The sequence below is a fragment of the Emys orbicularis genome, chromosome 12 (genome assembly GCF_028017835.1).
Source record: "Emys orbicularis isolate rEmyOrb1 chromosome 12, rEmyOrb1.hap1, whole genome shotgun sequence".
In the NCBI taxonomy this organism is placed as follows: Eukaryota; Metazoa; Chordata; order Testudines; family Emydidae; genus Emys; species Emys orbicularis.
In genome coordinates, this window is record NC_088694.1 from 35,906,389 (window position 1) to 35,977,312 (window position 70,924).

Here is a 70,924-nt window from a genome sequence, read left to right on the forward strand (position 1 = left end):
CTACAGATGCCGTGGCCTTACCATCTGCCTTGGAGCACGAGCCTGGCATCGCAGAGGGCCCACCTCCCTCCCCGCAAATTCCTGAGCCCATTTGCGGGGTGTTACCCCCCCCACCCAGTGGCCTGGCTGCTGGGACCCCCGATCCCAATATCACCCCTTCCCCTGTCCCTATTCCTGATTCCAGCCCTACCCTTGACACCGACCCTGTCCCTGTCCCCTCCACTTCCCGTGATGCTTTTGCCGCCCCTGGGGCTGTCTCCTTCCTTATCCCAGAGGATGACCCCCAAGGAGCGGCCTTTGTTTTTCCCTGTCCCGACCCACCAGGGGCTGCTAGTTTCCCTCCGCCGCCCCCCAGTGAGCCGGGATCTGAGGCAGGCCACGTGGCGTCGGCCCATCGGACGCCACGTCGAGGGTCTGCCCCCTGTTTTCCCGTCTCGGTGGGCCACGGGGCTGTGACAGAGGCCCCACTGGGGGAAAGCCTTAGATCAGTAACCCCACCCCCCCATACGCTGAGAGAGGAGCTACGGGAGTTCCTTGAGGACGTCCGTGGCTCCCGCAACAAGGTACAGCTTGCACTCCAGCGATGGGGGGATTTTCATCAGATCCTCCGGGCCGCGAGGGCCCTCATGGGGGAGGGTAAGAGGACCGGGAGGCAGGCCGCTGCGGCCTACCAACGGGTCCGCCTCTTCCGTGACTCCTTAATCGCCCACGGGGTAGGTCACGGATTGTTGCGCGGCCCGACGGGGGCCGTGAGCGTCTCTGCCGGCGAGGATCCCCCCCAGCCCTCCTCATGGCACCGATCATCTTTGCAACATTAAACACCCGGGGCTGTAGGATGGGTCTCCGTAGGAGCCAGGTGCTCTCCTTCCTTCAGGAGGGGGGGTACTCTGTGATTTTCCTGCAGGAGACCCATACGGATCCGGCCGCTGAAGCTAGCTGGCGGCTGGAGTGGGGGGACAGAGTCTATTTTAGCCACCTCACAGTTCGTACGGCTGGAGTGGCGACCCTGTTCTCCCCCGACCTACGGCCCGAGGTGCTGGGGGTCGCCGAGGCTGTGCCAGGCCGCCTGCTACACCTCCGGGTCCGCATGGAGGGGCTTGTGGTTAATCTCGTCAACGTTTACGCCCCGACATTGGGCCCGGAGAGGTTGTGTTTTTATCAGCAGGCGTCCGCCTTCCTCGGCACCTTGGATCCTCGCGAGTGCCTGGTCCTGGGCGGGGACTTTAACGCCACCCTTGAGGAACGGGACCGCTCGGGGACCGAGCAGCACCAGGCCGCCGCGGATGTCCTCCGGGAGATCGTCGAACATCACTCCCTGGTGGACGTCTGGCGCGACCACCACCCGGATGACGTTTCAACATTCACTTTTGTCCGGGTGGAGGTCCATCGGTCGTACCACTCCCAGTTGGACCGCATCTATATGTCACGCTTCCATCTTTCCCGGGCCCACTCCTCCAGCGTCCGGCCGGCCCCTTTTTCAGATCACCATCTAGCCACCGTGACAGCCTCTCTTTGCGCGGAGAGGCCGGGGCCGGCCTATTGGCATTTTAATAATAGCTTGTTGGAGGATGTGGGCTTTGTGGCGTCCTTCCGGGAGTTCTGGCTGGCCTGGCGAGGGCAGCGGCGTGCCTTTCCCTCGGCGCGGCAGTGGTGGGACCTGGGGAAGGTGCGCGCCCGGCTCTTCTGCCGTGACTACACCCGGGGCGCCAGCCGACGGAGGGATGCGACGATAGGGCAGTTGGAACGGGAGGTCTTAGAGCTGGAGAGGCGTCTGGCTGCCAGCCCCGGTGATCCATCCCTCTGCGGAGCGTGCCGGGAGAAGCGGGAAGAGCTCCGGACCCTCGAGGACCATCGGGCCCGAGGTGCCTTTGTTCGATCCCGCATCCGCCTCCTTCGGGAGATGGATCGCGGCTCCCGCTTCTTCTACGCCCTGGAGAAAAAGAGGGGGGCCAAGAAGCACATCACCTGCCTTTTAGCAGAGGACGGCACCCCCCTCACGGATCCGGCGGAAATGTGCGGGAGGGCCAGGGCCTTCTACGCGGGCCTTTTCTCCCCGGATCCGACCGATCCTAACGCTTGCAGAATGCTCTGGGATGAACTCCCGACGGTCAGCGCGGGCGACCGAGACTGGCTGGAGCTACCTCTCACTCTGGCCGAGTTCTCGGAAGCCCTCCGTCGCATGCCCACCAATAAATCTCCAGGCATGGACGGGCTGACCGTGGAGTTCTACCGCGTGTTTTCGGATGTCCTCGGCCCAGACCTTGTCACCGTCTGGGCCGAGTCCTTGCAGGGCGGGGTCCTCCCTCTTTCGTGCAGGCGAGCCGTGCTCGCCTTATTGCCGAAGAAGGGGGACCTCCGCGATTTACGGAATTGGCGTCCCATCTCGCTCCTCAGCACGGACTATAAAATCGTAGCAAAGGCCATCTCGCTGCGGCTAGGGTCCGTGCTGGCGGACGTGATCCACCCAGACCAGACCTACACCGTCCCGGGCCGCACCATCTTCGACAACTTGTATCTGGTCCGGGACCTCTTGGAACTCGGGTGTAGGGATGGTCTGTCGTTCGCCCTCCTGTCCCTGGATCAGGAGAAGGCGTTCGACAGGGTGGACCACGGGTATCTCCTGGGCACTCTGCGAGCGTTTGGCTTCGGGCCCCAGTTTGTGAGTTTTCTCCAGGTGCTGTACGCCTCCGCAGAGTGTTTGGTCAGGCTCAACTGGACCCTGACCGAACCGGTCAGCTTCGGGCGAGGAGTACGTCAAGGGTGCCCCCTCTCGGGCCAGCTGTATGCTCTGGCGATCGAGCCCTTCCTCTGTCTCCTCCGTAGGAGGTTGGCAGGGTTGGTGCTGCGGGAGCCGGAGCTGCGGCTGGTCCTGTCGGCGTACGCCGACGACGTGCTCCTCGTGGTCCAGGACCCGGGCGACTTGGTGCGGGTGGAGGCTTGCCAGACCATCTATTCGGCGGCCTCCTCCGCCCGGGTCAACTGGGTCAAGAGCTCTGGCCTGGTGGTAGGGGACGGGTGGCAGGCGAGCTCCCTCCCACCCGCGCTTCAGGCCATCCGGTGGAGCGCGGGTCCGCTGCTCTATCTCGGCGTTTACCTTTCTGCCACACATCCGTCTCCGCCGGAGAACTGGCTAGGTTTAGAGGGCAGGGTGTCGGAGCGGCTCCGGAAATGGAAAGGACTGCTCCGGTGTCTCTCCCTTCGAGGGAGAGCACTGGTGCTCAATCAACTAGTCCTGTCCATGCTCTGGTACCGGCTCAACACCCTGGTCCCGGCCCCGGGCTTCCTGACCACCCTCCGGACGTTGATTCTGGAGTTCTTTTGGTCAGGACTGCACTGGGTCTCTGCGGGGGTTCTCCATCTACCCCTGGAGGAGGGAGGGCAGGGCCTGAAGTGTCTGCATGCTCAGGTCCACGTCTTCCGCCTCCAGGCCCTGCAGAGGCTCCTTTATGGTGCAGGTAGTCCGGCATGGAGCGTATTGGCGCACGCCTTCCTGCGCCGCTTCCGAGGGCTCCGATATGACCGGCAGCTCCTTTGTCTCCATCCGAGAGGTCTTCCGCGAGGCCTCTCCGAGCTGCCGGTCTTCTACCAGGACCTCCTCCGGACCTGGAAACTGTTTTCAGTGACCAGGTCCGTGGCGGCCACCGTGGGGGCAGATCTCCTCGCGGAGCCCCTGCTACACAACCCCCAGCTTCGTGTGCAGGTGGCGGAGTCCCCCATGGTGCGCCAGAGGTTGGTCCTAGCAGAAGTCACCAAAGTCGGAGACCTCCTAGACTACGACCGAGGAGACTGGCTGGATCCCCTGACGCTCGCTCAGCGCATGGGACTCTCCAGACCTCGTACTCCCCGGCGCGTGCTTCAGGAGGTGAGAGCCGCTTTGCCGCCCGCTGCTCGGGACTATCTCGACCGGGTCCTGCGAGAGGGCACGCCCCGCCCACCCTCCACTCCGAGCCCTCCAGACTTTTTCATCGGGCCCTTGCCCCGTGGACCCAACCAGCCCCCTCCCCGTCCATTCGCCATGAGCCGGCTGCACCATTTGCAGCCGGTTCTGTTCCGGACCGCGCCAAGGAAACATCTATACACGCTCGTGCTACATGTTCTTCATGTCCTCCCCCTCGCGTCCCGCCCCGATACAAAGTGGCGGGACCTTCTGCCTCCTCTGGAGGGTGAGGAGCCCCGGTTGGTCAGCCTTTATTCTGCTCTGATCCCGAAGCCCACCGGGGACATCAGTTGGCGGCTCCTTCACGGAGCCGTAAGCACGGGCGTGTACTTGGCGCGGTTTACCCCTATCCCAGACACCTGCCCCTTTTGCGGCGTGAGGGAGACCCTGGCGCATGTTTACCTAGAGTGCACCAGGCTGCAGCCCCTATTCCGGCTCCTCACAGATATTTTGTTAAGATTTTGGTTGCACTTTTCTCCACACCTTTTTATTTATGCACTCCCTATCCGTCGCCCCACAAAGTTGCGGGACCTCCTGGTCAACCTCCTTCTGGCCTTAGCAAAACTGGCCATCTATAAAACCAGAGTGAGGAGGTTGGCCGATGGAGTTTCCTGTGACTGTGGGGCGTATTTCAGGTCCTCCGTTCTTTCACGTATCCGGGCAGAGTTCCTCTGGGCGACGTCCACTGGCTCCCTTGACGCCTTCGAGGAGCAGTGGGCGCTGTCCGGGGTTCTCTGCTCGGTGTCCCCGTCTGGTTCGCTTCTTTTGACCCTTTGACCTCACTCCTGTCCCTGTTCTTTTATTAGTTGTCCCCCGTAATTTTTTGGTCTCCAGGTCCTGTGGACCCCCCCCTTAGGCTGGGGGGGGATCCTTTAGCAGTGGGCGGGCTTCGCCCGCCCACTTCCTGGATCCCAATAGGTCTGGTCACTCAGGGAACAGAAACCCTGTCTGACCTGGGACTAATAGATCACTCTCCTGTAGCCCTCTGGTCTGGAGGGAGGGAGGTAGGGGGCTGCTCCTCCTCTTTCTCTACTACCTGCTTGCTTGCTGGCTGCTAGACCCACCCACACCCTTGGTTGCTGCTGCTCGAGCTACAGCCCCTTGGGGGGGGGCGCCTGCTGGCCCATTCCCCAGAGGAGGGGAGGGAGAGACCCCAGCCATTGCTCTTGCTGCTGGGGATGCCACCACCATCTCCACCTGAGAAGGGTCCTTCCTGCTGGCCACCAGACTGCCGCCTGGAGCTGCTGCGTTTGCTGCTGGGGAGCTGCTGGAGCCCTGAGGAGAAGAAGAGGACCATCTACCAGTGGGGGAGCACGTAGGAATTCTACAGACCACCGTGGAGGGGGCCCTCCCGGACTGAGTAACTTTTGAACTGTGCTCTTGTGGTGGGGATCTAGACTGTGTTTGTGGGGACACAGGGGGTGTGGCGTGGAGCCTGCCCCCTGGTCCATCTGTGTCCCCCCCCCGACGCCCCCCACCACCATCATCGTTGCCCCCTACACCACCCCCACCGGCTACTCACCATCTGCCTCGAGCTCCTGCCTCTGGGACTCAGCTGCTCACCTAGGCTTGCCACGCCCTGTTGCCACCATTGGGCCTGATACAGCAGCCAGCCTAAACTGCCTTTCCTTTTTGCTACAAGCACACATGGGTGCACGTGCCCCCCCCCCTTTGGACTGACCCTCTCCCCCCTGTAGCAAGCCCCCAGCTTTACCCCTGCTACCTACCCATTTGCCCCTTGCAGCCTTTTGCCCCTCTCCCTTGCCCCAGCCCCTCACTAGCTCCAGTTTGTTTGCCTGCCCCGCCCTTTCCTTCTGCAGCCTTTCTTTGTTTGACCCGCCCCAGCCTCTGAAGCTAGCCCGTGGTTCCTCTGCACTATTCCCAGCCTGGTTGTTCCCTTCTCTCTGCGTCCCCTTCCCCTGATTAGCCCCTCCCCTCGTGTGCCCCTGTCCCCTCCCATGCGCTTGTACCCCTCCCCGTTTTGGTTTGATTCTGTCTCACTGCACCCCCCAATGCTGTTATATCCTCCCTTCCTTGGTGCAACAAGAGGAGCCGGAAACCTTCCCTGAGTCGGTGACTGACCCCTAGCCCTTGATAGCCCCCCCATCCACCCCCTCCTTTTTTTTTTCTGGCGCCCTCCTCCCCTGCCTACAGTCTAGCGGGGAGGAGTGGTGGACCTGCTTCCCCCTTCCCTACCCCCCCTCCAGTGTTTGCTCTCACCCCGTCATCATTATGGCAGGGGACAAGGAGAGTGAGACCCATCGGGCAGACCCTGCTGCCCCTCCTCCACCCGCCCCACCATCGTCCCCCCTAGCCTCTACCTCAACCGCCGCCGCCGAGCCACCTACTACCACCCCTGCTGGAGCACCGGCGGCGGTGGGTAACGAGGTGACCTCCGCTGCTGCCACGTCCCTCGCCCCCTCTGACTCTGGGGGAGTCCCTCCAACAAGCAGGAAGGGCCAGGGCACAAAGAAGGGTAAAGGCCCCGCTAAAAAAGCCAGGCCCTCCATGGCAGGGGGTGCCCCCACTGCCACGGCCCTGCAACCGGCCACGGCGTCCCTCCCTGCTGTTCCCTCCACCAGCTCTGTGGGTGTGCCTCCCCCGGCCCGCAGGGCATACGCCCAGGTGGCGGCGGCCCCCCCGCCTGCCGCTACATCATCTCCCCCATCCACTGCCTCTGCTACCATCTATAGCGGCCGGGGCCCCTTCCCCACCTTGACCAGGAAGCACGGCGTCCGTTGCCTCCTGGTACCCGCTTCGCCCCACGTGGAGACCTACGTGCGGGCGTTGGCGAGGGTGGTGGGGCCCACGGCCATTGTGGCGGCCTCCAAGATGTACGGAAAGGTCGTCTTCTTCCTAGCATTCTAGGCTGCCGCCCAGGAGGCAGTGGAGAAGGGCCTGGCGGTGGGGGGCGTGTACGTCCCCCTGGAGCCGCTAGAAGACCTGGGCGCCCGACTGGTCCTGACTTCTGTCCCTCCCTTCCTTCCAAATGCCGCCCTATTACCTGCCCTCTCTACCCTGGGGAGGCCAATCTCTGTAGTCAGCCCTCTCCCATTGGGCTGCAAAGACCCCGCCCTCTGTCACGTCCTCTCGTTCCGCCGGCAGGTACAGTTACAACTGCCGCCGGCGGCACGTGACGGTGAGGCGCTCGAGGGGTCCTTCTTGGTCCCCTACCAGGGGGCCCGCTACCGGGTGCATTATTCAATGGGGGAGGCCCGGTGCTTCCTCTGCCGGGCGATGGGACACGTCCGGAGGGACTGCCCCTTAGCCCGGCACGGAGGGGCATCCGGGAGCCCCGAGCCCTGGCAGGGCGCCGGCCCCGTCATCGCCGGCGCCCCTGGCTGCCCGGCGCCCGAAGCCGCCCCTCCTCCTTTCCGGCCCAACAATGCTCCCGCTCGGGCCCAAGGGGTATCTCCCCTAGTGTGCCCAGACGAGCAGGAGGGCCCCGCCTCTGCCGCCTGCAATCTGGCGGGGCCTGTGGAGGACGGTGAGGTAGGGATACCGCTGGGCATAGAAAAGGGCATGCCCCAGGGTGGCTCCTCCCTCCTACATGCTGCCCCACCATTGCCTCCCCGAGTTCCTAAGCCTTCGCCCTTGCTCCCTGACCCGACCCCTGTTAGCCAACCCCCGGATGATGCCATGGAGGGCTGGTCCTTAGTACAGGGGAAGCGGGGCAAGCGGAAGGCTCGAGCTCCGCTCCTCCCATCTGATGCAGTAGCCCCCCGGAAGACCAGGAAGGGGGGCACCGATGCTGAGCCTTCCGCTTTGCCCCCGGGTGGGTTTTGTCCACCATTACCGGCTAGGGAAGACGTGGCAGCATCGGAGGAAAACACTACCCCTCCTCCGGTGTCCCTTCCTATGGAAGCCCCTGATGGAGCCCCTCTCGCCCCCTTACAATCTGAAGCCCCTGTATGCACCAAGGCGAGCGTCGCTTCGGGTACAGACGGGGAGAGCCCTGGGGTGGTGGAAGGTGATCTCCCCTCCATTTATGAGGAGATCGAGGCCCTGGGTCTGACCCCGGTTACCCAGGGGGAGGACGACCCTCTGCCAGCGGGCCTCGATCTGAGCGACCTCGCCTCAGCCCCCTTTCCCCATGTTCCGTCACCTTACCCACTGCTTCCGCTCCCGCCTCCGAGGAGCCCCTGGACTCTTCCACCAACCCGGCTGCAGATGGCACCCCGCTAGCGGACGCCGAGCCTCTTGAGGCGACGGCCAGTGCCATGCAACCGGGACCTGAGTCACAAGGGGACTCCCTCATGGCTGAGGGGCAGCCGACCTCCTTCCCGGGTGGGGGCCCCATCGTTGTTTCTCCACCTACAGATGCCGTGGCCTTACCATCTGCCTTGGAGCACGAGCCTGGCATCGCGGAGGGCCCACCTCCCTCCCCGCAAATCCCTGAGCCCATTTGCGAGGTGTTACCCCCCCCCCACCAGGTGGCCTGGCTGCTGGGACCCCCGATCCCAATATCACCCCTTCCCCTGTCCCTATTCCTGATTCCAGCCCTACCCTTGACACCGACCCTGTCCCTGTCCCCTCCACTTCCCGTGATGCTTTTGCTGCCCCTGGGGCTGTCTCCTTCCTTATCCCAGAGGATGACCCCCAAGGAGCGGCCTTTGTTTTTCCCTGTCCCGACCCACCAGGGACTGCTAGTTTCCCTCCGCCGCCCCCCAGTGAGCCAGGATCTGAGGCAGGCTCGTGGCGTCGGCCCATCGGACGCCACGTCGAGGGTCTGCCCCCTGTTTGCCCGTCTCGGTGGGCCACGGGGCTGTAACAGGGGCCCCACTGGGGGAAAGCCTTAGATCAGTAACCCCACCCCCCCATACGCTGAGAGAGGAGCTACGGGAGTTCCTTGAGGACGTCCGTGGCTCCCGCAACAAGGTACAGCTTGCACTCCAGCGATGGGGGGATTTTCATCAGATCCTCCGGGCCGCGAGGGCCCTCATGGGGGAGGGTAAGAGGACCGGGAGGCAGGCCGCTGCGGCCTACCAACGGGTCCGCCTCTTCCGTGACTCCTTAATCGCCCACGGGGTAGGTCACGGATTGTTGCGCGGCCCGACGGAGGCCGTGTGCATCTCTGCCGGCGAGGATCCCCCCCAGCCCTCCTCATGGCACCGATCATCTTTGCAACATTAAACACCCGGGGCTGTAGGATGGGTCTCCGCAGGAGCCAGGTGCTCTCCTTTCTTTGGGAGGGGGGGTACTCTGTGATTTTCCTGCAGGAGACCCATACGGATCCGGCCGCTGAAGCTAGCTGGCGGCTGGAGTGGGGGGACGGGGTCTATTTTAGCCACCTCACAGTTCCTACGGCTGGAGTGGCGACCCAGTTCTCCCCCGACCTACGGCCCCAGGTGCTGGGGGTCGCCGAGGCTGTGCCAGGCCGCCTGCTACACCTCCGGGTCCGCATGGAGGGGCTTGTGGTTAATCTCGTCAACGTTTACGCCCCGACATTGGGCCCGGAGAGGTTGTGTTTTTATCAGCAGGCGTCCGCCTTCCTCGGCACCTTGGATCCTCGCGAGTGCCTAGTCCTGGGCGGGGACTTTAACGCCACCCTTGAGGAACGGGACCGCTCGGGGACCGAGCAGCACCAGGGCGCCGCGGATGTCCTCCGGGAGATCGTCGAACATCACTCCCTGGTGGACGACTGGCGCAACCACCACCCGGATGACGTTTCTACATTCACTTTTGTCCAGGTGGAGGTCCATCGGTCGTACCACTCCCGGTTGGACCGCATCTATATGTCACGCTTCCATCTTTCTCGGGCCCACTCCTCCAGCGTCCGGCCGGCCCCTTTTTCAGATCACCATCTAGCCACCGTGACAGCCTCTCTTTGCGCGGAGAGGCCGGGGCCGGCCTATTGGCATTTTAATAATAGCTTGTTGGAGGATGTGGGCTTTGTGGCGTCCTTCCGGGAGTTCTGGCTGGCCTGGCGAGGGCAGCGGCGTGCCTTTCCCTCGGCGCGGCGGTGGTGGGACCTGGGGAAGGTGCGCGCCCGGCTCTTCTGCCGTGACTACACCCGGGGCGCCAGCCGACGGAGGGATGCGGGAAGAGCTCCGGACCCTCGAGGACCATCGGGCCCGAGGTGCCTTTGTTCGATCCCGCATCCGCCTCCTTCGGGAGATGGATCGCGGCTCCCGCTTCTTCTACGCCCTGGAGAAAAAGAGGGGGGCCAAGAAGCACCTCACCTGTCTTTTAGCAGAGGACGGCACCCCCCTCACGGATCCGGCGGAAATGTGCGGGAGGGCCAGGGCCTTCTACGCAGGCCTTTTCTCCCCGGATCCGACCGATCCTAACGCTTGCAAAATGCTCTGGGATGAACTCCCGACGGTCAGCGCGGGCGACCGAGACCGGCTGGAGCTACCTCTCACTCTGGCCGAGTTCTCAGAAGCCCTCCGTCGCATGCCCACCAATAAATCTCCACGCATGGACGGGCTGACCTTGGAGTTCTACCGCATGTTTTGGGATGTCCTCGGCCCAGACCTTCTCACCGTCTGGGCCGAGTCTTTGCAGGGCGGGGTCCTCCCTCTTTCGTGCAGGCGAGCCGTGCTCGCCTTATTGCCGAAGAAGGGGGACCTCCGCGATTTACGGAATTGGCGTCCCATCTCGCTCCTCAGCACGGACTATAAAATCGTAGCGAAGGCCATCTCGCTGCGGCTAGGGTCCGTGCTGGCGGACGTGATCCACCCAGACCAGACCTACACCGTCCCGGGCCGCACCATCTTCGACAACTTGTATCTGGTCTGGGACCTCTTGGAACTCGGGTGTAGGGATGGTCTGTCGTTCGCCCTCCTGTCCCTGGATCAGGAGAAGGCGTTCGACAGGGTGGACCACGGGTATCTCCTGGGCACTCTGCGAGCGTTTGGCTTCGGGCCCCAGTTTGTGGGTTTTCTCCAGGTGCTGTACGCCTCCGCAGAGTGTTTGGTCAGGCTCAAATGGACCCTGACCGAACCGGTCAGCTTCGGGCGAGGAGTACGTCAAGGGTGCCCCCTCTCGGGCCAGCTGTATGCTCTGGCGATCGAGCCCTTCCTCTGTCTCCTCCGTAGGAGGTTGGCAGGGTTGGTGCTGCGGGAGCCGGAGCTGCGGCTGGTCCTGTCGGCGTACGCCGACGACGTGCTCCTCGTGGTCCAGGACCCGGGCGACTTGGTGCGGGTGGAGGCTTGCCAGACCATCTATTCGGCGGCCTCCTCCGCCCGGGTCAACTGGGTCAAGAGCTCTGGCCTGGTGGTAGGGGACGGGTGGCAGGCGAGCTCCCTCCCACCCGCGCTTCAGGCCATCCGGTGGAGCGCAGGTCCGCTGCTCTATCTCGGCGTTTACCTTTCTGCCACGCATCCGTCTCCGCCGGAGAACTGGCTAGGTTTAGAGGGCAGGGTGTCGGAGCGGCTCCGGAAATGGACAGGACTGCTCCGGTGTCTCTCCCTTCGAGGGAGAGCACTGGTGCTCAATCAACTAGTCCTGTCCATGCTCTGGTACCGGCTTAACACCTGGTCCCGGCCCCGGGCTTCCTGACCACCCTCCGGACGTTGATTCTGGAGTTCTTTTGGTCAGGACTGCACTGGGTCTCTGCGGGGGTTCTCCATCTACCCCTGGAGGAGGGAGGGCAGGGCCTGAAGTGTCTGCACGCTCAGGTCCACGTCTTCCGCCTCCAGGCCCTGCAGAGGCTCCTTTATGGTGCAGGTAGTCCGGCATGGAGCGTATTGGCGCACGCCTTCCTGCGCCGCTTCCGAGGGCTCCGATATGACCGGCAGCTCCTTTGTCTCCATCCGAGAGGTCTTCCGCGAGGCCTCTCCGAGCTGCCGGTCTTCTACCAGGACCTCCTCCGGACCTGGAAACTGTTTTCAGTGACCAGGTCCGTGGCGGCCACCGTTGGGGCAGATCTCCTCGCGGAGCCCCTGCTACACAACCCCCAGCTTCGTGTGCAGTTGGCGGAGTCCCCCATGGTGCGCCAGAGGTTGGTCCTAGCAGAAGTCACCAAAGTCGGAGACCTCCTGGTCTACGACCGAGGAGACTGGCTGGATCCCCTGACGCTCGCTCAGCGCATGGGGCTCTCCAGACCTCGTACTCCCCGGCGCTTACTTCAGGAGGTGAGGGCCGCTTTGCCGCCCGCTGCTCGGGACTATCTCGACCGGGTCCTGCGAGAGGGCACGCCCCGCCCACCCTCCACTCCGAGCCCTCCAGACTTTTTCATCGGGCCCCTGCCCCGTGGACCCAACAAGCCCCCTCCCCGTCCATTCGCCATGAGCCGGCTGCACCATCTGCAGCCGGTTCTGTTCCGGACCGCGCCAAGGAAACATCTATACACGCTCGTGCTACATGTTCTTCATGTCCTCACCCTCGCGTCCCGCCCCGATACGAAGTGGCGGGACCTTCTGCCACCTCTGGAGGTTGGGGAGCCCCGGTGGGCCAGCCTTTATTCTGCTCTGATCCCGAAACCCACCGGGGACATCAGTTGGCGGCTCCTTCACGGAGCCGTGAGCACGGGCGTGTACTTGGCGCGGTTTACCCCTATCCCAGACACCTGCCCCTTTTGCGGCGTGAGGGAGACCCTGGCGCATGTTTACCTGGAGTGCGCCAGGCTGCAGCCCCTATTCCGGCTCCTCACGGATATTTTGTTAAGATTTTGGTTGCACTTTTCTCCTCACCTTTTTATTTATGCACTCCCTATCCGTCGCCCCACAAAGTCGCGGGACCTTCTGGTCAACCTCCTCTGGCCCTAGCGAAACTGGCCATCTATAAAACCAGAGTGAGGAGGTTGGACGATGGAGGTTCCTGTGACTGTGGGGCGTATTTCAGGTCCTCCGTTCTTTCACGTATCCGGGCAGAGTTCCTCTGGGTGGTGTCCACTGGCTCCCTTGATGACTTCGAGGAGCAGTGGGCGCTGTCCAGGGTTCTCTGCTCGGTGTCCCCATCTGGTTTGCTTCGTTTGACCCTTTGACCTCACTCCTGTCCCTGTTCTTTTATTAGTTGTCCCCCGTAATTTTTTGGTCTCCAGGTCCTGTGGACCCCCCCTTAGGCTGGGGGGGATCCTTTAGCAGTGGGCGGGCTTCGCCCGCCCACTTCCTGGATCCCAATAGGTCTGGTCACTCAGGGAACAGAAACCCTGTCTGACCTGGGACTAATAGACCACTCTCCTGTAGCCCTCTGGTCTGGAGGGAGGGAGGTAGGGGGCTGCTCCTCCTCTTTCTCTACTACCTGCTTGCTTGCTGGCTGCTAGACCCACCCACACCCTTGGTTGCTGCTGCTCCAGCTACAGCCCCTTGGGGGGGGGCGCCTGCTGGCCCATTCCCCAGAGGAGGGGAGAGAGAGACCCCAGCCATTGCTCTTGCTGCTGGGGATGCCACCACCATCTCCACCTGAGAAGGGTCCTTCCTGCTGGCCACCAGACTGCCGCCTGGAGCTGCTGCGTTTGCTGCTGGGGAGCTGCTGGAGCCCTGAGGAGAAGAAGAGGACCATCTGCCAGTGGGGGAGCACGTAGGAATTCTACAGACCACCGTGGAGGGGGCCCTCCCGGACTGAGTAACTTTTGAACTGTGCTCTTGTGGTGGGGATCTAGACTGTGTTTGTGGGGACACAGGGGGTGTGGCGTGGAGCCTGCCCCCTGGTCCATCTGTGTCCCCCCCGACCCCCCCACCACCATCATCGTTGCCCCCTACACCACCCCCACCGGCTACTCACCATCTGCCTCGAGCTCCTGCCTCTGGGACTCAGCTGCTCACCTAGGCTTGCCACGCCCTGTTGCCACCATTGGGCCTGATACAGCAGCCAGCCTAAACTGCCTTTCCTTTTTGCTACAAGCACACGTGGGTGCACGTGCCCCCCCTCCTTTGGACTGACCCTCTCCCCCCTGTAGCAAGCCCCCAGCTTTACCCCTGCTACCTACCCATTTGCCCCTTGCAGCCTTTTGCCCCTCTCCCTTGCCCCAGCCCCTCACTAGCTCCAGTTTGTTTGCCTGCCCCGCCCTTTCCTTCTGCAGCCTTTCTTTGTTTGACCCGCCCCAGCCTCTGAAGCTAGCCCGTGGTTCCTCTGCCCCATTCCCAGCCTGGTTGTTCCCTTCTCCCTGCATCCCCTTGCCCTGATTAGCCCCTCCCCTCGTGTGCCCCTGTCCCCTCCCATGCGCTTGTACCCCTCCCCGTTTTGGTTTGATTCTGTCTCACTGCACCCCCCAATGCTGTTATATCCTCCCTTCCTTGGTGCAACAAGAGGAGCCGGAAACCTTCCCTGAGTCGGTGACTGACCCCTAGCCCTTGATAGCCCCCCCATCCACCCCCCCTTTTTTTGGCGCCCTCCTCCCCTGCCTACAGCCTAGCGGGGAGGAGTGGTCGACCTGCTTCCCCCTTCCCTACCCCCCCTCTAGTGTTTGCTCTCCCCCCGTCCTAATTATGGCAGGGGACGAGGAGAGTGAGACCCCTCGGGCAGACCCTGCTGCCCCTCCTCCACCCGCCCCACCATCGTCCCCCCTGGCCTCTACCTCAACCGCCGCCGCCGAGCCACCTACTACCACCCCTGCTGGAGCACCGGCAGCGGTGGGTAACGAGGTGACCTCTGCTGCTGCCACGTCCCTCGCCCCCTCTGACTCTGAGGGAGTCCCTCCAACCGGCAGGAAGGGCCAGGGCACAAAGAAGGATAAAAGGCCCCGCTAAAAAAGCCAGGCCCTCCATGGCAGGGTTGCCCCCACTGCCACGGCCCTACAACCGGCCACGGCGTCCCTCCCTGCTGTTCCCTCCACCAGCTCTGTGGGTGTCCCTCTCCCGGCCCCCAGGGCATACGCCCAGGTGGCAGAGGCCCCCCCGCCTGCCGCTACGTCATCTCCCCCATCCACCGCCTCTGCTACCATCTATAGCGGCCGGGGCCCCTTCCCCACGTTGACCAGGAAGCACGGCGTCCGTTGCCTCCTGGTACCCGCCTCGCCCCACGTGGAAACCTACGTGCGGGCGTTGGCAAGGGTGGTGGGGCCCACGGCCATTGTGGCGGCCTCCAAGATGTACGGAAAGGTCGTCTTCTTCCTAGCATCGGAGGCCGCCGCCCAGGAGGCAGTGGAGAAGGGCCTGGCGGTGGGGGGCGTGTACGTCCCCCTGGAGCCGCTAGAAGACCTGGGCACCCGACTGGTCCTGACTTCTGTCCCTCCCTTCCTTCCAAATGCTGCCCTGTTACCCGCCCTCTCTACCCTGGGGAGGCCGATCTCTGTGGTCAGCCCTCTCCCATTGGGCTGCAAAGACCCCGCCCTAAGTCACGTCCTCTCGTTCCGCCGGCAGGTACAGTTACAACTGCCGCCGGCGGCACGTGACGGTGAGGCGATCGAGGGGTCCTTTTTGGTCCCCTACCAGGGGTCCCGCTACCGGGTACATTATTCAACGGGGGAGGCCCGGTGCTACCTCTGCCGGGCGATGGGACACGTCCGGAGGGACTGCCCCTTGGCCCGGCACGGAGGGACATCCGAGACCCCCGAGCCCCGGCAGGGCGCCGGCCCCGTCATCGCCGGCACCCCTAGCTGCCCGGCGCCCGAAGCCGCCCCTCCTCTTTTCCGGCCCACCAAAGCTCCCGCTCCGGCCCAAGGGGTATCTCCCCCAGTGCGCCTAGACGAGCGGGAGGGCCCCGCCTCCTCCTCCTGCGATCTGGCAGGGCCTGTAGAGGAGGGTGAGGTAGGGATTCCGCCGGGCATAGAAGAGGGCATGCCCCAGGGAGAATCCTCCCTCCTACATGTTACCCCACCATTACCTCCCCGAGTCCCTAAGCTTTCGTCCTTGCTCCCTGACCCAACACCTGTTAGCCAGCCCCCAGATGATGCCATGGAGGGCTGGTCCTTAGTACAGGGGAAGCGGGGCAAGCGGAAGGCTCGAGCTCCGCTCCTCCCATCTGATGCGGTAGCCCCCCGGAAGACCAGGAAGGGGGGCACCGATGCTGAGCCTTCCGCTTTGCCCCCGGGTGGGTTTTGTCCACCATTACTGGCTAGGGAAGACGTGGCAGCATCGGAGGAAAGCACTACCCCTCCTCCGGTGTCCCTTCCTATGGAAGCCCCTGATGGAGCCCCTCTCGCCCCCTTACAATCTGAAGCCCCTGTATGCACCAAGGCGAGCGTCGCTTCGGGTGCAGACGGGGAGAGCGCTGGGGTGGTGGAAGGTGATCTCCCCTCCATTTATGAGGAGATCGAGGCCCTGGGTCTGACCCCGGTTACCCAGGGGGAGGACGACACTCTGCCAGCGGGCCTCGATCTGAGCGACCTCGCCTCAGCCCCCCTTTCCCCATGTTCCGTCCCCTTACCCACTGCTTCCGCTCCCGCCTCCGAGGAGGCCCTGGACTCTTCCACCAACCCGGCTGCAGATGGTACCCCGCTAGTGGTCGCCGAGCCTCTTGAGGCGACGGCCAGTGCCATGCAACCGGGACCTGAGTCACAAGGGGACTCCCTCATGGCTGAGGGGCAGCCGACCTCCTTCCCGGGTGGGGGCCCCATCGTTGTTTCTCCACCTACAGATGCCGTGGCCTTACCATCTGCCTTGGAGCACGAGCCTGGCATCGCGGAGGGCCGACCTCCCTCCCCGCAAATCCCTGAGCCCATTTGCGGGGTGTTACCCCCCCCCACCCAGTGGCCTGGCTGCTGGGACCCCCGATCCCAATATCACCCCTTCCCCTGTCCCTATTCCTGATTCCAGCCCTACCCTTGACACCGACCCTGTCCCTGTCCCCTCCACTTCCCGTGATGCTTTTGCCGCCCCTGGGGCTGTCTCCTTCCTTATCCCAGAGGATGACCCCCAAGGAGCGGCCTTTGTTTTTCCCTGTCCCGACCCACCAGGGGCTGCTAGTTTCCCTCCGCCGCCCCCCAGTGAGCCAGGATCTGAGGCAGGCCACGTGGCGTCGGCCCATCGGACGCCACATCGAGGGTCTGCCCCCTGTTTGCCCGTCTCGGTGGGCCACGGGGCTGTAACAGGGGCCCCACTGGGGGAAAGCCTTAGATCAGTAACCCCACCCCCCCATACGCTGAGAGAGGAGCTACGGGAGTTCCTTGAGGACGTCCGTGCCTCCCGCAACAAGGTACAGCTTGCACTCCAGCGATGGGGGGATTTTCATCAGATCCTCCGGGCCGCGAGGGCCCTCATGGGGGAGGGTAAGAGGACCGGGAGGCAGGCCGCTGCGGCCTACCAACGGGTCCGCCTCTTCCGTGACTCCTTAATCGCCCACGGGGTAGGTCACGGATTGTTGCGCGGCCCGAGGGAGGCCGTGAGCATCTCTGCCGGCGAGGATCCCCCCCAGCCCTCCTCATGGCACCGATCATCTTTGCAACATTAAACACCCGGGGCTGTAGGATGGGTCTCCTCAGGAGCCAGGTGCTCTCCTTTCTTCGGGAGCGGGGGCACTCTGTGATTTTCCTGCAGGAGACCCATACGGATCCGGCCGCTGAAGCTATCTGGCAGCTGGAGTTGGGGGACAGGGTCTATTTTAGCCACCTCACCGTTCGTACGGCTGGAGTGGCGACCCTGTTCTCCCCCAACCTACGGCCCGAGGTGCTGGGGGTTGCCGAGGCTGTGCCAGGCCGCCTGCTACACCTCCGGGTCCGCATGGAGGGGCTTGTGGTTAATCTCGTCAACGTTTACGCCCCGACATTGGGCCCGGAGAGGTTGTGTTTTTATCAGCAGGCGTCCGCCTTCCTCGGCACCTTGGATCCTCGCGAGTGCCTGGTCCTGGGCGGGGACTTTAACGCCACCCTTGAGGAACGGGACCGCTCGGGGACCGAGCAGCACCAGGCCGCCGCGGATGTCCTCCGGGAGATCGTCGAACATCACTCCCTGGTGGACGTCTGGCGCGACCACCACCCGGATGACGTTTCTACATTCACTTTTGTCCGGGTGGAGGTCCATCGGTCGTACCACTCCCGGTTGGACCGCATCTATATGTCACGCTTCCATCTTTCCCGGGCCCACTCCTCCAGCGTCCGGCCGGCCCCTTTTTCAGAACACCATCTAGCCACCGTGACAGCCTCTCTTTGCACGGAGAGGCCGGGGCCGGCCTATTGGCATTTTAATAATAGCTTGTTGGAGGATGTGGGCTTTGTGGCATCCTTCCGGGAGTTCTGGCTGGCCTGGCGAGGGCAGCGGCGTGCCTTTCCCTCGGCGCGGCGGTGGTAGGACCTGGGGAAGGTGCGCGCCCGGCTCTTCTGCCGTGACTACACCCGGGGCGCCAGCCGACGGAGGGATGCGACGATAGGGCAGTTGGAACGGGAGGTCTTAGAGCTGGAGAGGCGTCTGGCTGCCAGCCCCGGTGATCCATCCCTCTGCGGAGCGTGCCGGGAGAAGCGGGAAGAGCTCCGGACCCTCGAGGACCATCGGGCCCGAGGTGCCTTTGTTCGATCCCGCATCCGCCTCCTTCGGGAGATGGATCACAGCTCCCGCTTCTTCTACGCCCTGGAGAAAAAGAGGGGGGCCAAGAAGCACGTCACCTGCCTTTTAGCAGAGGACGGCACCCCCCTCACGGATCCGGCGGAAATGTGCGGGAGGGCTAGGGCCTTCTACGCAGGCCTTTTCTCCCCGCATCCGACCGATCCTAACGCTTGCAAAATGCTCTGGGATGAACTCCCGATGGTCAGCGCGGGCGACCGAGACCGGCTGGAGCTACCTCTCACTCTGGCCGAGTTCTCGGAAGCCCTCCGTCGCATGCCCACCAATAAATCTCCAGGCATGGACGGGCTGACCGTGGAGTTCTACCGCGTGTTTTCGGATGTCCTCGGCCCAGACCTTGTCACTGTCTGGGCCGAGTCCTTGCAGGGCGGGGTCCTCCCTCTTTCGTGCAGGCGAGCCGTGCTCACCTTATTGCCGAAGAAGGGGGACCTCCGCGATTTACGGAATTGGCGTCCCATCTCGCTCCTCAGCACGGACTATAAAATCGTAGCGAAGGCCATCTCACTGCGGCTAGGGTCCGTGCTGGAGGACGTGATCCACCCAGACCAGACCTACACCGTCCCGGGCCACACCATCTTCGACAACTTGTATCTGGTCAGGGACCTCTTGGAACTCGGGTGTAGGGATGGTCTGTTGTTCGCCCTCCTGTCCCTGGATCAGGAGAAGGCGTTCGACAGGGTGGACCACGGGTATCTCCTGGGCACTCTGCGAGCGTTTGGCTTCGGGCCCCAGTTTGTGGGTTTTCTCCAGATGCTGTACGCCTCCGCAGAGTGTTTGGTCAGGCTTAACTGGACCCTGACCGAACCGGTCAGCTTCGGGCGAGGAGTACGTCAAGGGTGCCCCCACTCGGGCCAGCTGTATGCTCTGGCGATCGAGCCCTTCCTCTGTCTCCTCCGTAGGAGGTTGGCAGGGTTGGTGCTGCGGGAGCCGGAGCTGCGGCTGGTCCTGTCGGCGTACGCCGACGACGTGCTCCTCGTGGTCCAGGACCCGGGTGACTTGGTGCGGGTGGAGGCTTGCCAGACCATCTATTCAGCGGCCTCCTCCGCCCGGGTCAACTCGGTCAAGAGCTCTGGCCTGGTGGTAGGGGACGGGTGGCAGGCGAGCTCCCTCCCACCCGCGCTTCAGGCCATCCGGTGGAGCGCGGGTCCGCTGCTCTATCTCGGCGTTTACCTTTCTGCCACGCATCCGTCTCCGCCGGAGAACTGGCTAGGTTTAGAGGGCAGGGTGTCGGAGCGGCTCCGGAAATGGACAGGACTGCTCCGGTGTCTCTCCCTTCGAGGGAGAGCACTGGTGCTCAATCAACTAGTCCTGTCCATGCTCTGGTACCGGCTCAACACCCTGGTCCCGGCCCCGGGCTTCCTGACCACCCTCCGGACGTCGATTTTGGGGTTCTTTTGGTCAGGACTGCACTGGGTCTCTGCGGGGGTTCTCCATCTACCTCTGGAGGAGGGAGGGCAGGGCCTGAAGTGTCTGCATGCTCAGGTCCACGTCTTCCGCCTCCAGGCCCTGCAGAGGCTCCTTTATGGTGCAGGTAGTCCGGCGTGGAGCGTATTGGCGCGCGCCTTCCTGCGCCGCTTCCCAGGGCTCCGATATGACCGGCAGCTCCTTTGTCTCCATCCGAGAGGTCTTCCGCGAGGCCTCTCCGAGCTGCCGGTCTTCTACCAGGACCTCCTCCGGACCTGGAAACTGTTTTCAGTGACCAGGTCCGTGGCGGCCACCGTGGGGGCAGATCTCCTCGCGGAGCCCCTGCTACACAACCCCCAGCTTCGTGTGCAGGTGGCGGAGTCCCCCATGGTGCGCCAGAGGTTGGTCCTGGCAGAAGTCACCGGAGTCGGACGCTCGCTCAGCGCATGGGGCTCTCCAGACCTCGTACTCCCCGGCGCGTACTTTAGGAGGTGAGGGCCGCTTTGCCGCCCGCTGCTCGGGATTATCTCGACCGGGTCCTGCGAGAGGGCACGCCCCGCACACCCTCCACTCCGAGCCCTCCAGACTTTTTCATCGGGCCCCTGCCCCGTGGACCCAACCAGCCCCCTCCCCGTCCATTCGCCATGAGCCGGCTGCACCATCTGCAGCCGGTTCTGTTCTGGACCGCGCCAAGGAAACATCTATACACGCTTGTGCTCCATGTTCTTCATGTCCTCACCCTCGCGTCCCGCCCCTATACAAAGTGGCGGGACCTTCTGCCACCTCTGGAGGGTGAGGAGCCCCGGTGGGCCAGCCTTTATTCTGCTCTGATCCCGAAGCCCACCGGGGACGTCAGTTGGCGGCTCCTTCATGGAACCGTGAGCACGGGCGTGTACTTGGCGCGGTTTACCCCTATCCCAGACACCTGCCCCTTTTGCGGCGTGAGGTAGACCCTGGCGCATGTTTACCTGGAATGCGCCAGGCTGCAGCCCCTATTCCGACTCCTCATGGCTATTTTGTTAAGATTTTGGTTGAATTTTTCTCCTCACCTTTTTATTTATGCACTCCCTATCCGTCGCCCCACAAAGTCGCGGGACCTCCTGGTCAACCTCCTTCTGGCCCTAGCGAAACTGGCCATCTATAAAACCAGAGTGAGGAGGTTGGCCGATGGAGTCTCCTGTGACTGTGGGGCGTATTTCAGGTCCTCCGTTCTTTCACGTATCCGGGCAGAGTTCCTCTGGGCGGCGTCCACTGGCTCCCTTGACGCCTTTGAGGAGCAGTGGGCGCTGTCCGGGGTTCTCTGCTCGGTGTCCCCGTCTGGTTCACTTCGTTTGACCCTGTCAAGGCTGTATCCCCACTTTGAACTTTAGGGTACAAATGTAGGGGCCTGCATGAAAACTTCTAAGCTTATCTACCAGCTTAGCTCTGGTCCGCTGCCACCATCTTAAGAATTCCCTCCCTGGGAAGCCTTGAGAAACCTTTCACCACTTCCCTGGTGAATACAGATCCAAACTCCTTGGATCTTAAACAAGGAGAAATTGACCCTTCCCCCCTCCTTCCTTTCACCAACTCCTGGTTAATACAGATCCAAACCCCCTTTGGATCTTAAAACAAGGAGAAATCAATCAGGTTCTTAAAAAGAAGGCTTTTAATTAAAGCAAAAGGTAAAAAATCATCTTTGCAAAATCAGTATGGAAAATAACTTTACAGGGTAATCAAACTTAAAGAGCTCAGAATAATCCCCTCTGTTTTAGGTTCAAAGTATAGCAAACAAGATAAGCACTCTAGTAAAAGGTACATTTACAAGTTGAGAAAAACAAAGTAAATCTAAGACGCCTTGCCTGGCTTTTACTTACAATTTTGAAATAAGAGAGACTTGTTTAGAAAGATGGGGAGAACCTGTATTGATGTCTGGTCCCTCTCAGTCCCAAGAGCGAACCACCCCTTAAACAAAGGACACACACAAAAGCCTTTCCCACCCCAAGATTTGAAAGTATCTTGTCCCCTTATTGGTCCTTGGGGTCAGGTGTCAGCCAGGTTACCCGAGCTTCTTAACCCTTTACAGGTAAAAGGATTTGGAGTCTCTGGCTAGGAGGGATTCCATAGCACTGTACACAGGAGAGCTGTCACCCTTCCCTTTATAGTAATGACACGCACCCCAAATCACAGATAGTGTTGGACGTTTGGTTCCACACTGGCTGTGATTTCTTTCCTGGAGCTCTAGGAGAAAACAGAGTTAATAAGACACATGTACCTTTAGACATACTACTGATTATATAAAAACTAACAATATGTTTTATTCCAAGAACAATTGTTAACCAGTTAACTCTGGGAAACTTTCCCGGGAGAGTGCATCAGCCACTTTGTTAGAAGCTCCCGAAATGTGTTGTATTTCAAAATCAAAATTTTGGAGAGCTAAACTCCACCGAAGAAGTTTTTTGTTATTTCCCTTGGCGGTATGAAGCCACTGTAGCGCAGCATGGTCTGTTTGTAGTTGGAAACGCCGTCCCCAAACATATGGGCGTAGCTTTTCCAGCGCGTGCACAATGGCGTAGCATTCCTTTTCGCTGATTGACCAGTGGCTTTCCCTCTCAGACAGTTTCTTGCTGAGAAACACGACAGGATGGAATTCTTGATCCGGTCCTTCCTGCATTAAAACTGCTCCCACGCCTCGCTCGGAAGCATCTGTGGTTACTAGGAACGGTTTGTCAAAGTCTGGGGCCCTTAGCACAGGGTCAGACATGAGTGTTGCCTTAAGCTGGTTAAAGGCCTTTTGACACTTATCAGTCCACTGAACTGCATTTGGCTGTTTCTCTCTGGTTAGGTCTGTCAGCGGGGCGGCGATTTGGCTGTAGTGTGGTACAAATCGCCTATAATATCCGGCCAAGCCTAAGAAGGATTGGACCTGTTTCTTTGACTTTGGAACCGGCCACTTTTGGATAGCATCCACTTTGGCCTGTAGGGGATTTATAGTTCCTTGACCCACCTGGTGTCCCAGGTACGTCACTCTGTTTTGGCCTATTTGACACTTTTTAGCCGTAACAGTTAGTCCTGCCTGCCGGATGCGCTCGAAGACTTTTTTCAGGTGCTCCAGGTGTTCTGTCCATGAATCAGAAAAAATGGCCACATTATCGAGGTAGGCAACTGCAGATTCTCCCAATCCTGCTAGGAGACCATCTACAAGTCTTTGGAAGGTGGCGGGTGCATTTTGCAACCTGAAAGGAAGTACATTGAATTCATACACCCCTGCCTGGGTGACGAAGGCTGACCTTTCCTTAGCGGGTTCATCTAGTGGTACTTGCCAGTACCCTTTGGTTAAGTCTAAAGTAGAGATGAATTGGGCATGTCCCAATTTTTCCAATAGCTCATCTGTGCGTGGCATTGGATAGTTGTCAGGACGAGTTACAGCATTTAGCTTACGGTAGTCCACGCAAAAGCGTATTTCCCCATCTGGTTTGGGAACTAGAACCACTGGAGATGCCCATGCACTGCTAGAGGGGCGGATTATACCCATTTGTAGCATGTCCTGGATCTCCCTTTGTATAGCCGCTTGGGCATGAGGTGACTCCCGGTAGGGTGGGGTTCTAATTGGGTGAGCATTACCTGTGTCAATGGAGTGGTATGCCCGTTCGGTCCGTCCTGGAGTGGCTGAGAAAATCGGTGCAAAGCTTGTGCACAGCTTCTTTATCTGCTGTCGCTGCAGACGTCCCAGGGTCGTGAAGAGGTTCACCTCTTCCACGCCACCATTCCTTTTTCCTTCATAGTAGACACCTGCAGGCCACTCCGCGTCATCAGTTTCCTGGGCTGTAAACTGGCAAACGTTTAATTCTCTAGAATAAAAGGGCTTAAGAGAATGAACATGGTATACCTTAGGCTTTATGTTGGAGGTGGGGGAGGCTATGAGATAGTTAACAGCTCCTAGGCGCTCCTGTACCGTGAATGGTCCTTCCCACGACGGTTCCATTTTATGGCCCTGGAGCGCCTTTAAGACCATGACTTGGTCTCCTACTTTGAAGGACCGTTCTCTGGAATGTTTATCATACCAGTCCTTTTGCTCTTCCTGAGCATCCTTTAGGTTTTCTTTAGCAAGGGCTAAAGAGTGTCGGAGGGTGCTTTGTAGGTTGCTTACAAAGTCTAGAATGTTAGTTCCTGGAGAAGGCGTAAACCCCTCCCATTGCTGCTTCACCAACTGTAATGGCCCCTTAACCTCGCGGCTATACACAAGTTCAAATGGTGAAAACCCTAAACTGGGATGTGGTACAGCCCTGATGGCAAAAAGCAACTGCTGCAACACTAGGTCCCAATCATTGGAGAGTTCATTTACGAATTTACGTATCATGGCCCCCAAAGTTCCATTAAACCTCTCCACCAGACCATTGGTTTGATGGTGATGAGGGGTGGCAACCAAGTGATTCACCCCATGAGCTTCCCACAGGTTTTTCATGTTCCTTGCCAGGAAATTAGTTCCCGAATCTGTAAGTATGTCGGAGGGCCAACCTACCCTGGCAAAAATGTCTGCTAATGCCTGGCACACACTTTTAGCCTTGGTGTTGCTTAAGGGTACAGCTTCCGGCCATCGGGTAGCAAAATCCATGAAAGTCAGTACGTACTGCTTTCCTCTGGGTGTCTTCTTTGGGAAAGGACCCAGAATATCCACAGCTACTCGCTGAAATGGGACCTCAATTATGGGTAGTGGCTGGAGAGGGGCTTTAACCTGGTCTTGGGGCTTTCCCACTCGTTGGCACACCTCACAAGACCGGACATAATTAGCAACGTCCTTGCCCATTCCCTCCCAGTGGAAGGACTTCCCCAACCGGTCTTTGGTTCTGTTCACCCCAGAATGGCCACTGGGATGATCATGGGCTAAGCTCAAGAGCTTTACCCGATACTTAATGGGAACTACCAGCTGTCTTTGAGGATGCCAGTCTTCCTGGTGCCCACCAGAAAGAGTCTCCTTGTATAAAAGTCCTTTTTCTACAACAAACCGGGATCAGTTAGAAGAGCTGAGAGGCGGTGGGGTGCTCCGCGCCGCCGCCCAAGCTTTCTGAAGGCTGTCATCTGCTTCCTGCTCAGCCTGGAACTGTTCCCTTGATGCTGGAGACATCAGTTCCTCCTTGGACCGTGGACTGGGGCTTGGTCCCTCTGGAAGCGATGCAGGTGCTGGGGCTGTTTCCATTGACTGTGAACCGCTGTTCGCTGGTGCACTATGTGGTATCCCAGGCTCTGGCTGAGCCTCTTGGGTAAGGTTATCTGCTGCTTCCACCAGTTCAGGCTCGCTGGTGTCCTCTGGCATTGGAGTTGTAGACGGGCTTGCAAGCGCTGGACTCAGTGCTGACAATGGTTCTGGTGCTGGTTGCGTTGCCAGTTCCGGTTCTGGGACTGGCTTTGGCTGGGTCTCTGGGATTGGATCCACTACGGCTGTTGCAGTCGTTGGCAGGGGATCCGGGTCCACCACCTTTGTTTGGGTCTCTGGTAACACAGATGAGGTCCTGGTGGACGGCTCAGGAACAGGGATGGGGGTGGAAGCTTGCTTAGCCTGGCTGCGGGTGACTATTCCCACCCTTTTGGCTAGCTTCACATGGTTGGCCAAGTCTTCCCCCAGTAGCATGGGAATGGGATAATTGTCATATACTGCAAAAGTCCACATTCCTGACCAGCCTTTGTACTGGACATGCAACTTGGCTGTAGGCAAGGTTACAGACTGTGACACGAAGGGTTGAATTGTCACTGTAGCCTCCGGATTGATGAGTTTGGGGTCCACTAGGGATTGGTGAATAGTTGACACTTGTGCCCCAGTGTCTCTCCAAGGGATAACCTTCTTTCCGCCCACTCTCAAGGTTTCCCTTCGCTCCGAGGGTATGAGAGAGGCATCTGGGTCTGGGGTTCCTTGGTGTGATTGGGGTGTAATGAACTGTAATCGGTTGGGGTTCTTGGGGCAGTGAGCCTTTATATGCCCCAGTTCATTACATTTAAAACATCGCCCTGCTAAGGTATCACCGGGGCGATGTTGGTTGATGGAGACTGATGTGGTGGGGTGAGAAGGCGTCTGGGGTTTCCCTTGGGATGTGGGTGGGGCCTTGGGTTGTCCCCGGTGATAAGGTTTTGTTTCGGCTTGCCCCTTCTGATATTCACTCCAACTGCTACTAGCTTTTTTCTTTTCTGTCACCTCCACCCATTTGGCTCCAATCTCCCCCGCCTCGGTTACAGTTTTGGGCTTCCCATCTAGGATGTACCTTTTTATTTCCTCAGGAACACCCTCTAAAAACTGCTCCATTTGCAATAGGAAGGGCAACTCTTCCGTAGATTTAACATTTGCTCCTGATATCCAGGCATCCCAATTTTTCCCAATGTGGTAGGCATGTCGGGTAAATGACACATCAGGTTTCCACCTTAGGGCTCTGAACCGCCGACGGGCATGCTCAGGTGTTAGCCCCATTCTGATTCTGGCCTTGTTTTTAAAAAGTTCATAACTGTTTATGTGTTCCTTAGGCATTTCAGCCGCCACCTCTGCTAAGGGTCCACTGAGCTGCGGCCTCAGCTCTACCATGTACTGGGTTGGAGGGATGTTGTATCCAAGGCAGGCCCTTTCAAAATTTTCTAAGAAGGCCTCAGTATCATCGCCTGCCTTGTAGGTGGGGAATTTCCTGGGATGGGAAGTGGTACCTGGAGAGGAGTTGTTAGGATGGTCTGATGCACCCTGCCTAGTCCTTGCTGCTTCCAGTTCCAGCTTTTTTTCTTTCAGCTCCATCTCTCTTTTATGGGCCTCCTGTTTGGCTTTTTCTTCTCTTTCATGGGCCTCCTGTTTGGCTTTTTCCAGCTCCATCTCTCTCTTGTGGGCCCCCTCTTTGGCTTTCTCCAGCTCCATCTCTCTCTTGTGGGCCCCCTCTTTGGCTTTCTCCAGCTCCATTTCTCTCTTGTGGGCCCCCTCTTTGGCTTTCTCTTCTCTGTCTCTCAGCTCTATTTCTTTTTCTTTCAGCTCCATAGCTCTCTTGTGGGCCTCCTCTTTAGCTTTTTCTTCTTTGGTAGTCATTTTCCTGGTTTTCTTGTGCTGGGTCTCACCCTCTGCAGTTGACTGAAACTGGGATGTATTTAGCTTAGGCTCCTGCTGAGTGCTGCTGAGTTAACAGAGACTTTCTAACAAGCTACTCCCGAGGATGTAAAAAGAAAAAAAAAAACAATTCAGCTTGTAAATTACCTTTACTAGATCAAAGTTTGCTCACTTATTTGAACACTTCTCTTAACAAAGGACCTTGTTAAAAAAAACTTAACACCTCTGCCTTCAGGCAAGGAGAGATAAGATATGCATCTACCTTCAGCTCTGCTCTCCAAGCAGCTAGAAGGGAAAAAAAATCTCTTACTGGCTTTTGGGTTTAAAACGATCCCACCGCGCTGCCACCATGTCAAGGCTGTATCCCCACTTTGAACTTTAGGGTACAAATGTAGGGGCCTGCATGAAAACTTCTAAGCTTATCTACCAGCTTAGCTCTGGTCCGCTGCCACCATCTTAAGAATTCCCTCCCTGGGAAGCCTTGAGAAACCTTTCACCAATTCCCTGGTGAATACAGATCCAAACTCCTTGGACCTTAAACAAGGAGAAATTGACCCTTCCCCCCTCCTTCCTTTCACCAACTCCTGGTGAATACAGATCCAAACCCCCTTTGGATCTTAAAACAAGGAGAAATCAATCAGGTTCTTAAAAAGAAGGCTTTTAATTAAAGCAAAAGGTAAAAATCATCTTTGCAAAATCAGTATGGAAAATAACTTTACAGGGTAATCAAACTTAAAGAGCTCAGAGGAATCCCCTCTGTTTTAGGTTCAAAGTATAGCAAACAAGATAAGCACTCTAGTAAAAGGTACATTTACAAGTTGAGAAAAACAAAGTAAATCTAAGACGCCTTGCCTGGCTTTTACTTACAATTTTGAAATAAGAGAGACTTGTTTAGAAAGATGGGGAGAACCTAGATTGATGTCTGGTCCCTCTCAGTCCCAAGAGCGAACCACCCCTTAAACAAAGGACACACACAAAAGCCTTTCCCCCCCCAAGATTTGAAAGTATCTTGTCCCCTTATTGGTCCTTGGGGTCAGGTGTCAGCCAGGTTACCCGAGCTTCTTAACCCTTTACAGGTAAAAGGATTTGGAGTCTCTGGCTAGGAGGGATTCCATAGCACTGTACACAGGAGAGCTGTCACCCTTCCCTTTATAGTTATGACAGACCCTTTGACCTCACTCCTGTCCCTGTTCTTTTATTAGTTGTCCCCCGTAATTTTTTGGTCTCCAGGTCCTGTGGACCCCCCCTTAGGCTCGGGGGGATCCTTTGCCCGCCCACTTCCTGGATCCCAATAGATCTGGTCACTCAGGGAACAGAAAACTACTCATCCAGTGACCAGTATATTTGCCCTCTACCAGACTCCTGTACCCCACTGGTCTGGGTCTGTCACAGCTCTTTTGGCCATAGAATTCCACAGAGAGACTATGTTCAGGGGTTTAATCACCATGAGCTATAGTTAAAATATTTATCTTAATTATACACAGCTATCATGCCTATCCCCTTGGTATCTAAGGTCCAGGTTTGTAGAAGTGTTTATGTACCTAATGGGATTTTCAAAGCATCTAGATGCCTAACTCCCATTGACTTCAGCGTATAAAACAACAGGAGTAAGAACAGCAACCAGCTAATGGAGTCACTCTTTTAGCTCAATTGTAAAAGAATGCTCTGTTGTTCCGAAGATTCAAAGCTGTAAGCTGTTTTCGGTGGCAGTTAGGCTCCTACCCTACTTGGATGCTTTGGAAAATCCTGCTTCTGCCTTTCTGGATCTTTAGGTGCCTGCATCCCAGATCCACAAAAGTATCTAGGTCCCTAAAGCCCACAGCTCAGTTCCAGACTTAGATACTACTATGATCCACTAAACCACTGCTCACCTGACACATAACTCCGTAAGTGCCTAAACTCACTAAGCACCTACATTTAAAAAGTCCCCATACTTCCTGTGTTATTATGGGATTGTATGTAACTTGTCTAGAAGACATGACTACTGTAACCTTGTGAAATCTTATGAGCTTCAAAGGACACTGTGATGGGGTGGACTAGCCCCAGAGGCCTCCTGATGGAGGCCTCAAGGTCCTGCTATACCCGTCACAGGAAAAGAGTAGTAGAGGAGTCCTCCAAGCTGCAAAGAGAGTCTATATGGGATGCAGGCAATTGGGGTAGGCTGCATGGGGACAGCCAATCAAAGGCTGGTGTGAAAGCAGCTACAGTGCAGACAAGAGACAGTTGCAGCTTGGAGCCTGAGGAGTGAAGATGGTGTTCTTAGCAGGTTGAAGGACTACAGCACCATGGGCAGTTCAGTTCTGGAAGGGACCAAGGCAGCGAGGATGAGCTTCTGCCTGGCTGCTGGGCCTGAACATAGGAGAACACTGAGGCATGGGTGAAGATTTGGTGAAGGATGGAGCCACGGGGAAGTGGCCCAGGGAACTGAAAGCAGTTTCATTAAAGACATGTGGTGGAACATGGCTGCTATTCTTAGGGTTTCTGGCTGGGACCCAGAATAGTGGGTGGACCTGGGTTCCCCCCCACACACACACACAAGCTACTGGGGAAGTGGCCTACAAATTGACAGTGATCAACCAACAGAAGGGGATACGAACTATTAAGGGGCCCAACTGGAGAGCTGGGGACAGAACTGGCTGAAGTGAGTGAAGTCAGGGGTTTAGGATCACCCTATTCATGGGGTTGCATCCCTTACCAACTTGTCCAACAGCCATTTATGGACCTGTCCTCCAGGTCCATAAATTAATCTATCCAGTTTTTTTAACCCAATTACAATTATGCACATCACAATATCCCATGACAATGAGTTCCACAGGTATGTTGTGTGAAAAAGCCAGACACCTATTAATTTCTTCAGGTGACTCCTGTTTTTTGTATTGTGTGAAAGGGTAAATTACACTTATTTCTTCACTTTTTCCACTCCATTCATGAACGTATAGACCTCTATCATATCCTGTCACTTTTCTAAGATGCATAGTCCTAATCTTTATTCTCTCCTTGGATGGAAGCCATTCCATACCCTTGATCAACTTTGTTGCCCTTCTCCGAACCTTTTCCATTTTGAATATGTCCTTTTGGATACAGACCAGCCAGAATTGGATGCCGTATTCAAGGTGTCTGTTATCACACACACACACTATGCAAGCCATGGCAAAAAGGGACATTCCCTGGAGGTTTCAATGGGGATTGCAGTGGCCTTGATGTTTACACTGTTTTAACAAGCAACACAGGATTTATTTCTGCATGAGGGCAATTTTAAAACTCTCATTAGCAACAGCCTCAAGGGAGATCTTAACAGAAGCCAGAGCCAGAAGGAGGCTGCTGTCCCATATAACCTCAGGAAGAATCCTGAACAGCTGGCAGTAAGGTGCTGTGTAACACACATAAGAGTGTGCATCGAGCAAGAAAGCAAGAGCAGCTTCAGAAAATTGTAAGTGTCTTTTCAGAGAGAGTGAGCGTGTATGAGACACTGAGGAGAGCAGAGCGATGGAGGAAACCAGATCCTGATCACACACCCAGTCACAATCAAGGAAAACGTTGTCCCTTTATGGTGAGGATTAAAGGTAAATCTGATCATTCCTGGGTGAAACTGTGAGGATCTTAGCAAGAAAAAGCTGTGATATTGGGAAAAAGAGTACGCTGAAGTCTCTCAGGCAAACAGTTTGCTTGTTTATTTCCTTCTCTCTATCATTCCCCTTTCTCTCCATGATATGTCTCATCACTGCCCCTTATATTGCTGAACAGAGACTGTACAGACAGTGACTGAGAGTCTTGTAGCACAGAATCTGCCTGTGAGCAACAAAGATAATCGAAGGGATGGAATTCAAGCCATATGAATAAAGGCTGAAGGAACTGGGTATGTTTAGTTTGCAAAAAAGAAAAAAGGAGATTAAAGGGGTACACGATAGAGTTCTTCAAATACTTGATAGGCTTTCGAAAAAAAGATGGAGAAAGTTGTTATCTGTCACTACAAAGTGCAGGACAAGAGGCAATGGGTTCAAACAATAGCATATCAGATTTATATCAATGGTTTTCAACCTGCAGTCCGCAGACTTCTTGGGGTCCACAGACTATGACTAAGATTTCCAAACGGCGCTACACCGCCATATGATTTTTTTTTTATGAATCCACAAATGAAAAATGTTTGAAAACCACTGATTTAGATTAAATCTCAGGGGGAAAAAATCCTCACTGTATGAATAGTAGGACAATGGAACAAAATGCCTACGGAGGTTGTGGAGTCTCCTTCACGGGAGGTTTTCAAAACAGAGGCTGGATAGTCACTGATGGGATAAGAGTGAGAGGGATCTGTGGAGTCTGCTTAGGGTGTTCCCTTTGTGGATGGGGCAGCGTCATCTTCCCGTCTGTGCTGTTGGTCAGGCCTGGTCTACACTACCCGCCTGAATCGGCGGGTAGAAATCGACCTCTCGGGGATCGATTTATCGCGTCCCGTCAGGACGCGACAATCGATCCCCGAATCGACGCTCTTACTCCACCAGCGAAGGTGGGAGTAAGAGCCGTCGACGGGAAGCCGCGGAGGTCGATTTTGCCGCCGTCCTCACAGCGGCGTAAGTCGGCTGCGATACGTCGAATTCAGCTACGCTATTCGCGTAGCTGAATTTGCGTATCTTAAATCGACCCCCCCCCTGTAGTGAAGACGTAGCCTAAGTGTCACTGCATAGTCTCAGGCACTAGCATGATGCCATCCCATTTGTGATCCTCTCTGGGGAAGCTCATATATGTGACCCTCACCACCATCACAGCAAGTTTTGGGGTCATATTGGAAAGGCAACTCAACATGTGATGCTATGGCACAAAGAGCTAATGCGATCCTGTGATGTATAAATGGAGGAGTGATGAGAACACTTAGAGGAGAGGAAAGTGATCAGGAACAGTCAGCATGGATTCACCAAGGGGAAGTCATGCCTGACTAACCTAATTGCCTTCTATGATGAGATAACTGGCTCTGTAGATGAGGAGAATGCAGTGGATGTGTTATTCCTTGACTTTAGCAAAGCTTTTGATACGGTCTCCCACAGTATTCTTGCCGCCAAGTTAAAGAAGTATGGGCTGGATGAATGGACTGTAAGGTGGATAGAAAGCTGGCTAGATCGTCGGGCTCAACGGGTAGTGATCAATGGCTCCATGTCTAGTTGGCAGCCGGTTTCAAGCGGAGTGCCCCAAGGGTCGGTCCTGGGGCCAGTTTTGTTTAATATCTTTATTAATGATCTGGAGGATGGTGTGGACTGCACTCTCAGCAAGTTTGCAGATGACACTAAACTGGGAAGCATGGTAGATACGCTGGAGGGTAGGGATCGGATACAGAGGGACCTAGACAAATTAGAGGATTGGGCCAAAAAAACCCTGATGAGGTTCAACAAGGACAAGTGCAGAGTCCTGCATTTAGGACGGAAGAATCCTATGCACTGCTACAGACTAGGGACCGAATGGCTAGGTAACAGTTCTGCAGAAAAGGACCTAGGTGTCACAGTGGATGAGAAGCTGGATATGAGTCAACAGTGTGCTCTTGTTGCCAAGAAGGCTAATGGCATTTTGGGCTGTATAAGTAGGGGAATTGCCAGCAGATCGAGAAACGTGATTGTTCCCCTTTATTCGACATTGGTGAGGCCTCATCTGGAGTCCTGTGTCCAGTTTTGGGCCCCACACTACAAGAAGGATGTGGAAATATTGGAAAGAGTCCTGCGGAGGGCAACAAAAATGATTAGGGGTCTGGAGCACATGACTTATGAGGAGAGGCTAAGGGAACTGGGATTGTTTAGTCTCCAGAAGAGAAGAATGAGGGGGGATTTGATAGCTGCTTTCAAATACCTGAAAGGGGGTTCCAAAGAGGATGGAGCTCGGCTGTTCTCAGTGGTGGCAGATGACACAACAAGGAGCAATGGTCTCAAGTTGCAGTGGGGGAGGTCTAGGTTGGATATTAGGAAACACTATTTCACTAGGAGGGTGGTGAAGCACTGGAATGCTTTACCTAGGGAGGTGGTGGAATCTCCTTCCTTGGAGGTTTTTAAGGCCCGGCTTGACAAAGCCCTGGCTGGGATGATTTTAGTTGGGAATTGGTCCTGCTTTGAGCAGGGGGTTGGACTAGATGACCTCCTGAGGTCCCTTCCAACCCTGATATTCTATGATTCTATGAAGGAGACTTTATCTCTCTGCCATGCATTGGTGAGACTGAAATGCATCCAGTTCTGGTGCATGTGCACACTAAAAAAAGAATGTTGAGAAAATTGGAGAGGGTGTAGAAAAGAGCCACAATATTATGGTGGGACTGGAGAAAATGCCTTACAATGAGAGTGAAGGAGCTCAAACTGCTTAATTTATCAGAACAAAGTTTGAGAAGAGAGTTGATTACAGTCAGCGAGTACCTTCTTGGGAAGAAAATGCAAGGTACTAAGGGGCTCTTTAATCCAGCAGCGAAAGGCAAAACAAGAACCAATGGCTGGAAGATGAAGCCAAAAAAAATCAATTTAGAAATAAGGTGCACATTATGAAAAGTGGGGATGACTAACTATTGGAACAAAGTGCCATGGGAAGGGGTGGATTATCTTTTTCTTGATGTCTTCAAAATCAAAAACAGCTGCTGTCCTGAGTAGGTCCATTCTTGAACCTTTCTCCAGTCCCCCAAGTGCACCCCTTTTAAATAAGAAGTGCATGTTTTCACTTCTCTTTGGTTGGATCTCAGGATCTCACCTTTCTCCTAATCTCCAGGTTAACACCTTTTTGGTACCAGCTGTGTTACCCCAGCTGGTCCCCTGGAGTTTGGCTCTACTATAGATTTACCTCCATGGGTCTGCAACAGAATGAGTTTGCAGTGACACAGGATTAATTTCTTCAAAACAAAGTGGTATTTATTTGCCCAAGGGAACACAGCATTCAGGAAAATGGGTTAAAACAACCAAGTGTCCTAGACAGCTCTTGTTTTACCTACGCTTAATTTCTTACTCCTTAGCTCAGGTTCTTCCAGATCCGATTTCTGAGTCTGAGGGATAGTTTGCCTCCCTGAAGAGCCTCTCTCTGTCAGCAGGTCTACACTACCGCTTAAGTGGATGTAATGTATGTCACTCAGGAGTGTGAAAAAGATACCCTCTGTGCAATGCAACTTACAGCGATCTAAGCACTGTCCACCCCAGCCCTATGTCAGCAGGAGACACTCTCCCATGAACATAGCTTCAGCTTCCCGTGGAGGTGGTGTAATTATGCTGATGGGAAAGCTTTCTCCTGTCAGCATAGAGCATCTTCACCCGACGCACTGCAGCATCAAGCTGCATCAGTGCAGCTGCACTGATGTAGTGATTCTAGTGTAGACCAGCCCTGTGCCTCACAGTTAATCCTTTACTTGGCCACTGTCTTTTCATCTGTCTCTTCCCAGCTTTAGTAAAAGAACTGGTAACTATGGTGTCTAATGACTTGGTTAAGTGTGAATGAGCGTTTGCTGCTCCTTATCTTGGTCATTTTTTTTTTTTTTGCCTTTACTGTCTGGTTCCTCTAACAACCCCTTTTAATCTTACCCCATAGCAAGCAATCCATCATAAATTAACACACAGAGATATGCACAGAAGTGTTACAAAGTAATGCCAGAATTTCCAGGTTTGTTACATATGCTTAACTCAACCACATGCTTAACTCAATGCAGGGGTTATTGGAGAAATGCTATTGCTCATGATATCCAGGAACTCAGAATAGGTGATTACAGTATTCCCTTCTGGATGTATTTCAAACATATACACTCTAGTTCAAAGAAGAATGCATTGAAGGAAATTCTATGGCTTACAATATACTCTCCAGGCTGAGTTTCACATCAATGCATCTATGAAAAACAGTTAGGTCAGAAGAGTAATAAATGAACAGTGTAGTTGCCATTTGGAGCTTGCAAGTGGGGAGTGTCCATTCCAAAACACTGTGTACATTATATGATTAAACCAATGTCTTGGCTTTTGAAAGTTTATAAATCATACTCTCTTTATGCATTTTGAACTTTTCTACAATCAATTGGATAGAAATCTGATTTCAATTATACTGCAATCTCTTTCACACTCACTACTTTTTATCTATGAATAGATACATCTCATGGAAAATTGGGGAAGACGGAATCTATATTCAGCTCATGGAGAAAGGAGAAGGGAATAATCAAACATATGTTAAAGAATTCAACCTCCTAGGATTTGGAAATCTCTCTGAACTGCAAATTCTTCTCTTCCTTCTGTTTCTAGTGATATATATTGTGACTGTAGCTGGGAACATCCTCATCATGGTTCTAGTTGTGGCTGATCAGCACGTTCACACCCCCATGTACTTCTTACTGGGGAACTTGTCCTGCTTGGAGACCTGCTACAGCTCCACCATCCTGCCCAGGCTGCTGGCCAGTCTTCTGACTGGGGACAGAACCATTTCTGTTAGTGGCTGCATCACTCAATTTTATTTCTTTGGTGTGCTTGTGGCAAGTGAATGTTCTCTCTTATCCATGTTGTCCTATGACCGGTATTTAGCAATATGCAAACCACTACACTACATGGTTCTTATGAATGGAAGAATCTGCCTGCAGTTAGCAGCTGTGTCCTGGATGGGTGGATTTATGGCAACAACCATAGTAACATGTTTAATGTCACAATTACATTTCTTTGGCCCCAATGAAATTGACCATTTCCTTTGTTATTTCACCCCAGTGATTAAACTCTCCTGCAGTGACACCAGCCTGATCACATTGGTGACCTTTATATTATCTTCTATAGAAACCCTGCCCCCATTTCTATTCACCCTGACATCCTATGTTTTTATCATCTCCACCATCCTGAGAATCCCTTCCACTACCGGGAGAAGAAAGGCATTTTCCACCTGTTCTTCTCACCTTATTGTGGTTACAGTTTTCTATGGGACCCTGATGATTGTCTATGTGTTACCAGACACTGAGACACTGAGAGAACTCAACAAAGTGTTCTCTCTCTTCTACACAGTCTTGACTCCCATGGTCAATCCCCTAATCTACAGCCTGAGAAACAAAGAGGTCCATTGTGCCCTAAGAAAATTAATCAATAACTGTGTGGTACGCACAGAAATTGAGAAAGGAGTCGCTCCTTTAGCTTAAAGGTAGAGCTCTGTTGTGGAGTTCCAAAGATCTCACTTGCGAAGCTGGAAGTTGACCTTAGTGGGAGATAGGCATGTATCCTGCTTGGGGGCTTTTGAAAATCCCATTTGTACCTGTATGCATCTTCAGGTCTATATGTCCCAAATCCACAAAGGAATTTAGGTGCCTAAAGCCCAAATATAGGCACCGAAATCCCAGATTGAGCTGCTACTGTGACTCAGATGGTGCCTAACTCTATAGATGAGCTATCACGAGGCACCCCAATTTATGCTGTAAAAGTCCCCTTAGCTCCTGTGTCTGGACATACTACATACTGCCTATGGAAGGCTCCTGGGCATCCCTCTCAGACCTGAACCCTAACACAACCCTTAAAGCAGATGAAGTCAGGCACTGTGGTGCCTGTGACAGCTATGGTTATTTCCTGCATTATGCTTGATGGTCCTTATGGAATTAAGTTAAAATGAATTAAGAGTAAGTGTCTTAGGAGCTCATTGTTTTAAAAATGCAAATGTGTAGGTGTTAATATAAGTCTGTATGAAACTTGTCTAGGAGACATGACTGCTGTAACCTTGGGAAATTGTTTGAGTTTCAAAGGACAATTTGAAACAATGGGATCAAATGAGAATGAACTGTTAGTTGAATAGTTTCCCTAAGAAATGCTGGGGAGGAGGCAAATGCAAATGACCCACCTCTTGACCAGATCTTTGGAAGCTTTTTCCTGGGAAGGGGACCTTTGACTACAAATTATGTATTCCCAGGATCCAAAGGCCCAACAACATGAAGAAGGGACTCTCAGAGTCATGGGTGGGTTAGTGGGAGGGGCTTGTTCTGATCAACAGGAGCTTGCAGGCAGAGGAAAACCCCTGTGTGAGATTTGAAGGGCTGTTCAACAGTCAGAGCCCAAGGTTGGAGTTAGGGTGGTCTCTGGTAAGTGTTTTAGCATGTGTATAGGATTTTCCATTCTTTTAAGCTTTTCCCATGATGCTTTTCCCTTAAAAATAAATTAGCTTGCATCCGAAGTGTTGTGTGGTAACAACTGTGGCAGTTGCACTGTTTCTCATCTCTGAGGAGAAAGCAGATGTGACCTGCAAGGGAGGCCTGGCTTACTGGGGAACTGAGAGCTATGCAGCCTGTAAACACCCTGGTCAGGAGAAAGAGAGATGTGTGTCTCTGGCCAAGAGAGGTGATGCCCAGACAGTGAGCACCTTTGGCTGGCAATAGGGGGGGTACAGGTGCAGTTGCCCTGAACTGTGACACTGTTCATATCTAAAATGTGTTGCTGGTTTTTTTTCTATTCATATCACCTAATAATAGGGTTACCATTCGTCCGAATTCCCCCGGACATGTCCGGCTTTTTGAGCTAAAAATAGCGTCCGGGGGGAATTTGTAAATGTCCGGACTTCCCCCCCCCCCCCATGCAGAGCGCGCGTGGCTAACAGGGCAGCCCTCCGGATGGTGCCACTTACATGGGGCTCCAACACCCAGAGAGAGCCCCTCCTCTCCCCTGCAGCAGAGATCACTCCCTCCCTCCCTCCCTCCCTGCATTTGCAGATCGCCTCCGGCAGTCTGGAGCTCCTCCCCCGCTCCCCAGTCTGCCGGGACGAGCGTCTCAGGCCGTTCCTGAGCAAGCTCACAGAGACATTAGGCGAAGGCCAACAACAAGGGGGCCAGGGGGTCGGAGAAGGGAGAGGGAGGTTCTGGAGGGGGCAGTCAAGAGACGGGGGGGCTTTCTGGGGGTGGGGGTGTGGATAAGGTTTTGGGCAGTCAGGGTACAGGTAGGGGGTAGGGTGCTGGGGGTCCTTTGGGGGGGTCTTAGGAGGGGGCAGTTAGGGGACAAGGAACAGGGAGGGTTAGGTGGGGGGGGTTCTGGAGGGCAGTTAGGAGCAGGGGTCCCGGGGGGGGCAGTCAGGGGACAAGGAGGGGGGGTGTTTGGGAGTTCTGGGGGGGGCTGTCAGGTGGCAGGGGTGGGGAGAGGGATCGGAGCAGTCAGGGGACAGGGAGCAGAGGGGTTTAGATGGGTCGGGAGTTCTGGGGGGGGCTGTCAGGGGGTGGAGAGTGGTTGGATGGGGCATGGGAGTCCTAGGGGTCTGTCTGGGGGTGGGGGTGTGGATAAGGGTTGGGGCAGTCAGGGTACAGGTAGGGGGTAGAGTCCTAGGGGGCCAGTTAGGATGGGGGGAGGGTCTCAGGAGAGGGCAGTCAGGGGACAAGAGGCAGGGAGGCTTAGGTAGGGGGTGGAGTCCTGGGGGGCAGTTAGGGGCAGGGGTCCCAGGAGGGGGCAGTCAGGGGACAAGGAGCGGGGGAGGGTTGGGGGTTCTGAGGGGGGGAAGTGGGAGGGGAGGGGAGGGGCTAGGGCAGGATGGGGCGGGGTTAGGGCAGGACAGGGGCGGGGCTAGGGCGGGGCTCCTCCCGTCCTCTTTTTTGCTTGCTGAAATATGGTAACCCTACCTAATAACAAAAATTAACCTCCCCCATCGACCAATGAATATGCTTCATGTGCTAAGATGAGGAGAATTGTATTGTAGTCCCAGCTCTAAGCTCTTGCATGCCTTGGACAAGTCTCTTCCCCTTCCTGGGACTCAGTTTCCCCTTTGCAAAGTGGCAATATTAGTAGTTATGTGCGTCTGGAAATTACTTTGAAAATGCTTGTCAAGGTGCCACCCCCACTCTGAACTTTAGGGTACAGACATGGGGACCTGCATGAGATAACCCCTAAGCTTATTTACCAGCTTAGACCTAGTAGCTGCCACCACCAAATAGTTTAAACAAACATTTATGGGAGAGTCATTTGGAAACTCTGTCTTCCCCCCAAATATTTCCCCAGTCTTTATCCCCCTTTTCCTGGCAGGATTGGGACTGATTCACCTCCCACCAATTCCTGGTGAACCCAGATCCCAAAACCCCTTGGATCTTAAGGAAAAATCAATCAGGTTCTTAAAAGAAGACTTTTAATTAAAGAAAAAGGGTGAAAGGAATACCTCTGTGAGATTAGCATGCAAGCTACTCTCACAGACAACAGATTCAAAACACAGAGGATGTCCTTCTGGGCAAAAATTTAGTTACACCAAGAAACCCAATTTGATTCTCCCTCTATGCAAAAGAAAGTCAAAAAGAAAATAAACATAATCTAATACATTCCTTCTCTAAACACTTACTACTTTTAAGAAATGTTAGATGGCTGATTCCTGGATCCTTCACTCCGGCACAAAACTTACTGAACAGACAAATTACTTTTTCCCTCCTCCCTCTTTGAAAACATCTTGTCCCCCCATTGGTTCCTCTGGTCAGGTGTCAGCTAGGCTATGTGAACTTCTTAACCCTTTACAGGTAAAAGAGGAATTAACCCTTAACTGTCTGTTTATGACAATGCTGGAATAAAATTGCAGAATAAGCAGTAAGAACCATGACTGAAGTGAGGAACATGTATGTCTTTGTCATGGACCTATGAAAAGGACATGGGCATTGTGGAACCCGGGCTCTATGTACAATAAATGAGGAGAGACAGGCTCCTAATAATGGGTTCCACAAAAGCCAGACAGCTAGGCAGCAAGCAGCCTACGTTAGCCAAGGAGAGACCCCAACGATAAAAGTGTGGCCTAAGTCTCACCCCACGCAGGGAGTTTGGTGCCTAAATCTGGGCTGCCAATCCCTGATTACGATCCACAGAGAATGCCATCTCTTGGAGTCAAGTAGTTTTGGCACCTCAGTAATTTGTGGTGAGAATGAGGTTAGCACCTGCCTCACCCCAGAAAAAATAGCAGGGACAGGGCATGAGCATAAGTAGGGCTTGTAACCTTTAGCCCCGTGGTTAGGGTACTCATCAGTAATGTGATAGACCCAGGTTCAATTTTCCTCCATGCTAAGCTGACACATGGGGAATCTCTAGTCATATACCTTCTTCAAATCAGTCAGAGGGCAGAACTGAATTGGGATCTCCCATATCTTGGGTTATTTCCCTCACCATTGGGCTAAAATTTATTGAAAGCGAGATCAGGTGCTTCATCCTCCATTATTTGGTGATAGGTGTGCTCTGACCCCACCTACCGGATAGGGCCATGAAGGTGAGATATCTCTCCCCCGATTGAGGGGCAGGCTGGGGCTTAGGAAGGAGGTAGGTGTCCAGACAACAAGAGCCAGCTGTGTGCCTGTCCAGGGTCTAAAACATACGTTCCTAAGGATCTTTTACAGCGGAAATACAGGTTCACAGTGAGTTTCGGCATCTACAGGATTAAGCAGAATCCAAACAGGAGTTTTCTTGATCACAGTGTTGCCTAAATCTTAGAATTAGGTGCCTGAAACTGGGGTTTAGGAACCTAAGTCCCTTTGTTGTCCTGGGCTTTAGACTCTTAGAACATAAGAGCTGCCTTACTGGGTCAGACCATGGTCCGTCTTGCCCAGTATCCTGTCTCTAACTGTGATCTGTATCAGAGCTCCGGGGGAGTGTACAGAACAGGGCAGTTGCAGTGATCCACTTGTCTTCCACTCCCAGCTTGTGGTAGTCAGAGGTTTATGGTTGCCTCATGCAAAGGGTCGCATCCCTGATCATCTTGTCCAATAGCCATTTATGGGCGTGACCTCCATTAACTTACCCAGTTTTTTTTTAACCCACTTTCATTTTGGCCATCACAAGATCCCATAACAATGAGTTCCACTGATGCATTGAGTGAAAAAGTACTTCCTCTTTTTTGTATTAAGCCAGATGCCAATTAATTTCATCAGGTGACCCTGCTTTTTGTGCTGAGGGAAAGGACAAATAACACTTCTCTATTAACCTTTTTCACTCAATTTATGATTTTATAGCCCTTTATCAGATCTTCACTCCCCCTCTTAATCATCTCTTTTCTAAACTGAACCATTCTAATCTTAATCTCTCCTCAGACAGAAGCCAGTCCATACCCTTGATCACCTTTGTTGCCCTTCTCTGACCCTTTTCCAGTTTCACTCTGTCCTTTTGGAGATGGGCCAGTGAGAACTAGACACAGTATTCAAGTTGTCTGTTAACACACACACGCCACACAAGGCATGACATAAAGGGAGGATCCCTGGAGGGTTCAATGGGGATTGCAGTGGCCCCATTGTTTACTCTGTTTTAACAAGCAACACAGGATTTATTTCCCACATGAGGGCAAGTTTAAAACTGTCATTATCAGCAGCCTCAAGAGAGATCCCAATGACAGCTGGAGCCAGGCTGAGGCTGCTGTCCCATATAACCAAAAATCCAGAGTAGCTGGCAGCTAGGTGCTGTGTAACACACAGAAGAGTTTGCATCAGGCAAAAAAGCAAGAGCGACTTCGGCACAATGTACGTATCTTGGGAAAGAGAGTGAGAGTGCAAAAGACACTGAGCAGAGCAGAGCGATGGTGGTAGGCAGATCTTGATCCACACAACCAGGCACCATCAAGGGGGAGGTTGCTGCTTCCACCTGAGGATTAAAGGTAAATCTGGTCATTCCTGGGTGAAATTGTGGGGGTTTTAGGCAGGAGAATCTGCTATATTGGGAAGGCACACAAATGTGTTTGTGCATTTACCACTCTGTATCATTCCTCATTCTCGCCTGGATATGTCTTGTCAATTCTGCTAATATTGCTGAACTGAGACATGACAGAGAGTGCCTTTGAGTATTGTAGCACAGAATCCACATGCACTTCTCTCCCCTTTGCCCTCCCGCCTATCCCTCCACCCCAACAGACTCACACACATGAGCTGGGTGACAGGGTGCAGTGGCGGGTGTAATGTGCCCCATGGTTTGCTGGGAGACTCACAGAGGGGATGAGAGTGAGAGGGATCTATGGAGTCTGCTCAGGGTGTTCCCTTTGTGCATGGGGCAGAGTCATCCTCCCATTTGTGCTGTTGGTCAGTGTCTCTGCTTAGTCTCAGGCACTAACATGATGCCATCCCATTCGTGACCCTCTCTGGGGAAGCTCAGCTCTGTGACCCTCACCACCATCACAGCAAGTTCAGGGGTCATATTGTACAAGCAATTCAACCTGACCTCCCCATGTTATGCCATGACACTAGGGGTTAATGAGATCATAGAATATCAGGGTTGAAAGCGACCTCAGGAGATTATCTAGTCCAACCCCCTGCTCAAAGCAGGACCAATCCCCAACCATTTCCCCCCCCAGATCCCTAAATGGTCCCCTCAAGGACTGAACTCACAACCCTGGGTTTAGCAGGCCAATGCTCAAACCACTGAGCTATCCCTCCCCACATCCTGAGATGTACAAACAGGGGAGTGATGAGTACGGAGGTGATGTTACCTCTCTACTGGGCATTGGTGAGACCATCTGCATCCAGTCCTGGTGGATGTCAACAGTTTTAAAGGGACGTTGAAAAATTGGAGAGGGGGCAGAAAAGAGCCACAAAAATATGGGGGGGGGGGGAACAGGAGAATATGTGTTAGAATGTTATTTAAAGGGCTAAAATTGTTAAATTGATTAGAAAAAAGATTGAAAGTTGACTTGATTACAGTGTATAGGTACTGACATGGAAGAAAATACCAAGTAATTAAGAGCTATTTAATCTATCTGTGAAAGGCATAATAAGAACCAATGTCTGGAAGCTGAAGCTAGACAAACTCAATTTAGAAATAAAGCAAAACAATTTGACAGTGAGGGAGATATTAGAACAAAGTACCAAAGGAAGTGGTGGATTCTCCACCTCTTGATGTCTTCAAAATCAAGACTGGCTGCCTGTGTGGAGGATTTGCTTTCATGGTCCTGAGTAGGCTGTCCTTTCTGGAAATCTTCTCCTGTCCCCTGAGAGTACCCCTTTCAAGAGACTGGCCCAAGCTTCCCCTTAACATAGGCTGGATCCTGCAATCCAAGCACTTCCCAATTCTCTAGGTATCAGCCTCTTTAGTGCCAACCATGTTATTCTGGCAGATCCACCCAGAGTTTAGCCTGCTATAGATTTTTCTCCCTGAGCCTCTGGCAGAATGAATTTGCAGTGACACAGGAAAATCTTCAATACAAAGTGGTATTTATTTGCCCAAGGGGACACAGCAATTAGGAAAATGGTTTAAAAGAACAAAGAACTTCTTATCTTACCTAAGCTTAACTCCTCTGTCCATAGCTCAAGTTCTTCCAGATCCCACTTCTGAGTCTCAGGGATACTTGCATCCACACAGACCCTCTCTCTATGTCTCATAGTGAATCCTTACCGGCCAGTGTCTTTGATTTCTCACTTCCCAGCCTTGGTAAAACAACTGTGTAATGTTGGCGGCAAGTAACCTGGCTCTTGTGTGTGATTGTTTGCTGGGATGGTGCTTATCTAGGTAGTGGTTTTGCCTTTCCTATCTTGGTTCCTCCTGTGACGTTACAGTCTATATGATTTTATAAAAATATGCTAATGAGTGAATATAATGTAACTGGAATATGCTTCATGCAAAAGGTCTCTTGTAAGGTATCATTACAAAGCTTATAACCTACTGAGTGTAATCATCCTATTTGTATAAATGTACTACTCTTGTATCTGAAACTAGAAATATAAAATACAACTCTGAGGGCCTATTGTAATTATGCAAAGTGTGGGCCATTAATGGTGGTTTGGAATCTTGATGACTCCCATTAATCAGGACAATTGTCTGCAGATGACTCTGTTTTACTTGTAAGTCTCCCTGTATACCCGTGTGCTGACAAGTGGGTAATGGGGTCTTACAGTGACATGTGATCATGTCACCTGAACTGGAATCCATCTTTAACCTGGTGCTTTTCCAGTGAGGAGGGGTGGGAACCCAGAGGGACAAAGGATTCCCGCCTTATTGAAAAGATATATAAGGGGAGGAACAGAAGAAAAGAGGAGCCATCATGAAGAATCCCCACCTGAGCTGGAACAAAAGCTGTACCAGGGGAAAGAATTGTGCCCAGGCCTGGAAGGTGTCCAGTCTGAGGGGAAAACTTACTGAAACATCTCTAAGGGTGAGATTATCTGTATTCAGTTTGATTAGACATAGATTTGCATGTTTTTGTTTTATTTTGATGGTGACTTACTTTGTTCTGTCTGTTACTACTTGGAACCACTTAAATTCTACTTTCTGTATTTAATAAAATCACTTTTTACTTATTGATTAACTCAGAGTATGTATTAATACCTGGGGGAGCAAACAACTGTGCATATCTCTCTATCAGTGTTATAGAGGGCGAACAATTTATGAGTTTACCCTGCATAAGCACACTTCTGTAAGCTGTTTTCAGTTAAGTTTGCAGCTTTGGGGCACTTGATTCGGACCCTGAGTCTGTGTTGGAGCAGACGGGTGTGTCTGGCTCAGCAAGACAGGGTGCTGGATTCCCAGCCTGGCAGAGGGAAAGCAGGAGTAGAAGTAGTTTTGGCACATCAGGTGGCAGCTCCCCAGGGGGTTTCTGTGATCCAACCCGTCACACCTCCAACAACTGCTTTTGATCTCACACCATAGCAAGCAATCCATCGTAAATTAATGGAGAGCTATGCACAATATTAATATACAATAACGCAGATATTCGCCAGTTTGACATATATGCTTTTGTTAGCCAACATATATATTAAATGTATTATTTACACCATGTTCATATGTATTAAGCCCACTGGATGAATATTGTATATATGAATATCTGTCAGTTATGCCTGTTAATTGTATTTTTTTTCTCCACACATTTTTCTTCACCCATGTCAAGTATCCTACAATACTGTGCAAAACTGAAGTCAGCTTTGGCACTAGAAAATCAGAAGTCTCTCAAAGACAAGATATGTAAATTGTGTGTCCTAATACAGGCTGGGATGTATCTCTATGGCCAATTGGTTTGGAATGAAATCTCTAAAATAGAGACAAGAAAAGTACAAAACAAGTGTACAAGTTCAGGAACTGTTACAAACTGGTGTGTTGGATTTTAATGATGTATAATGAGCTTTTTAACTTGTAAAATCATTCTATAAATACAACTTTCTGAAATATGTATCTCTGAAGCACAGCTTCTATGTAAGGAGAACATACTGCAATGTAAGAATTGCTTCTCAAAAAGAGGGTATGTATGTCTCCTTTCCATATTGTACTGTTTTGTCTTTGGTGATTTTATCTCGTGAACATTTTAAATAATGAACCACAAGTATGGTCAATCAATGGCTACACCTTTTAGTCAATACTTTGCTCAACAACAAGATATTGGGCTCAATGCAGGCGTAACTGGGGAAGTGCTATGACATACAGGAGAACAAGCAACATAATCACAACGATCCTTTCAGGTTATTTTATCTAAAATGAATGATGTAATTCAAATAGGAATTAATTCGTGCAAGTCCTATGACTTTCAATATACGTAGGATTGGAAGGATTAGATTTTTATTGGTAAATGTCAGTTAACATCAATTTCACAATACACAAACACCCTGATGAAACTATGTTTCCATTGATAATAATTGAAAATTTACAGTTAGGCAAGGTTAGAAAAAAGAATTCTGCTTGAGAACTACTTAGAGTTTCATTTAAGGATAATTAATTTGTATATTTATACAGGATGTTGGCAATTTGTGTTTTAATGACTATAAACCTTTAACTGTTTGAATTTCAGCCTCTACTATCATTAAATAATTATTGTCTGACCCACACATTGTCTGATCCCTGAACAATTTCCTGCAACTGTGAAAATTTAAATCAATAAAAGGGAAAAAAATAAACCATGATATTATCCATGGAAATTGCTTCTTTTAAAAAAATGTGCCAAGCCTAAATATATAGCCCTGTCTAGACTTAAAAACTAGGCATCCATGAACGAAAAAAAGTTGGAGGCAGAAGACTGATAAATTAACATTTCGGCAGGCAAATAGGGAATCTCTATTCCAAAATTTGTGCAAAGTCTGGGACCAAAGCAGTTACATGGCTCTGTAAGATTATGTAAATTATGCTCTCTGTTTGCACTTTGAACTTTCTAGAAGCAAATAGATGGAAATTTAGCAAGTCCAATTGCACAGCAAATTCTTTCAATGCTCATTATTTTTTGTCTCTTGTTAGAAAATTTCATTGACAATGAAGAAAGAGGGAATCTATATCCAGCGTATGGCTCCAGAAAAAGGAGAAAATCAAACATTTATCACAGAATTCATCCTCCTGGGATTCGGCAATCTCTTGGAGCTGCAAATTCTTCTCTTCATAACATTTCTCTTGATCTACATTGGAACCATGGCCGGTAACATCCTCATTGTTGCGCTAGTTGTGGTTGACGAGCACCTTCACACTCCTATGTACTTCTTCCTGGGGAACTTGTCCTGCTTGGAGACCTGCTACACCTCCACCATCCTGCCCAGAATTCTGGCCAGTCTCCTGACTGGGGACAGAACCATTTCTGTTATAGGGTGCATTGTACAATATTATTTCTTTGGTTGCCTTGCAGCTTCAGAATGTTACCTCCTAGCAGTAATGTCCTATGACCGGTATTTAGCAATATGCAAACCACTGCACTACACTGCTCTTATGAATGGCAGAATCTGCCTTCAGTTAGCAGCTGTCTCCTGGATGAGTGGATTTATGGCAACTACCGTAGTTACATGTTTAATGTCACAGTTATATTTCTGTGGTCCCAATGAAATTAACCATTTCCTTTGTGATTTCACCCCAGTGATTAAACTCTCCTGCAGTGACACCGGCCTGATCATACTGGTGACCTTTATACTCTGTTCCATATTCACCCTACCCCCATTTCTATTAACCCTGACATCCTATGTTTTTATCATTTCCACCATCCTGAGAATCCCGTCCACCACCGGGAGGAGAAAGGCATTTTCCACTTGCTCCTCTCATCTCATCATGGTGACAATGTACTATGGGACCCTATTCTTTGTCTATATGTTACCAGAAACTGACACACATAGAGACCTCAACAAAGTCTTCTCTCTCTTCTACACAGTCCTGACTCCCCTGGCCAATCCCCTCATCTACAGCCTGAGAAACAGAGATGTTAAGGAGACTCTGAGAAAAGTCATCAGTAAATGTATGATGCTCACTGAAAATCAGAAAAAGTGACTGATATGAGAATGAATCCATCTGGCAAAACTAGCAAAGCAGTTAACTTCCAGGTGGCCAATAGCTCATGACAATGTGAGTTTTCTTGGGGAACATGGTGTGACAAAGTTCCTCCTCTATCTTGGTGGGTCCTGCGCTTATTGGCGGATTTTCTTGCCTCAGAGATTCACCATGTGGGTTGGGGAACAGCCCAGAGACCTTCCCCTCTGGAAGAACCCACAGTCCAGGTCAATTGGGAGGTTTGGGGGGAACCCGGGCCCGCCCTCTACTCTGGGCTCCAGCCCAGGGCCCTGTGGACTGCAGCTGTCTATAGTGCCTCCTGTAACAGCTGCATGACAGCTACAACTCCCTGGGCTACTTCCCCATGGCCTCCTCCAAACACCTTCCTTATTATCACCACAGGACCTTCCTCCTGGTGTCTGATAACGCTTGTGCTCCTCAGTCCTCCAGCAGCACACCCTCTCACTCTCAGCTCCTTGCGCCTCTTGCTCCCAGCTCCTCACACTCGCACCACAAACTGAAGTGAGCTCCTTTTTAAAACCCAGGTGCCCTGATTAGCCTGCCTTAAGTGATTCTAGCAGCTTCTTCTTAATTGGCTCCAGGTGTCCTATTTAGCCTGCCTGCCTTAACTGGTTCTAGCAGGTTCCTGATTACTCTAGTGCAGCCCCTGCTCTGGTCACTCAGGGAACCGAAAACTCATCCAGTGACCAGTATATTTGCCCTCTACCAGACTCCTGTACCCCACTGGTCTGGGTCTGTCACAATGGGTACATGCTAAGTATGGGATGGCTGCATTCCTAGTTGATTAGAGCTGACACTTACTACTGCCCCAGTTGGAATCATAATTCTCCTGTTCTCTGAATTCCAATGACTGAAATTCAAGATTTTAGTTACAAATTTTGTGTGTTTCTTTGCTCTGACTGAGTTCAGAAAACTGTATTTTACACAGCACTGCCCTTGGATCCCAATGGGTGGTATTGGTTTCTTAACATATTTTGTCTCTTAACTTGGTACCAGGGCATCCTATTTTATTTTATAGTTGGATAGATTTTATCAGCCGTCATAAAATTGTTTGTTACATGTGTTATCTTGCAATGATCAGAAGGTTCATAAGATCCTAAATGGATTTCTGCATGTTGAAATAAAATAATGAATCGACACGAATGATTTCTGGTGAAACATCTCTTTTTCCTAAAGATCATTTCAATATCAGGTGAAAAAATAATTAATACGTGTGGAGAAACTGCTATTTAATTCTGCATTAGAAAATTGCCAGAATCTATCAAAACACGTACATGAATTAGGAACCTGAGTCCCAGTAACTTTGCAACTTAGTTGAATTCCTAAGGGTGAGCTTTTTAAATGTTCTAAAGATGCAGATAAGTGTCTAGGTGTATATACAAATCTGCCTAGGCCTTGGAGTCCTGACTGACACACACACAGGGCATGATGAAAAGGGAGATTCCCTGGAGGTTTGAACAGGACTTGCTATGGCCTTGATGTTTCTGCTGTTTTAACAAGCAAAATAGGATTTAATACCCCTGTGAGGACAATTGAGTAATGATCATTATCCTCAGCCACAAGGGAGATCCCAACAGCTGTCAAGGAGAGGATGAGGCTGCCTTCCCCTTTAAGCCCTTTAAGAACCCAGGAGAGGCAACACTAAGTTTCTGTGCATCATACAGAAGAGCGTGCATTGAGTGAGAACACAAGAGCAGCGCAGCCAAGCAGCAAAATGTAGGTGTCTTTGCAGAGTGAATGGGATTGTCTGAGACACTGAGGAGACCAGAGCGGTGGTGGAATCTGGATCCCGATCTCCACACCCAGTCACAATCAATGGAGAGATGTCCACTGCATGCTGAGCATTAAAGGTAAATCTGATCATTCCTGCATCAAATCCTGGGGATTTTAGGGAGAAAATCCTGGTATATTGGGAAACAGAGCAGGCTGTACTGCCTATCAAGTACACTGTTCCCTTGTAGTTTTACTGCTCTGTATCATTCCCCATTATCCCCTTGATATGTCTCAGCACTGCTCCTACTATTGCTGAACTGAGACACTACAAAGAGTGACTGTACATATTGCAGCACAGAATCGGTCTGCAGTTCCCTGCCAGCAGACTCACAGAAATCAGCTGGGTTACAAGTTACAGCTGCGGGTGGAATGTGTCCCTGGGTTTGTAGGTGATTCGCCAAGGGGATAAGCATGAGAAGGTTCTGTGCACATCCTCTTAGGGTTTTCCCTTTGTGCACAGGGCAGAGACATCTTCTCTTTGATGTTAGTCAGTGTCAGTGCCTAGTCTCCATCACTAGCATGATACCACCATGTGAGTCTGTCTCTGGGAAAGCTTCTGTGTGTGACCCCAACGATGATCAGAGCTAGTTTAGGGGTCGTAGTTGAGGAGAAACTTAACATGAGCTGCCAGTGTGATCCTGTGTCAGAAAGTGCTAGTGTGATCACTTAAAATCTATCCTTTTTAGTTAATACATTTGATTGTTTCTTATACCCGAGGCAGTGTGTTTCGTTTGAAACATGTCAGAGATTCCCCTTGGGACAACAAGCCTGGTACATATCAATTTCTTTGTTAAATTGATGAACTCATATAAGCTTGCAGCATCCAGCGGGCATAACTGGACACTGCAAGACGGAGGTTCCTAGGGTTGTGTCTGGGACCGGAGATATTAGCTAGTGTCATTCAGTTGCACAATCCAAGCAGTGGCTGGCTAAAAGTGCTCACTCACATAGCTGGGAGTAGCTTACATGCTAGAGGCTCTGAGTGAACAGCCCGGGAGTGGGGATTCTCCCAGCAGAGCAGGGTAAGACTGGCTCCCAGAGTCCCACCTAGCTGATCACTGGTCCGGATAACAACAGAGGAATGTCACACTATGCAACTATGAATGAAAGAACTTGGGAACAGAAGAGTGATAAATTAACAGGGTAGTGCACTTTGGACGTGTCAAGTCGGGAATCTCCATTCCAAAGCCCTGTGTAAAATCTCAGATTAAAGCAGTGTCTTGGATCTGTGAAAGTTTATAAATATGCCTTCCATTTGCACTTAGAACTTTTCCAGAATCAAATGGCTGGAAATTTATCCAGTTCAATTGTACAGCAATCTCTTTCAATGCTCATTATTTTATCTACCACTAGATAAATGTCATCAGAAATGGAGGAAGGAGGAACTTGTAGACAGCTCTTGGAGAAAAGAGAAGGGGAAAATGAAACATATATCACAGAGTTCATCCTCCTTGGATTTGGGAATCTCCATGAAATGCAGATTCTTGTCTTCCTGCTGTTTCTAGTGATCTACATTGTCACTGTGGCCGGGAACATTCTCATTGTTGTACTAGTTGTGGCTGATCAGCACCTTCACACCCCCATGTACTTCTTTCTGGGGAACTTGTCCTGCTTGGAGATCTGCTACACCTCCACAGTCCTGCCCAGACTGCTGGCCGGTCTCCTGACTGGGGTCAGAATCATTTCTGTTAGTGGCTGCATCACTCAATTTTATTTCTTTGGTTTCCTGGTGGCAGTTGAATGTTCTCTCTTATCCATGATGTCCTATGACCGGTATTTAGCAATATGCAAACCACTACACTACACTACTCTTATGAATAGCAGAATCTGCCTGCAGTTAGCAGCTGTCTCCTGGATGAGCTCATTTCTGGCAACTGCTGTAGTAATATATTTAATGTCACAATTACATTTTTGTGGCCCCAATGAAATTGACCATTTCCTTTGTGATTTCACCCCAGTGATTAAACTCTCTTGTAGTGACACCAGCCTAATCAAACTAGTGACCTTTATATTCTCTTCTATAGACACCCTGCCCCCATTTCTATTAACCTTAGCATCCTATGTTTCCATCATCTCCACCATCCTGAGAATCCCTTCCACCAGTGGGAGAAGAAAGGCATTTTCCACCTGCTCCTCTCACCTCCTTGTGGTTACAATCTACTATGGGACACTAATCATTGTCTATGTGTTACCAGACATTGACACACTTAGAGACCTCAATAAAGTCTTCTCTGTCTTCTACACTGTCCTGACTCCCATGGCCAATCCCCTCATCTACAGCCTGAGAAACAAAGAGGTCAAGGAGGCCCTGGGAAAAGTATTCATTAAATGTATGCATCCGAAGAAGTGGGTTGTAGCCCACGAAAGCTTATGCTCTAATAAATTTGTTAGTCTCTAAGGTGCCACAAGTACTCCTGTTCTTTTTGCGGATACAGACTAACACGGCTGCTACTCTGAAACCTGTCATTAAATGTATGGTGCTCTCAGCAATTCAGGAACAGTGATTGATATGGGAATTAATCAATGTGTCATATCTAGTGTGATGCATAACCAGGAAGGGTTAAGCATCCCGAAGGATAAATAACTCAAATTCAACCCTTAAAGACATACGGGTAGAAAATATTTGTGTTTTTGTGTATTTACATATATATCGTTAAAGGTCAACAATGTAATCAAACAGTCCCTGTCTATGCTGTATTCTGTTAATTCTGAGATCAAAAGGACATCTTAACATTTAAATGAATTGTAAATATAGGATATCACTGTATTCATATGTGTTTGAAATCTATATCAAATCATCTGCAAATGGTGGAAAAACAAGCAACTGCCCTAGGTTAATCTGTGTGGATAATTACCAGCAATGCTTAAGAAATGGGTCCACTTCAAAGCCTCCATGAGTGGCTATTGTTCGTGAAGGACTCCGAGCTGTCACAAGAAGGACTGAAACTATATAGAGATATTTGGATCCCAATCCTTTTTTATCTTAGATCTGCTTGAGGCTTCATGCAGGGAAAGCCTAAGCCATAAGAATTGAGATCCCAGTCCTGACTGGACCACCCTGAATGTAAACAGTGGACTGTAAGCTATGAACTATTTCTGAAATAATGCTTTGCAACTACAGAGTTCACCATGTCTTCTATGAATCTGAACCTCAAGAATTATACTCATGTCTGTATGTATACTGATCTTTTTACCAATGCTCTCTATCTTTTCTTTTTTAATAAATATTAGTTTAGTTAATAAGAATTGGCTGTAAGCATGTATTTGGGTAAGATCTGTAATATTCATTAACCTGAGAGATAATGTGTCCAATCCTTTGGGATTGGTAGAACTTTTTAAAATTATGAATAAGATTTTCAGTAATCCTCATCATATTTGACTTGGGTGTCTCGGTGGAGGCCTGAGGCTGGGTCGCTTTAAGGGAACTGTTGGCTTCTGGGTAACCAGTGTGCTTTTATAGAAGCTGTTTTGTGCTGGCTTGGTAAATCTAAGTATTGGAATATCCACCAGATTTGGGGATTGTCTGCCCCATTCTTTGCAGTTCACCCTAATTGAATGACCTCTGTTGGCTCCCCTAAGACTCCAGTCACAACTTGCAAGGTAGTTTGAATTTAGGTTGTCCCTAACCCATGCTAATGGGAGTTTCCTTGGTGAATGTGAAGACATGCTACATTTTGGGATGGCTGCATTCCTAGTTGAATAAAGTTGATACTTACTACTGCCCCAACTTGAATCATAAGTCTCATGTGCTCTGCATTCCACACAGTGGAGTTCAGGATTTTAGCTACATGTTTCATCTGCTTAGAATCATAGAATATCAGGGTGGGAAGGGACTTCAGGAGGTCATCTAGTCCAACCCCCTGCTCAAAGCAGGACCAATCCCCAACTAAATCATCACAGCCAGGGCTTTTTCAAGCCTGATCTTAAAAACCTCTAAGGAAGGAGATTCCACCACCTCCCTAGGTAACCCATTCGAGTGCTTCACCGCCCTCCCAGTGAAAAAGTTTAACCTAATATCCAACCTACACCTTCCCTACTGCAGCTTGAGACAATTACTCCTTGTTCTGTCATCTGGTATCACTGAGAACAGTCTAGATCCTTCCTATTTTGAACTCTTTTTCTGGTAGTTGAAAGCAAGTATCAAATCCCACTCATTCTTCTCTTCTGCAGACTAAATAAGCCTAGTCCCCGCAGCCTCTCCTCATAAATCATGTGCTCCAGCCTCCTAATCATTTTTGTTGCCCTCTGCTGGACTCTTTCCATTTTTTCCAGATCCTTCTTGTAGTGTGGGGCCCAAAACTGGACACAGTACTCCAGATGAGGCCTCACCAATGCCGAATAGAGGGGAATGATCACGTCCCTAGATTTATTGGCAATGCTCCTACTTATACAACCCCAAATGCCATTAGCCTTCTTGGCAACAAGGGCATACTGTTGACTCATATCCAGCTTCTCGTCTACCGTAACCACTAGGTCCTTTTCTAGTCTGTAGCAGTGCATGGGATTCTTCCTTCCTAAGTGCAGGACTTTTCACTTGTCCTTGTTGAACCTTATCAGATTTCTTTAGGACCAAACCTCTAATGTTTCTAGGTCCCTCTGTATCCTATCTCTACCCTCCAGTGTATCTACCACTCCTCCCAGTTTAGTGTCATCTGCAAATTTACTGAGGGTGCAATCCACACCATCCTCCAGATGATTAATGAAGATATTGAACAAAACCGGCCCCAGGACTGACCCTAGGGGCACTCTGCTTGATTCTGGCTGCCAACTAGACTTGGAGCCATTGATCACTACCTGTTGAGCCCGATGATCTAGCCAGCTTTCTATCGACCTTATAGTCCATTCATCCAGCCCATACTTCTTTAACTTGCTGGCAAGAATACTGTGGGAGACCTTAACAAAACTTTGCTAAAGTCAAGGAATAATACATCCACTGCTTTCCACTCATCCAGAGAGCCAGTTATCTCATCATAGAAGGCAATTAGGTTAGTCAGGCATGACTTGCCCTTGGTGAATGCATGCTGACTGTTCCTGATCACTTTCCTCTTCTCTAAGTGCTTCAAAATTGATTCCTTGAGGACCTGCTCCATGATTTTTCCAGAGACTGAGGTGAGGCTGACTGGCCTGTAGTTCCCCATATCCTCCTTCTTCTCTTTTTAAAAGATGGGCACTACATTAGCCTTTTTCCAGTCATCCAGGACCTCCCCCGATCGCCATGAGTTTTCAAAGTTAATTGCCAATGGCTCTGCAATCACATCTGCCAACTCCTTTAGCACCCTCAGATGCAGTCCATCCTGCCCCACGGACTTGTGCTTGTCCATCTTTGCTTGTAGGTAGGATACTTCTTTGCAGGATTCAGTCTCCCATTCTGTAGGTCTGGCCTGTGTTCCTTGTTCCTACATTTATAACTTTGCATTTGGCTGTGTTAAAATATATTTTGTTTGAATGGATCCGGCTCACACCACTTCACCAACCTTTGCGTCTTCCATAGTTCATGGATCAGCAGAGATTTCATACTGAATTCCAGCTCATTGGTACAAATATTGAATGGCATTGGCGCTAGTACTGATCAATGCAGAACCCCACTTGAAACACCCCCATTCCATGATAATTTACATCAGCAACTACTTTTTGAGATCTATCAGCAAGCCAGTTTAAAAAAAAAATGTGTGCTTTATTTATATTATATAGTGCTCATTTAAATCACAATGTTGTCATACTAAGTTAAATGCATTACCAAAGTCTGATACATCTATGCAGTACCTTTACCAACCAAACTTCTAATCTCCTCAAAGAATTAAATCAAGTTTCTTTGACAAGATCTATTTTGCATAAAGCCACTTGATGAGCATTAATTATACCCATCATTCAATTCTTAATCAGTAGAATCTAATATTAGTTTTTTTCACAATTTTGTCTGGGATCTCTCTCCTTCTGGTGAGAAAAAAAATAAAAGTCTCAGTTTTCTTCTAATGATGAATGAAAGCAAATGTCAAAACTTTGATTTTTTTTTCCAAATGAAATTCTTGTATTCCAGTCAGCACCAGTGAACACTTATTGCAGGTCCTGTGCTGGCATACCCGCTAGATGTGGCAGTCCCTAAGAGCATAGCACGAGCACAGAAAGCTTCAACATTTCTTTCCTCAAGTATTCAAGTGCAGGGCATCAGATGAGAGTGGAGAGAGGACAAGGGAAGAGGTGGACAAGGATCCTAGAGAGAGCTGGAGAAATTTAATCTAACCTGTTCCTCAGGCTGGAGCAAGAATCAGAGAGTCATCCAGGTCCTTGACAGACCATTGCTTCGTCCCTACACTCTATTTCCCCACAATAGTCCCTATGCTCTATACCCTGCATCCAATGGACAATGGCCCCTGGATTGTATTGACCAATGCACAATATTAACATTGCTGGTGCACAATGGTTCCTGCACTACAATCCCTAGTGACTCATGTACAAAGACGAAATGGTCCCTTTGCAATGCACTCCAATGCCCACGGACCTGTGGTTCCTTCCCTAGATTACCCACTGCCCAGTGATGCTGTAGGGAAATTAAAGAAGGTACTAACAGTGATTCCCCCAAGTGACAGTGACCCCCTCATAATTTGTCCCCCACACTTTAAAATCCAACAGTTTCACCAAGTACAAAAATCTCTTGGGTCTTCTGTTAAAACTTGTAAGCTACTGTCTGTAGAAACCATTGATTATATCTATCCTGTGAAAAATACTTTACTACTATGTATAACTTACAAACAAGTTAACTGACTTTGTTCTTGAAGTAATTGATACAATGCAAACAAACACTATAAGCCGTTAAGTGACTTTCACTTCATTCAACGGCTCCTAGGACAGACCCCCATCCTCTGTGATTAAAGGGCCGGGAGTCTCAAATGAATTAGCACACACCCTGAAAGTGGTGGAGACAGTAAATTAAAATATGGTTAAGGTATGGAATGTATGCTGATGAATGCTTGATATACATGGATGGTTAGGGAGGTGCCAGCCTAGAAAGGAAGTATCCATCGGCCGAAGAATGTGTCAAGTGGATGACCAGAAAACCCCTGGAGGGTAAACTGGGATCCACCCCATCACCTGGAAGGATGAGAAACACAAACTTTGGACAGTGTGGAGCCACCAGGAATGTGCCACTTTGGACAGGAATGTGCCATCTGCTGATTGAGTCAGCAACAGCAGGATGAAACAGTTCCCATAGACTAACATAGGAATTAATTCCTGTAAGAATGGACTCTAAAGACTGATGATTTTGAGTCTCTGGTTCTGCTGCCAACATGGAAGGGCATCGGTGCATGCCCGACAGAGACCCAGCTCGTCCTTGTGCCCGCCTTTCCTGGCCAGTTAGCCGCCACAAGCTATGAACCCAAGCTGCAAACTCAAGCCACAGACTCAAGCAGGACTGGTAACTATGCAGCAGCTGCAGAACATCTGATGGATGTGTGTGTGTGTGTGTGTGTAGGTATTAGGTATAATGTGTGTGTATAAGGATTAAGATATTAGTTATTGGTCATAAATCAAATTGTTATCATAATAAATGTGGCATCTTTATCTTGTCCCCTTTAATAAGATCCTGCTGGTTTTTATTCTATTGGTATAACAATGGCAGCACTATATTTCCAGCCCCCATAGCCCTCATCAAGAGCAGAAGCAGAGACAAAACATTCCTTTATCCTTATCCTGTCTGGGAAGAGTTTTCTGTGCAGGTTTTTCCTCAGGGCAGACTACCGACCCTTGATCACCTTTGTTGCCCTTCTCTGAACCTTTTCCAGTTTCACACTATCCTTTTTGAGATGGGCCAGTGAGAACTAGACCCAGTATTCAAGTTGTCTGTTAATACACACATGCCACAAAAGGCATGACAAAAAGGGAGGATCCCTGGAGGTTTCAATGGGGATTGCAGTGGCCCCGTTGTTTACTCTGTTTTAACAAGCAACACAGGATTTATTTCCCGCATGAGGGCAAGTTTAAAACTGTCATTATCAGCAGCCTCAAGGGAGATCCCAATGGCAGCAGGAGCCAGGATGAGGCTGCTGTCCCATAAAACCCCTGTAAAAATTCAGAGCAGCTGGCAGCCAGGTGCTGTGTAACACACACAAGAATGTGCATCAGGCGAGAAAGCAAGAGCAGCTTCAGCATAATGTCACTTCTCCTAATATTGCTGAACTGAGACATGACAGAGAGTACCTGTGAGTATTGCAGCACAGAATCCACATGCAATTCTCTCTTCCCCCCTGGCCCCAATGGACTCACACACATGAGCTGGTTGACAGGGTGCAGCTGGGGGTAGAATGTGCCCCATGGTTTGCTGGAGAGTCACGGAGGGGACTAGAGTGAGAGGGATCTATGGAGTCTGCTCGGGGTGTTCCCTTTGTGCATGGGGCAGAGTCATCTTCCCATCTGTGCTGTTGGTCAGTGTCACTCCTTAGTCTCAGGCACTAACATAATGCTATCCCATTCATGACCCTCTCTGGGGAAGCTCGGCTCTGTGACCCTCACCACCATCACAGCAAGTTTAGGGGTCATATTGTACAAGCAATTTAACCTGACTTCCCCATGTTATGCCATGACACTAGGGGCTAATGAGATCCTGAGATGTACAAACAGGGGAGTGATGAGTACAGAGTTGATCTTACCTCTCTACTGGGCATTGGTGAGACCAAACTGCATCCAGTCCTGGTGGACGTCTACTGTTTTGAAAGGATGTTGAAAAATTGGAGAGGGGAAAGAAAAGAGCCACAAAAATGTGGGGGTGGGGTGGAGAAAATGCTTTAGAATGTTATTTAAAGGGCTAAAATTGTTAAATTGATTAGAAAAAAGATTGAAAATTGACTTGATTACAGTGAAGTATAAGAAAAGTACCAAAAAAAAGTACAAGTTCAGGAACTGTTACAAACTGGTATGTTGGATTTTAATGATGTGTAACGAGTTTTTAACTTGTAAAATCATTCTATAAAAACAACTTTCTGAAATATGTATCTCTGAAGCACAGCTTCTATGTAAGGAGAACATGCTGCAATGTAAGAATTGCTTCTCAAAAAGAGGGTATGTATGTCTCCTTTTCATATTGTACTGTTTTGTCTTTGGTCATTTTATCTCTTGAACATTTTTAATAATGAACCACAAGTATAGTCAATCAATAGCTACACCATTTAGTCAATACTTTACTCAACCACAAGATATTGGGCTGAATGCAGCAGTAACTGGAGAAGTGCTATGATATACAGGAGAACAAGCTACATAATCACAATGATCCTTTCAGGCTATTTCATCTAAAATAGATTATGTAATTCAAATAGGAAAAAATAAACCTTGATATTATCCATGGAAATTGTTTATTAAAAAATATCTACCGACCCTAAATATATAGTCCTGTCTAGCCTTAAAAAGTAGGGGTCAATGAATGAAAAAAGTTGGAGGCAGAAGACTCATAAATTAACAGTATTCCTGCCCATTTAGGCAGGAAAATAGGGAATAGGGAATCTCAGACCAAAGCAGTTACTTGTCTCTGTGAGATCATGTAAATTATACTCTCTGTTTGCACTTTGAACTTTCCTAGAATCAAATAGATGGAAATCTACCAAGTCCAGTTGCACAGCAAACTCTTTCAATGCTCATTATTTTTTGTCTCTTGTTAGAAAATTTTATTGAGAATGGAGAAAGAGGGAATCTATGTCCAGCTCATGGCTCCAGGACAAGGAGAAAATCAAACATTTATCACAGAATTCATCCTTCTGTGATTCGGCAATCTCTTGGAGCTGCAAATTCTTCTCTTCTTACTATTTCTAGTGATCTACATTGTAACCATAGCCGGGAACATCCTCATTGCTGCACTAGTTGTGGCTGTTCAGCACCTTCACACCCCCATGTACTTCTTCCTGCTTGGAGACCAGCTACAGCTCCACCATCCTGCCCAGGATGCTGGCCAGTCTCCTGACTGGGGACAGAATCATTTCTGTTCTAGGGTGCATTGTATAATATTATTTCTTTGGTTGTCTTGCAGCTTCAGAATGTAACCTCCTAGCAGTGATGTCCTATGACTGCTATTTAGCCATATGCAATCCACTAAACTACACTGCTCTTATGAATGGCAGAACTTGCCTGCAATTAGCAGCTGTGTCCTGGATGAGTGGATTTATGCCAAATATTATAGTTTCATGTTTAATGTCACAGTTACATTTCTGTGGCCACAATGAAATTAACCATTTCCTTTGTGATTTCACCACAGTGATTAAACTCTCCTGCAGTGACACCAGCCTGATCATATTGGTGACCTTTATACTCTGTTCCATATTCACCCTACCCCATTTCTATTAACCCTGACATCCTATGTTTTTATCATCTCCATCATCCTGAGAATCCCGTCCACCACCGGGAGGAGAAAGGCATTTTCAACCTGCTCCTCTCACCTCATCATGGTGACAATGTACTATGGGACCATAATTATTGTCTATATTTTACCAGAAACTGACACACATAGAGACCTCAACAAAGTCTTCTCTCTCTTCTACACAGTCCTGACTCCCCTGGCCACCCTCATCTACAGCCTGAGGAACAGAAACATTAAGGAGACTCTGAGAAAAGTCATAAGTAAATGTATGATGCTCACAGAAAATCAGAAGGAGTGCCTGATATGAGAATTAATCAATCTGGGAAAACTAGCAAAGCAGTTAACATCTAGGTGGCCCATAGCTCATGGCAATGTGAGTTTTCTTGGGTAACATGGGTACATGCTAAGTTTGGGATGGCTGAGTTCCTAGTTGATTAGAGCTGATACTTACTACTGCCCCAGCTGGTATCATAGCTCTCCTGTGCTCTGAATTCCAATGACTGGAATTCAAGGTTTTAGTTACGAATGTCATGTGTTTCTTTGCTCTTACTGAGTTGAGAAAACTGTATTTTACAGAGCACTGCCCTTGGATCCCGATGGGTGGTATTGGGTTTTTTTAAATATTTTGTCACTCACTTTGGTACCAGGACATCCTATGCAATTTTATAGTTGGGATAGATTTTATCAGTCTTAATAAATTTGTTTGTTACATGTGTTATCTTGCAATGATCAGAAGGTTCATAAGATCCTAAATGGATTCCTGCATGTTGAATAAAATAATGAATCGACACAAATGATTTCTGGTGAAACAGCTCGTTATCCTAAAGATCATTTCAGTGTCAGATGAAAAAATAATAAATATGTGTGGAGAAACTGCTATTTAATTCTGCCTCAAACTTTCAAAACACGTACATGACTTAGGAACCTGAGCTCCAGTGACTTTGCAGCTTAGTTGGAATCCTAAGGGTGAACTTTTTAAATGTTTTAAAGATGCGGATAAGTGTCTAGGTGTATATATAAATCTGCCTAAGCCTTGGACTCCTGACTGACACACATACAGGGCACAGAGGTGGATTTACAGTAAAACACAGGGTGCCCTGTCACATCCCCCCCTCCCCAAGGACAGGGGAACCCAGGGCCGGGCAGTTGCAGGGGCAGAAGCTTTGTCCTGCCGGCTCCTGGGGCTCCTGCTGCAGGCTCTGCCCCTACCAGCAGTCAAGCTTCCCCCTCCCCCACCTCTTCCCCGCCCCGCCCCTCCCCTGAGCATGCCATGTTCCTGCTCTTCCCCATCCCTCCCAGCACTGCCCCCCCCACCGAATAGCTGTTTGCTGGTGCTGAGGGCACTCTGGGAGAGGGGGGGAGGAGCGGGGCTGCAGCGCGCTTGGGGGAGGAGGTGGGGAAGAGGTGGTGGCAGGGGCTGGGCCTTGGCGAAAGGGGTGGAATCGGGTAAAGGTGGAGCAAAGGCGGGCCCCCTGCAGTCCCCCTACACATCCCTCCCCCCAACCCCCCGTTGTGAGCCACTCAGGGCAGGGGGCTGGGAGCACCCACACACCCCATGCTCTGACTCCTGAACCCCCCATCCCCACCCTGAGCACGAAAGGGGGGCTCCTGCACCCTCCCCCCTACATCCCCACCTGCACCTGTCGCAACAAATGGGAGCTGCCCCAGGTAAGTTCTCCACATCTCAACCCCCTATCCCAGCCCTGAGCCCCCTCCCGCACCCTAACTCCTGGCCAGACCCTGCACCCCAACCCCCAGTCTACTCCTGCACCCTAGCTTCCTCCCAGACCCTACACCCCCAGCCCTGAGCCCTCTCCCGCACTCTAAGTCCTGGCCAGACCCCGCCCCCCAATATTTTTTACAGGTTTTTTTGTATAAAGTGCTCTTATCCAAAGCGCTTCACAATAATTAGCTAACGGTACACACAATATTTGGAAAGATCATTAAGTGGTCCACCGAGACCCTCAGCGATTTTCGAGTGGTCTGTGGAAAAATAAGTTAGACTACAAAACAATCAAGGTAACTCACTTTATTTTCATTTACTTCCTATTACTTATAGGTGGAGGATGAAGAAAAAAAGAATGAAAAATGGGGGTGGGAGGGAGATAAGAGAGAATGTTCTTTTTCTTGGCTGTGTCCCAAGGAGGGGCACCAAAAATGAAGCTGAGCACAGGGCCCCACTACCTCTAAATCTGCCACTGACAGGGCATGATGAAAAGAGAGATTCCCTGGAGGTTTGAACAGGAATTGCTATGGCTATGATGTTTCTGCTGTTTTAACAAGCAAAATAGGATTTAATACCCCTGTGAGGACAATTCAGTAATGATCATTATCCTCAGCCACAAGGGAGATCCCAACAGCTGTCAAGGACAGGATGAGGCTGCTGTCCCCTGTAAGCCCTGTAAGAATCCAGAAGAGGCAGCACTAAGTTTCTGTGCATCGTACACAAGAGCAGCACAGACCAACAGTAAAATGTCGGTGTCCTTGCAGAGTGAATGGGATTGTCTGAGACACTGAGGCGAGCAGAGCGATGGTGGAATCTGGATCCCGATCCCCACACCAAGTCACCATCAATGGAGAGATTGCCACTTCATGCTGAGCATCAAAGGTAAATCTGATCATTCCTGCATCAAATCCTGGGGACGTTAGGGAGAAAATCCTGGTATATTGGGAAGCAGAGCAGGCTGAACTGCCTATCAAGTGCACATTTCCCTTGTACATTTACTGTTCTGTATCATTCCCCATTATCCCCTTGATATGTCTCAGCACTGCTCCTACTATATGTCTCAGCACTGCTCCTACTATTGCTGAACTGAAACCAGGGGCGAAAGTAACTTTCAGGACTTACCGGTATTGCCGGAGTCCTGAGGGGGTGGGGCCTCATCCGGAAGAGGCTGCGCTTCTCAAGATTTAAAGGACCTGGGGCACTGGCTGTGGCTTGGAGCCCCAGGGCCTTTAAATCAACCGGGGGCTCCCAGCTTCAGAGGTGGCTGGGAGCCCCTGGGGCTCAGGGGCAAATTAAAGGGCCTGGGCTCGGCCGCCGCGGAGCTCTGAGCCCTTTAAATCCCGGCCCCAGCCTGGCCGCTGAGCCGCGGGCGGGATTTAAAGGGCTCTGGGCTCCCCGCTGTGGCAGGAGCTCCCGGCCCTTTAAATCCCAGCCCCAGCCCGGCCGCCGAGCCGTGGGCGGGATTTAAAAGGCTCTGGGCTCCCCGCAGTGGCGGGAGCTCTGAGTTCTTTAAATCCCACCCGCAGAAGCCGGTGCGGTCCGTACCGGCTTACTTTCACCTCTGACTGAAGTGACTGTAAATATTGCAGCACAGAATCAGTCTGCAGTTCCCTGCCAGCAGACTCACAGAAATCAGCTGGGTTACAAGTTACAGCTGCGGATGGAATGTGTCCCTGGGTTTGTAGGTGATTCGCCGAGGGGATAAGCATGAGAAGGTTCTGTGCACATCCTCTTGGGGTTTTCCCTTTGTGCACAGGGCAGAGTCATCTTCTCTTTGCTGTTAGTCAGTGTCACTGCCTTGTCTCCATCACTAGCATGATACCATCATGTGTGTCCATCTCTGGGAAAGCTTCTGTGTGTGACCCCAACGACGATCAGAGCTAGTTTAGGGGTCGTAGTGGAGGAGAAACTTTACATGAGCTCCCAGTGTGATCCTGTGTCAGAAAGCGCTAGTGTGATCCTATGATGAATCAACAGTGGAGTGATGAGGAGGAGGAGTAGAGAGATAATTTTATCTCTCTCTTAGGCATTGGTGAGACGTAACTACATCCAGTTCTAGTGTATGTCCACATTTTAATAAGGACATTGGAGAAATTAGAGGGGCTGCAGAAAAGAGCCACAACAACGTGTGAAGGGCTGGAGAAAATGCCTTACAGTGAGGGTTAAGGAGCTCAAAATGCTTAGCTTCTCAGAAAGAAGACTGAGAAACAATTTGATTACAGGGGGTAAGTACCTTCATGGGAAGAAAATACCACATACTAAAGGGTTAGTTAATCTAGCAGACAAAGGCAGAACAAAACCCACCAGTTTCCAAGCTGAAGCCAGAAAAATTTCAATTTAGAAATAAGGCAGACATTATGAACAGTGAGGGTGATTAATCATTTGAAAAAAGGGCCAAGGGAAGTGGTGGATTCTCCATCTCTTGATGTCTTCAAAATCAAAATTGGCTGCCATTTTGCAGGGCTTGCTCTCCTGATCTCTGGGCAGGCTGTGCCTTCTTGGACCCTTCTCCAGTCCCCTGAGTGCACCCCTTTCAAGTGACAGGCCTGTGCTTCCCCTTCCCTTGGCTGGGATCCTGTGACTCTCAGGTGCCAGCAATGTTACCTCAGCCGGTCTAAGTGGAGTTTGGCCCTGCTATAGATTTCTCTCCCAGAGCTTATGACAGAGTGAGTTTGCAGTGAAACAGGACCAGCTTCTTCAAAACAGAGTAGGATTTATTTGCCCAAGGAAACACAGCATTGAGGAAAATAGGTTAAAAGAAGAAAAAGTCGCAGATGCTTCTTGTCTCACCTAACTTTAAATACTCTAGCCATAGTTTGGGCTCTTCCAAATCCCACTTCTGCGTCTGAGGGATAATTGCATCCACACAGACCCTCTCTCGGTGTCTCATGGTGAGTGCTTTATTTGACCAGTGTCTTTTGATCTCTCTCCTTCCAGCCTTGGCAAAAGCAACTGTGACTTTGCTGACTAGTAACCTGGCTCTTGTGTGTGAGTGTTTGCTGGGATGCTTCTTATTGAGGTAATTGATTTTCATTTCCATCTGGTTCTCCTAACAAGCCCTTTGATCTCACCTTTGTAGCAAGCATTTCATTGTACACTATCACACATGTCTATGCACAAAACTGATAGAATATAATGCAAATATTTCCCACTTTGTCACATGTGTTTTGCAGAAACACAAGTTATTCGGCTCTGTTCAAGGTTAACTTGGGAAGTGTTTTGGTTCATTGAATACAGGAAGTCAGACAGATGATCATAGTACTGCTTTCTGGCTATTTTTTCCCAAAATATGTGCTCTAGTTCAAACAAGAGTTACTTCAAGGAAATTTCAATGGCTTGCAATATTCTGTTCTATGTGGCCTTTAAATCTATGCACTGCAAGATGGAGGTTCCTAGGGTTGTGTGGCGAGTGTGATTTGGGTACAAAATCCAAGCAATGGCTGGCTAAAAGTGCTCACTTACATAGCTGTGAGCAGCTTACATGCTTGAGACTCTGCGTGAACAGGGAGTGGGGGTTCTCCCAGAAGAGCAGGGCAAGGCTGGCTCCCAGAGTCAAGGACTGGACTGACCTAGCTGATCACTGGTCCAGATAACACCAGAGGAATGTCACACTATGCATCTATGAATGAAAGAACTTGGGAACAGAAAAGTGATAAATTAACAGAGTAGTGCACTTTGGACATGCCAAGTAGGGAATCTCTATTCCAAAACCTTGTGTAAAATCTGAGATTAAAGAGTGTCTTGGCTCTGTGAAAGTTTATATATATGATCTCCGTTTGCACTTTGAACTTTTCCGGAATTAAATGGCTGGAAATTTACCCAGTTCAATTGTACATAAATCCCTTTCAATGCTCACTATTTTATTTACCACTAGATAAATCTCATGGAAAATGGAGGAATATGGAACCTGTAGACAGCTCTTGGAGAAAGGAGAAGGCGAAAATGAAACATGTATCACAGAGTTCATCCTCCTTGGATTTGGGAATCTCCGTGAAATGCAGATTCTTCTCTTCCTGTGGTTTCTAGTGATCTACATTGTCACTGTGGCCGGGAACATTCTCATTGTTGTACTAGTTGTGGCTGATCAGCACCTTCACAGCCCCATGTACTTCTTTCTGGGGAACCTGTCCTGCTTGGAGATCTGCTACACCTCCACAGTCCTGCCCAGACTGCTGGCCGGTCTCCTGACTGGGGACAGAATCATTTCTGTTAGTGGCTGCATCACTCAATTTTATTTCTTTGGTTTCCTGGTGGCAGTTGAATGTTGTCTCTTATCCATGATGTCCTATGACCGGTATTTAGCAATATGCAAACCACTACACTACACTGCTCTTATGAATGGCAGAATCTGCCTGCAGCTAGCAGCTGTGTCCTGGATGAGTTCATTTCTGACAACTGCCATAGTAATATACTTAATGTCACAATTACATTTCTGTGGCCCCAATGAAATTAACCATTTCCTTTGTGATTTCACCCCAGTGATTAAACTCTCTTGTAGTGACACCAGCCTAATCACACTGATGACCTTTATATTCTCTTCTATAGACACCCTGCCCCCATTTCTATTAACCTTAACATCCTATGTTTCCATCATCTCCACCATCCTGAGAATCCCTTCCACCAGTGGGAGAAGAAAGGCATTTTCCACCTGCTCCTCTCACCACCTTGTGGTTACAATTTAGTATGGGACACTAATCATTGTCTATGTGTTACCAGACATTGACACACTTAGAGACCTCAATAAAGTCTTCTCTGTCTTCTACACTGTCCTGACTCCCATGGCCAATCCCCTCATCTACAGCCTGAGAAACAAAGAGGTCAAGGAGGCCCTGGGAAAAGTATTCATTAAATGTATGCATCCGAAGAAGTGGGTTGTAGCCCACAAAAGCTTATGCTCTAATAAATTTGTTAGTCTCTAAGGTGCCACAAGTACTCCTGTTCTTTTTGCGGATACAGACTAACACGGCTGCTACTCTGAAACCTGTCATTAAATGTATGGTGCTCTCAGCAATTCAGGAACAGTGATTGATATGGGAATTAATCAATGTGTCATATCTAGTGTGATGCATAACCAGGAAGGGTTAAGCATCCCGAAGGATAAATAACTCAAATTCAAACCTTAAAGACATATGGGTAGAAAATGTTTGTGTTTTTGTGTATTTACATATATATCGTTAAAGGTCAACAATGTAATCAAACAGTCCCTGTCTATGCTGTATTCTGTTAATTCTGAGATCAAAAGGACATCTCGTCTTAACATTTAAATGGACTGTAAACATAGAATATCACTGTATTCATATGTGTTTTAAATGTATATCTGATCATCTGCGAATGGTGGAAAAACAGGCAATTGTTTTATGTTAATCTGTCAGGATAATTACCAGCAATGCTTAAGAAATGGGTCCACTTCAAATCCCCCTGAGTGGCTATTGTTCGTGAAAGACTCCGAGCTGTCACAAGAAGGACTGAAACTATATAAAGATGTTTGGATCCCAATCCTTTTTTTATCTCAGATCTGCTTGAGGCTTCATGCAGGGAAAGCCTAAGCCATAAGGACTGAGATCCCAGTCTTGACTGGACGATCCTGAATGTAAACATTGGACTATAACCTATGAACTGTTTCTGGAAGAATGCTTTGCAACTACAAAGCTCACCATCTCTGCTATGAATATGAATCTCAAGAATTATACTCATATCTGTATGTATATTTATCTTTTTGCCAATGCTCTCTATGTAACTTTTCTTTTTTAATTAATTTTAGTTTAGTTAATAAGAATTGGCTGTAAGCGTGTATTTGGGTAAGATCTGGAATATTCATTAATCTGGGAGGTAATGTGTCTCATCCCTTGGGATTGGTAGAACTTTTTTATATGATGAATTAGATTTTCAGTAATCCTCATCATATTTGACCTGGGTGTCTGGGTGGAGGCCTGAGGCTGGGTCGCTTTAAGGGAACTGTGATGTTGGCTTCTGGGTAGCCAGTGAGGTATTATAGAAGCTATTTTGTGCTAGCTTGGTAAATGTATGTACTGGAATATCTACCAGCTTTGGGGATTGTCTACCCCATTCTTTGCACTTCATCCTAATTGAGTGACCTCAGTTGGCTCCCCTGGGACCTCCGTCACAACTAGCAAGGCAGTTAGCATTTAGGTTGTCCCTAACTCATGCTAATGGGAGTTTCTTTGGGGAACATGAAGACATGCTACGTTTTGGGATGACTGCATTCCTAGTTGATTAGAGTTGATACTTACTATTGCCTCAACTGGAATCATAAGTCTCATGTGCTCTCCATTCACACAGTGGAATTCAAGATTTTAGCTACATGTTTTCTCTCCTTCTCTTCTCTAAGCAGGGAAAATGCTACTTTTTACATCACATTGGTCTAGGATGCCTTTGGGTGGTTTCTGGTTGTCAAAATATTTTGTTTCTCACCTTGGAGTCAGGGCTTCCTATACAATTTTATATTTGGTATGATTGAACAGGTCTTTATAATTTTTGTTTGTTATTTGTGTTATGCAGTGATTAGTGGTGTGTATGTTCCTACATTGATTCCTGAATGTTGAAACAAAATAATTAATTGACATGGATAATTTCTGGTGAAACATCTCTTTATCCTAAAGATCATTTCAATTTTAGGTGAAAAAATAATAAAGATAGGATGAGATATTGCTATTTCATTCTGGATTTGGAAAAAGCCACGATCTTTCAAAAGCATCTAAGTGAGTTAGGGTATGTCCGTGCGGCAATAAAAGGCCAGTGGCTGGCCCGGGTCAGCTGACTCATGTTTGTGGAACTTGGGCTGTAGGGGTATAAAATTGCAGTTCGGACATTAGGACTCAGGCTGGAGTCCTGGCTCTGAGACCCGGCTTTATCGCTATGTAGACGTACCCTTAAGTTCGTAAATCCTAATGACTTACAAAGTTTGTTAGATTCCCACAGGCCAGAATTTTAAAATTTCTAAAGATGCATTTAGGTGTCTAACTGTGTTTTCAAATATGCCTCAGTGGCTAGCTCTCAATAACTGTAATATGCTTAATTTTGCATTTCTAAAGTGCCAGGATATTTCAATTCCTAAGTCGCAATGATTTTGAAAGTGATTAGATTCCTAAGTACCAAATTATTAAAGGCTCTAAAGATGCGGGTGTGTGTCTAGGTGGATTTTCAAATACGTCCAGACACTTAACTGCCATTTATTCTAACGTGTTGCATTTTAAAAAGATAAGACCACTTATGTATCTGTCTAGGAAGAAGACTGTTTTGGGGGATAAAGCACTGGACAAAGATTTCTCCTTTCACCTTGTGGCTCTAGTACAAACTGACTGACTGATCTTTCACAAGTCTATAGAGATGGAATTTTCAAAAGAGGGAATTAGGTGCAAATATTTCATTGGATTCTTTAAGCTTCTTTGAAAATCCCAGCCTGGAGCTACATTAGCTTGCAGCAACTGAAGTTCTGGACCAAGATACCTGGGCACCAGTTAATAGCCACTGAAATTAGAAAAGAATGTAAAATAAATACATTTCGGGGAGGAGGGGGGGCTGTGGTACAGTAGAGTGGAGAGGAAACAAGATTGTGGCTCAGAACAGCTGGGTTCTCTTCCTGTTCCTGCATGACCGTGGGCAAGTCATTTTGCCTTTGTGCCCCTATCGGGTAGGTGGGCTCATCATCTGTGGCCAGCAGTGTACCTAGGAGAAGAAAAACTCCCATTTCAAACCAGGTCTGGTCAGCTACTTTGTAACAGTTGTGCCATATGCACAAGCAATATGGGTCTGACCCTGGCTAATGGGGCAAAGCGTATTACTTAGCCTAATAACTTTTAATTTATTAAGAATAACTCGTGCTTTTGTCGAAAGCATATCTTCCAGCAACGCATCCAGCAATGATCTGAAGCCATCAAGAGATGAAGAATCCACCACTTCCCTTGGTAGTTTGTTCTAATGATCAATCACCCTCACTGTTAAAATCTGTGCCTTATTTATAATCTGAATTTGTCTGGCTTCACCTTCCAGCCATTGGTTCTTGTTTTGCCTTTCTCATCTTTTACTACCCTGTATTTTTTCCCCATGAAGGTACTTATAAACAGTACTCAAATCACCTCTCAACGTTCTTTTGGATAAGCTAAACCAAACGAGCTTTTACAGGCATATTCTCTAGCCCTCCAGTCACTTTTGTGCACCCTCCCTAATTTTTCAACATCCTTTTAAAATTTTGGGCAAGAGAACTCTATGCCGTATTCCAGAATCAGTCTGACCAATGTGCTATACAGAGGTAAAATCAGCTCTCTTCTCCTACTTACTACTCTCCTGTTTATACTTCCAAGGATCACATTAGCCTTTTTTGCCACAGCATGACACTTGGAGCTTACGCTGAGTTGCTTGCACACTATGACTCCTAGATCCTTTTAGCATTTTGCTTGTAGGTAGAATGCTGCTTTGCAGGATTCAGTCTCCCATTCTGTAGGTCTGGCCTGTGTTCCTTGTTCCTACATTTATAACTTTGCATTTCGCTGTGTTAAAATATATTTTGTTTGAATGGGTCCGGCTCACACCACTTCACCAACCTTTGCGTCTTCCATAGTTCATGGATCAGCAGAGATTTCATACTGAATTCCAGCTCATTGGTACAAATATTGAATGGCATTGGCGCTAGTACTGATCAATGCAGAACCCCACTTGAAACACCCCCATTCCATGATAATTTACATCAGCAACTACTTTTTGAGATCTATCAGCAAGCCAGTTTTAAAAAAATGTGTGCTTTATTTATATTATATAGTGCTCATTTTAAATCACAATGTTGTCATACTAAATTAAATGCATTACCAAAGTCTGTTACATCTATGCAGTACCTAAAGATATCACCTCACTCACCTTGTCTCTCTTCTGATACTGGGCTAGATGGACCTTTAGTCTGACCCAGTATTGCTGCTCTTATGTTCCTATGTTCAGTCAATTCCAGGTGCTTCAGAGGGAATAAATGCAACAGGTAATCATCAAGTCATCCACTCCTGTTGCCCACTCCCAGCTTCTGGCAAAAAGAGGCAAGGGACACCATCCCTTCCCATCCTGGCTAATAGCTATTGATGGACTTATCTTCCATGAACTTTTCTAGTTCTTTTTTTGTTGGTGGGTTTAGTGTGCAGCTTCTGGGTGGTGCTGGTGGTCTGTGATCTACAGAAGGTCAGATTGGATGGCCTGGTGGTCCCTTCTGGCCTTAAACTTTGTGACTCTTTGAGAACTGCTTGAGACCTACTGATGAAAAGTGCTATATAAAAACGGAGTAAGACTGTCGTTATTCAACAGTCTTCCCGAGGAGATCAGCTGAAGCCAGAGTGTGACTGCCTGTAGGAAATGCTGCAATACCATTCCCTTCAAATAGCCTTTCCACATCAAAATGGCTATCACAATGCTGAAACCTCCTTCCCCCTTTAAAACATCCCAAAAATGTTTGTGTGTGTGTGTGTGTGAGAGAGAGAGAGAGAGAGAGAGAGGAGGAGCAAGAGAAGAAGAAATTAATTAACACTAAAAATCTCCAGACAAAACAAAATAAACAATTTAGCCCAGGCCCAGCTCTGACTCTGAAAAAGGAGACATATCAGAGATCCCATGAAGTCCAGAGGGGACTTAGCTATGGGTACTGATTTTAAATGGAAGGTGCTCAATTACTAGGCTGATGGGTGGCACTATAAATAACTAAACTAGATAGAACATCCTATTTTATTACAGATCCTATACTGCCCTTATTACTGTGGGGGCTAGGTTGGCATTAAGGTAATATTGCAGGGGTGGGCAAACTTTTTGACCTGAGGGCCACATCGGGGTTGCGAAACTGTATGGAGGGAAGGCTGTGCCTCCCAAAAAAGCCTAGCCCCTGCCCCCTATCCATCCCCTCCCACTTCCTGCCCCCTGACTGCCCCCCTCAGAACTCCCAACCCATCCAATCCCCCCTGCTCCCTGTCCCCTGACTTCCCTGTCCCTGACTGCCCCCCCGAACCTTTGCCCATCCAACCGCCCCCTGCTCCCTGTCCCCTGACTGCCCCCAGGAGCCCCTACCCCTTTTCAACCCCTCCCACTCCCCGCTCCCTGCCCCCGTACTATGCTGCTCAGAGCAGCATGTTTGGCAGCTGCGCCGCCCGAGCGGAGACAGCGGGGAGGGGCTAGCCTCCCCACCTGGGAGCTCAAGTGCCGGGCAGGATGGTCCGGCAGGC

General features: G+C 50.3%; 3 protein-coding genes and 2 pseudogenes across 3 annotated transcripts; all 5 read left to right on the forward strand.

Moving 5' to 3' along the window:
- The first annotated feature begins 35,075 nt into the window (after positions 1-35,075).
- On the forward strand, positions 35,076-35,870 carry LOC135886068 (olfactory receptor 11A1-like). Its single transcript, XM_065413957.1, has one exon. The coding sequence runs from the start codon at positions 35,076-35,078 to the stop codon at positions 35,868-35,870; it is 795 nt and encodes a 264-aa protein (XP_065270029.1).
- A 10,024-nt stretch (positions 35,871-45,894) lies between these two features.
- LOC135886069 (olfactory receptor 2AP1-like) lies at positions 45,895-46,857 on the forward strand. The gene has a single exon (XM_065413958.1). The coding sequence runs from the start codon at positions 45,895-45,897 to the stop codon at positions 46,855-46,857; it is 963 nt and encodes a 320-aa protein (XP_065270030.1).
- A 3,163-nt stretch (positions 46,858-50,020) lies between these two features.
- Positions 50,021-51,049, forward strand: LOC135886070 (olfactory receptor 11A1-like). Its single transcript, XM_065413959.1, has one exon. The coding sequence runs from the start codon at positions 50,021-50,023 to the stop codon at positions 51,047-51,049; it is 1,029 nt and encodes a 342-aa protein (XP_065270031.1).
- A 6,225-nt stretch (positions 51,050-57,274) lies between these two features.
- LOC135886071 (olfactory receptor 11L1-like) lies at positions 57,275-59,297 on the forward strand (annotated as a pseudogene).
- A 5,309-nt stretch (positions 59,298-64,606) lies between these two features.
- LOC135886072 (olfactory receptor 11A1-like) lies at positions 64,607-65,635 on the forward strand (annotated as a pseudogene).
- The last annotated feature ends 5,289 nt before the right edge of the window (positions 65,636-70,924 follow it).

What these genes read in the sequence shown, in the direction of transcription:
- LOC135886068 (XM_065413957.1), top strand. Translation starts at nt 35,076, where the DNA reads ATGTACTTCTTACTGGGGAACTTGTCCTGCTTGGAGACCTGCTACAGC.
- LOC135886069 (XM_065413958.1), top strand. Translation starts at nt 45,895, where the DNA reads ATGGCTCCAGAAAAAGGAGAAAATCAAACATTTATCACAGAATTCATC.
- LOC135886070 (XM_065413959.1), top strand. Translation starts at nt 50,021, where the DNA reads ATGGAGGAAGGAGGAACTTGTAGACAGCTCTTGGAGAAAAGAGAAGGG.